General features: G+C 43.9%; 1 protein-coding gene and 1 pseudogene across 2 annotated transcripts; both read left to right on the top strand.

The window, feature by feature from the left end:
- The first annotated feature begins 14,814 nt into the window (after positions 1 to 14,814).
- Positions 14,815 to 59,407, top strand: LOC147433221 (uncharacterized; annotated as a pseudogene). The gene is made up of 3 exons (XR_015185595.1): positions 14,815 to 15,327; positions 58,482 to 58,670; positions 59,039 to 59,407. The product of XR_015185595.1 is annotated as an uncharacterized LOC147433221 (transcript).
- LOC147433222 (uncharacterized) lies at positions 54,230 to 58,384 on the top strand. The gene is made up of 2 exons (XM_086491498.1): positions 54,230 to 56,535; positions 58,378 to 58,384. The coding sequence occupies exons 1-2, from the start codon at positions 54,230 to 54,232 to the stop codon at positions 58,382 to 58,384; spliced, it is 2,313 nt and encodes a 770-aa protein (XP_086347624.1).
- Positions 59,408 to 72,089: the final 12,682 nt, after the last annotated feature.

Here is a 72,089-nt window from a genome sequence, read left to right on the forward strand (position 1 = left end):
GTCTTCTCAACCTTCACATGAGGTGATACATGCCCTCTACCAAAGAATAATGTTCCTGCCCTCATGCCATCTCCAAGCCTTTGAAGAAGCTTCTACACCGGCTTCTCCACCATCGACACAGATATATGCAGGTGCTACAAACACACAACGCAGAAAATTGATGATAAGGCTCTCAAATGTATTTTTGTTGGTTATAGTGCAAAAAGCAAAGGTTACAGGTGTATCATCCGCAAACAAAATGTATTCTGGTTTCACGGGATGTAGTGTTTGTGGAAGATTCTGTTCAGCCCTTGCTGTCATGTACTAGAGACAGTAATGTAAGCTCACAGGACATTTATGACACTTTGTTGCCTCTTTTCAGTGATGGAAATACGAATGTAAGTTTCAATGAGGCAAATGTACAGCCTATGGGGGTTTCTGAAAATTTTACATATCAGCCTATTAGTGATGCAGATGTACATGATGTACTTGATGAGGAAAGGGGACAAAATGAGCAGGCTAGAGGTATGCCAAAATGGCTGGTCCACACTTTGCGTGACAGTAAATTGGATGCACCTTTGTCTAGTCGTACTCGTTCAGGCTCTCGCTATCCATCTTATGCATGAGATTGTTATGCTTTGGCTGTGTCTACCTTACATAATGTTGAGGAGCCTCTGTCTTTTGATGAAGCACATAATTCAAAAAATTGGATGGCTGCTTCCATGCAATCAGAATACGATGCACTTAAAGAAAATGACACATGGACTTTATGTGATTTGCCTCCTGGCAAAAAAGCCATTGGTACGAAGTGGGTTTACAAGTTGAAACGCAAGCCGGATGGTGAGATCGATCGCCATAAGGCTCGGCTTGTTGCAAACGGTTATGCACAAGAAAAAGGCATAGATTATGAAGAGACTGTTGCTCCCACTTGTCGTATGACTATTGTGCGTTTTATGTGCATTGGCAGCTCATTTTGGTTGGGATGTACATCAATTAGACATTGTTACTGCTTTCTTGAATGATGACATATTTGAGGAAGTTTATGTAACGCAGCCGCGTGGTTTTGTCATAAAAGGACACGAGGACAAAGTGTGCAGATGTAAGAAGGCTTTGTATGGGTTGAAGCGATCTCCTCGTGCTTGGTATGAGAAAGCTGACACTCATTTGGTTAAACAAGGCTTTCGTAACAGTCCAATAGAAAGCACATTGTATGTAAAGCGTGAGGGTGATGTACTTCTCATTGTGGTTCTTTATGTCAATGATTTGTTCATCACTGGACCAAATGAGAGACATATTGCTGAATTTAAGGCTGATTTGAATGCTACTTTCAAGATGAAAGATTTGGGACTGTTGCATCATTACTTGGGTGTACAATTTAAGCAGTGTGATGGTGGTATTTCCTTGTGTCAAAAGAGTTACATAGAGATATTGCTATGTAAGTTTGGACTTGAGTATTGCAAACCTATTGTTACCCCCATGGAAACAGGTTTGAAGTTGAGTCTACATGATGCTGGCAATTCTGCTGATGTCACTCTTTATCAAACTGTTGTTGGTTGCCTCATTTATGTATGCAACACGAGGCCAGATATTCAGTTTGCAGTCTCACAGGTCAGCAGATTTATGCATAGCCCAGGGTCTAAGCATTGGTAGGCTGTCAAGAGGATTTTCCGCTACCTTAGTAACACTTTACATCTTGGCTTTGTTTTATCCCAAGGGGGGATCATTGCCGCCAGACTTACATTCTTTTTCGGACTCAGATTGGGCTAGTTGTTTTGACACGCGACTCTCCACAAGTGGTTTTTGTTTCACGCTTGGTAGTTCATGTATATCATGGTTGAGCAAGAAGCAACCTACTGTGGCCACTTCGAGTTGTGAGGTTGAGTACAGGGTAGTCTTCACAGCTACGGTTGAGTGTGTATGGCTCAGAGGCCTTATGGTTGATTTGGGTGTTGGACAGGACACTGCCAACACTATCTACAATGACAGTCAGAGCACATTGGCAATTGTGAGGAACCCAGTTTTTCATGCTCACACAAAGCACATTGAGGTGCATTACCACTATGTCAGGGAGAGACTCTCATCAGGAGAGATCAGCTTGACTTATGTGCCAACACAGGACAACCTTGCAGATCTTTTCACAAAGGCATTGTCTTGTGCGAAGCTTGAAGCTTTCCGCAAAGTGTTGGGCTTATTCCCCTTTGTGGACTGATCATGTCCTCAGGGCATGGCACTTCCCTTTACTCATGTGGCAGCTCTCGTTCACCGCATCACTCTAGGGGGGATTTGTTACCATATACATGTGGTAGTGATGTGTGTGAACACACTAGGACGTCGGGGCATTTTTTCCCTCTTTAGGAGGTTTTTCCCCCCGAGAATTGTGTATACGCCCATCACTCTAGAGCTATCTATCTTTCCATTGCACACTAAGCAATACACTCGCCATTGTGTGTCGTGAGCTTCCTTCGTCTTCTCCAAGCTGTGTGCGTTTCTCTGCAACCCTAATTCCAATAGTTTCATGTCAAAAGGAGGTTAAACATGGATTGTGATCCATGTCTCGCATCGTGATTTTTGGCTAAGATTTGAGTAGCAGATAGATGAGACATAGAAAAACACTTTTCCCAAATGAAGCATTTGCAAAAAAGTTTAAAAAAATGGCCAAAAGAGCAAAAGTCAGAAGGTTGTCAAAACCTATCGCAATAGACTCAAGATTTCACTTTTGGTTGGCAAAACTGATCCAAATTCAAAAACATTTTGGGAGCAAGCTACAAACATGGTACGCTATCTACTCCAAAAGTGACCAAACATAGATCACAATCCATGCACCTTATTTGAATTTTTGGACAGAAATTAAACCAGCTTGTAGTAGTAGAGACCATTGTGAAGAAAACATCCAAAACGAGGGTTGTCAAAAAGGTCCAAAAAACTCATAAAAAAGGCCAACATCACTTCAAAGTGGAAAACTACCAAAATGAACTTAGGGTTTCACTTTTGGCTGAGTTTTTCTTGTTTAAATCCAAAAAGATTGCGGGGATAGCATAGAAATACCCTCATCTACAAGTGGTTCAAATTTGGTCTCAGAAGATCTCCAAACATGGAACGTGATCCATGTACCATTTGCAAACTTTTGAACCAAAATCTAGCCACCATGTTGTACATATTTCTAGCCTAACCCTAAATTTTCATCTCATTTGGACATCAAAACCCAAGTCAAAACGTTGAAATTTTCCAATCACTATAAGAAAGTTCAAGAATCGACCTAGTTTTCAATCGAGAGGTCAAAACCCCAAGCTTTTACTGCCATAGCATCTACTAGTCATGTCAATCCTAACGGTGTCAAGAAAAGTCAATTTTGCCTCGAAACATGGATTGTTATCCATATATCCATGGTTACATCTTGACCTAAAACATTTCCAGACTATACTGCATACATCAGGAAAACATATCCCCAAGTACAATTTTGAAAACAATTGAGCAAATTTGGATTACAAGGCAGCAAAATAGGTGACAGACTCAAAACTACAAAACAGAACTAGGGTTGGGTATTTGATCTAGAAAAACATGTCCAAATTCAAAAAGATTTGAGATTTAGGTTGTGGACATAGTGTGCAACAAGCTCTCGAGAGATCGAGTCAAGGTCTGGTTAAACATGGATCATGATCCATATATCCCAACCTTAGAATTTTTTGAAAATTTGATACAGAGCATGTGGATAACCTTGTCTACCTATTGTCAAAATTTGGAGTCAACATTTGATAGAAGAACATGGATTTCGATCCATATACCTCTTCATAGTGGGGGAATCATACTTGATGACCTTGTAGATATACTTGACGACACCTCAAATCTCAAGTTTGAGTAGAAATTACCTTTTGGAGTCCACGAAACAAGCTAAACTTCCTGTGTCTGGGTCTTGAGACTTTTTTGTGTACTACTTTCAAGTGTAGTTTACCAAAATTTCTCTAGCTTTTGATACACATTTCCAAATGGAGTTAGGTAAAGCCAAGAAGAAAGTTTTGAGCAATAGAACACATTTAGACTATCTTTGGTTTTAAAGCTGATTTTTTCTAGGTTTCCTAATTCAAAACTTTTAGGGTAACCAAAACCACTTTCCAGAGACCAAGAGGTGACATAGTACGGACTTTTGAGAGACCTGACCAGGGAACAAAAGGGATAAGTTGCACTTAGCCAAAATGGTCTTGTGAAAGACTCTCTTGAGAGTTTTGAGTGAGCCTTAACAATGACAAATCATCCACCACCAAGGGTTTCTACTCAACTTAGAGATATGCATCTAGAGGAGAGACATCCTCTCATTAGCAAATCCAATGTGACATTCATCAAAACCAACAAAGCCATGAGAGTTCTAACAGATTATTCACATGAGCGCTTGTGTAGGTTCACAAATGTGGATCAACATACCTTCTACAAGTGTGGAGAACCCTATGCTTGAGAGTTGATCAACCATAAGAATCTCTTTGCATTCAAGGAGTATGGACAAGAGTACAAACTTGTTGATTCAATTGACCTAGAAAGGTATATGTACAAGGGTACTCCAATCTCTACTCACTTTTCACCGAAAATGATCCAGAGCATGTATGAGAGAGGATTCCACTGGGATTTTCTCCAAGACAAGAACAGAGAACAAGAGATGTCTTTACAAGAGACCCCAAATTGGTTAGATGGGTGACTGAACCAAAACAAGTGAGACCATATCAAGTGGCCACATGCATAAATACAAAGTATAATGGGTGATTGAACCAAAATAAGTGAGACCATATCATGTGGCCACATGCATAAAGACAAAGTATAATGGACCAGGGGATCCGTAGTTCATGCAATGTGCTTTGTTTACTATGTTTGCTCCTTGTAAGCTGGTACAAAAACAAAAAGTTATTATGCATCCAATGCATGGAGCAATTCTTTCTGAAAGCATTTCTTTCCCTCCTCTTGGCAAGTAGCAGAGGAGATATCAAAAATAATGGCTAATGTAATATAGAAGTCAGTTTCTTGACTGTCAGTATCTGGAGCCTTGCTCCCATAATGTAGTTGATGTGCGTGGTAGATTAAACAAGGTTAAAATCATCATTATCGACCTTGTCAAATAGTATATTGCATTTGAAGTATAAAAATATGGACAATAATTGCATAAACAAAGCATACCTACCAATATTATACCATATGTACCTGCTACCAAGTACTTGTGAAAACCCATTGTATCACATGTGCTGACAATAGCTGGATCATAAACTTGTCTGGGTGCATCACTGGCAAACAACTTGCCTAAGAGCCATACCCTAGCAAACTTGCTTGATAGCTTTTTGGGATTGTAGTTAATGGTCGGTCTTGCCGAGAACTTGGAGCATACAAGGCACAATATTACCGATCAAGCCGCAGGCCTTGCATGTACTTGCAGGTGTTGCTCGACAACCTTGTCTGCACTAGTTCTTGGTTATACTTACACCTTGAAATTTGTCTTGACAAACATCCCTTGGAACAAGCTCCCCTTCTAAGCAATGGCTTGGATATCAAAAGTTCATAGTTGTACTATGTATTCGAGACACCAAAAATTAACCGTGATGAAAAGTACCTTGTACCACTAGTAGTCGAGTACATGGCCTTGCCAAGAAGAAGTTGTTGTGAATGGAGTGGATACCAAAATCAACACCGTAACTGCTCCAAAAAACGTGGACGGATGACAACAATCACCTTTTTTAGTTGAATTTGCACAGAGTTGACATTGACACTCAACAAAATAATTGACTAAACTATCTGCCAAGATATTGTCCAAAGCACCCAATTACCTGGAGAACGATCAGCAAGATTTGTTTGATTTTAATTGAATGATTTGTCAAGATCAAATCTCCATGCCTGAGTTTTTTTGTATCTCTCGACTTTGTGCCCTTGAAATAGTTAACTAAATTTTCTTAAATTGATTAGATTTCTCTATTGCAGCTCGTCGTCACCCGAGATGATGGCTCTTGGTGAATTTTGGATACCAAAACTCAAGATAAAATATGGGGAGCTCTGCCCGTGGGTAACTAGCCTAAGGCCAATGGCCTTTGGGCACTTAATGTGTAAAGGAGAAACTGAGAGAGCGATGACGGTTTTTGGCTTCGATTGTGAGGAAGAAGAGAGAGAGAGAGAGAGAGAGAGAGAGCGTTGCGCTGCATTTTGGACTTGCCACATGTGACGGCTTTGGTTGTTCTCAGCCCCACGCCCTCGGCGAGCTCACCAGCTCATGGTTTGGTGGAGGTTGAGCCTTCCCTCCCCGCCACAAGAGGCCTTTCACGCCCCGATTTCCCCTTCAACCTCTTCCCAAGCCCTCTTGCACACGGTCGTCTTCCCCGACTTGTGCATGAATTGCATGAACATGCAAAGGAAGACCACTCCCTCCTCCTTTCTTGGAATATCTTGAGGCTCTGATACTAGTGTGAGTTTGAGGGAACTGTCGTGCCTTGATCTCTACCCAACCTCCCTTTAAAGGCCTTGCCCCTAGGATCCTATCTCAATTGGCAGTCAGCCCTCCTTGACCTCCCTTGGGTTTGCCCTTGGCAGTACAACAGGTTGGCAGCCTCTAGTGTAATTTTACGGCTGGGGCATTGAACATGTGAGTAGGAAGTTGTAGGGCACTGAAGATTGGAAAAAAGAGTTTTTTTTAAAGAAGTCTTTTTTATGTAGGCTTTGAGGCCTTTAGGGGACTGCTCAATGAGGGCATGCCACATGGCACTCAAATGAGCCCACATGCATTGGTAGAGGCCTGGAAATCAGGGTACATAGGGTGCAACATGCCTAGTGTATAGAGCATGAGAAGAAGGAGAGGGTGTGAGCTCTCTCTTGTGGCTTGTGGCTATGGCATCTCCTCATGCGATGTTGCCTATGCGCACAGGTCAACTCTATTGGGCGCAATTGGTGGGAGGTTTTGACAAGTGTGTGACATCGGCAATGGTCATCATTGGTAGTTGGTGGTGGCCGACAAGTGTCTGAACGATTCAGTGATGATGTGGCACCTCGATGATGGTTGGGGTTCACATGGATTTGGGTCCCTCCAATATTCTTGAAGGCAAGGTTGATGAGGCATTAGCGCTGGCGCTAGAGCGCCCCTCCCCCCCCCCCCCCCCCCCCCCCCCCCCCCCCCCCCCCCCCCCCCCTTTTTTTTTAAGAGGTTGGAGCATGGAATGGCAAAGAGAGAGAGAGAGAGAGAGAGAGAGAGAGAGAGAGAGAGAGAGAGAAAATTAATAAATTCGAAGCAAAGGTGGGCCAATTTGGTGCAAGTTACTAAAGAAGGATTGGGAGCTCTATGGAAAGCAATTTTTTTGCTCATTTGAGGGGTCCTTTGGTAGACCATAGTTTTTTCGATAGAGCAAAACGGTGTTTTTTGGAGGTTGTTCTCGCAAAAGAATGTGCTTGCAGAGCTGAATATCTTATGAAGCCATCGGAGTAGCAGGGAGACAATGAGGGCTTGCCTCCATGAACATTTTTGCAAAGTGAAGCGTGGGGTGTGTGTTGTTTGCCGAGCCGGCCATGGTTTTGGTGCTCATGCCTGTGTAAAGGTGTTTTTTGATGAAGTGAAGCCTACATTGCCTTGTTTTGGTGCCGGTTGTCCCCTTCTCTTTCTCTTGCTCTCGTCTTGTGTTTGTGTGTCATCTTTTTGCAGGCGTGTGCCCATTCAAAGCGGGGATTCTTGTGTGTGGAGAGAGTGAGTCAGATTGTTGTTGTGTGTGGTGGAATGTGAGTGCGATGTGTTGTTCCATCTAGGCATGTGTGCATCATCTTGTGTGCAAACGGAGGTTTTCTTGTGCAAGTGTGTCGTTTGAAGGTGATTTGTGAGTGAATTGGGGTGCAGTGTAAATGTTGAGCTATAGAGAGGCATTTGTTTATGTGTCCTGTGTGTTTCCCATTTCCCCTCTCCAACATATGCTAAATACATAGTAATTGTACCTGAACACAAATATTTAATGCAAAATGAGAGAGAATTTTATGTGAAGCACCTCTTTGAAATAAAAATGAATCATATTCTTTTCTTGATGGTGGGGCATTGATACCTTTGAAAGCTTTAAGATCCTCTTGTTAGACTTTTGTTGCTTGTTGACTTTGGGAGCACGCTTTATGTGGCTTGAAGCTTCAAGGTAGGCTCTAATCGTGGGAAGAGGGGCTTGTGCCTTGAAGCCAAACTTCAAATACTAAAATACAATAGATCCAAAAAAAAAAGAGCTTCACAGTGCATGTGCAATGGCACACCACAAGATTTAATACGAGCAGATGTGGCTGCAAACAAGCAAGGTGGTTGATCTCGAGGTTGATGGAGGGAGTGAGGGCATCTAGAATGAGCTAGTCAAAGACATTGAGCACAGAGCCAACAAATGCAATTGACGAGGAAACAATGCGGGTTAAATGCTAAGATGTCGAGAACTTGCACCAAGTTATTGGCCATGGCGGGAATGGGACAAGTTTTTGATGGATTATGCCTCTCGTGTGGAGCATACTGCAATCAAGAGCAACCAATCAAACACAAGGTTGTGGCCAGCATTAGACGCCTCATGTGGCCAACAAGCAAGCCTAGCAAGGAGCTCGCCAGTGATGAGAGGGTGCCAGGGTGGAGTACAAGGCATTGGGCAAGTTGTAACGCTCACAAATGCTGAAAATGTTGATAAGCAAAGCTTGTGGCCCTGGCACTTTCTCAATATGAAGCCAAAATAAAAAATAAACAATTGCATAACCAATTTATCTTCAAGCTTGCCTCTTAGAGAGGAGGTGGCTCCCACACGGATAGTCAACGCTCACACACACTTATACTTAGCCGAGGTGGTTAAAATGAGCTAATGAATCCCAGATGTTGAGGTTAAGGGTTCAAAATGAAGCTGAGAACAAAGATCTTTTTGGACACACAATCGATGGGGAAATGTTTAGACGATTTTTGTTCTTAGGAGCTATAAAGAAAATCCTCCATGAGCATTTTATGCACACGTAAATTGCAAGATGAACATGCTATAATGAAAGCTATGGTGCTCTAAGGCTTGCTAAAATTTAACATGATGGAATGCAAAGCTATGTTAAGAGTTACTCCAATCACTAAGTGCACTTGCAATCACCATCAATTGGCCATGGATTTGCATAATTTGAAAGAGGAAAGCGCCTAATGGTGAATGCAAGTTTAATTAGCATGAGAGGATTATGATAATGCAACCCAAGGCCTATGCACCCCTGCCAAAAGGGAGCGCATTTGGGCCTTCCATAGACCTGTGGAAGGCCCAAATGCGCTCCCTTGTGGCAGGCTTTCTTTGGGCCTCCCACGGCCTATGCATCCCTTGCCTTGCCTTCTATCTGTGCCAGCTTGCTTTGGCATGGTTGACATGGTCCTACAGGATGTTCAAACTTCACTCAAACCATGCAATAATAGCTATCTCATACCATGGCGCGTTGCAAGCTCCCCTTTGATTTTCAGGATAGTGCCCCATAGTGTGTATACTCTAGTTTTGGTCTCTAAAGAAAAAGGGGGTGCTTTGCTTGGTTGTACAAGACACTTTTTAGTGTCACAAAGGCCTACTAGTGAAATAGAGCTGCCCAAAAAGGAGAGATACATAGAGAGATAATTGATTCTTAAAGAAGCTACCCATAAAGGAGCCAATATTCTATCAGTACAAAACACTACTCTATAAGTTTATGAAAAAATAATTGATCATACATGGCTAGCTAGCTGAAAGCAAAGAGATATTGGGGGGGGGGGCAGGGGGGGGGGGGGGGGGGGGGGGGGAGAGAGAGAGAGAGAGAGAGAGAGAGAGAGAGAGAGAGAGATAATAAAGGTTTTCTAAACCCATCCCATGCCTCTTTTCCATCCAATGCATGAATAGGCACCCTTGCCTCTGTTAGGAAATAAGACGTAGCTAAATAGATAATTGAGTAGATTACTTAATGGAGAGAGACAGATTTATATACACGAGATTATAGAGTAGAGAGAGAGTACACACGATATACGTGGTTCACCTAATGTGGGCTACGTCCACGGGAAAGCAGCCACTCAATGGCTTTAGTACTTCAAAATAAGAAGTAGTTTACAAAGGGATTATACCCTTAATGGAGCTCCCCCGCCTTGCTTCACTCTCACCACCTCACACTCACCTTGTTGCATCAACTTCACACACTATGAAATGTGTGTAGAAATGGCCTCCTTTTATAGGCCAAAAGGGCTGCCCTCTCTTATGAGAGACAGTCATGTGTAGCCGCCCTTGTGCGAATAAGTCCAAATCGGACCCTCCAATCCGCCCATGTGTGGCCGCCCTTGAGAAGAAAAGTCCGCTTTCGAATTCGGCCACCGGCCACCGGCCATTGAATTCACTTCTGACCACCGGCCATCAGCCATTGACTACCGGCCACCGGCCAACCGACCGGTTGTTTTCCGGCCGCCGTCCGGCCACAATATTCCGGCAAAAAAAAAGTCTCGGGGGCCTCCGCCCCCGAGGCCTTTAAAGTTGCCCCTGATTCTTGTCTGTGAAAATTTTGGTTTCCGGTGAGTGATTGTCCTTCACGCACGATGGCTTCTCCTCATAATGGGGGCCTTACAAATGTGCGCTTTTACCACATAAAATTACAAAGGGTAAATCAGGCTCCATACTTAACAGCCTCCTCTCCTAAACTAACCAACTAGCCCCTACCTTTGAAGCATTGGTTGATATAGTTTTGCAGCCTCAAAAATGCTACCATGATGCAATTACATGGCCCATCTTGATGCAGGCTTATGAGTGATGGGTAATCCTCCCCACTAGCATAATTCTCAACATTGGTTCAACACTTTCTATATTAGTTATGAACCCCTAGTATTCACCAAGAATTTACCGCATTCATGTGACACACTTGTATAAGCATCAAACCCCTCAGTAAGAATCAAATCTTCAAAGAAATTGCTACATGGAAAATAATTTGCAAGATCAAAGATTTCATATATTAAAGCCATAGCGCTTGTTGTTACAAAACCCAATGTCCATTGTAGACCACCTCAAACATGATTTTATGAGATTACAAACAAAAAGCTATGTTGATAGCTTTGAGCATTATGGATACATGATTGGCATGTATAGAGTACAAATCTAAATTCTTCAAATGTTGCCTCAAATACACTCAGGTTTGAAACCAGTGCCCTTGTGTAAAGTAACATCACCATTGCTTGACATACTTGACCTTCCTATGCTTGGGATCCATCTCTGTTTTATGGCTATGGAGTTTCCACCTGTGGTGCAGGGATACCCTTCTCTGTCCTTCCAACTAAAAAGTTTGTGATGTGACTCCACCTTACATGAAAAAGAAATATTCATAGCTAGATTCTTTTCCATAGCTTGTAGAAGTTGGGTATTAGTGTTGTGGGATGCAATAGAGGCAAAGGTGGATGTGAAGACAACTACATTAGCTTGTAATCAGGGTGGGCTTGGTTGATAGGGTAAGTTGAGTGGGAGGGAAGGGGTAGGGTCAGGGGAGGGGATGTTGACATTGAAATGGAAGATTGAAGATGTAGTTGCTATAGATCTTAGTATTTTTGAGGGAGGACAGTGAACAATGGAAGAGGGTACAGGGATAGAAAGAAGAGAGGAGAGGAATGTGACAGTGAGAGGAAGGGTTTAGCAGGTAGATGAAGAGGCAGATCCAGGAGTGTGTGAGAATGAGAGGGAGAGTTTAGCAGGTAGATGGAGAGGGAGATGCAAAATTCTGTAAGAGTGAGAAGGAGGATTTAGCATTTAGATGAAGAGGGAGATGCAGCAGGTCTTGGCTATGGTGGGCATGGCTACTTTGAGGAAGGGGAGTGAGAGAGAAAAAGAGGAGACATGGAGAGAGAGAAAGGGATTTTGGAGGCAAAAAATGATGTTTTGATATTAGAATAGGTTTGGGGTCACTTTTTGGGGGGAAATGACTACTTTTGAAAATTTCAAAAATTTTCAAATTTTTTAGGGTTTATTTTTGGCCGAGCCTTTAGAAAAAAATGAAAGGTGGGGTTCTCTTTTTTTACAAGGGTCCCTCTCCCTCTTTATGACACCCCCTTTTCTCTAGGAGATGCTGAAAAGCTAGAGAGAAAAGGTAGCCTCCTAGTCACTACTTACCCCACCTTTTCTAAGCTTGAAGGTTAGAAAATGACCTACCAAAATAGCCCCCATCATTTCCTTTGTCTTCCTTAATCACAACATACTTCCTTAAAATTAGGGATTCTTACAAGGCCCATGGAGAGTCCATATTTTTCCTAATGAAATAGCTAAGAGGTGTTGAAAAGAATACCTCTTTCCACTTTCCATGAAAGTAACAAGCTGACATAACTCATCAGTCAAGATTAAGTCCTTGAATTGCTTCATTCGTAAACAACCCCACCATAACTAGTATTCAAGGTTGAGAACCTGACCTAAACATGAAGGGTATAAACTTAGTCACAACATGCTTTGTTTCATGATAAGCAAACTCCAACTAGAGAGATAACCTTTCCAATTGGATTGCTTGGTGCTAATTTACGTGTCTACCTATCCTCTCAAGATGGTTGGCAGTACTGAGATGTGTATATCCCCACCGTTTACTGACAATCCTCCAAAATGATTGTTAAACCTTGCAACATTGCTCAGTAATCAACAATGTTGGGAACAACCATCTTGGCTAACTTTAGTCCATCGATCTACAAAGCACCCAAACCTACATTACCTTCGTTAGTGATTGGTGGATCCATAATTAATCTCTCATAGAGATATTGCACATATAGTGTTGAATGCTTTATAAGGTACCAATGTAATGAATGTGCATGCCGCTCCAAATCAGCCTTTGCTAAACTAGGGTCCATAACACTAGTGTGCATGCATTTAGCAAAAATAGATATGGACCTGCATAATCATGATCATACTTGCCATTGCTTACGATAAACGTTATGCTCACAGCCCACAGGGAGATAACTAAATACTTTCTACGTGAAAGTTGTGCTAGCATATTTGGACCATAATAGAAACTGAAAATTAATGACATCTAGGGACCAAATGAACTTGTTCATTAACAGAACATAGCTTTGCTACATTTGTAAACAACCATCTGTTAAAGTTGTTTAACCATACTTGTAACCTTAATAAATCTTACTAGGTATGTGACAATTTCTGGCCACTGAAATTGTTCCTGATATGATGTACTCAAAATGCTCTAATAAATGGATTTGGCTAGTACCTAGGGACTTTGTCACGACATATCATTGAAATAATGGCTGCTAGTGTCAGTCTAGAGACTCATATTCTCCACATGTGGAATATGTCTCATATAAGGATGTCCGAAAAAATGAAATCCATCAAGTACGAGGTGTATTTGTTGTGGAGGTAACTGTAAACACTCGACAACATGAGTGAGGACCCTGATAACTCTTGCTACTCCATACTAGCTAAACCGAACTCCATGAGTTCCTAAACCATGTTGTATCCCTTGTGACAACATGTGCTGAACAAAACCCTACCATATAGGTACATAACTGTAGGATGCAATAGTGTATATGCTATACGACTATCCTAAATTTATTTGCTCCTCCATGACCTTGTCATGTGTCTGAAGAGAAAAATGGATGAAAGCATTTTAGCTTATACATCCTACTTAGGAAACTTAATCAGAGCATATGCAAAAAATGAATAAAACCAAATCATATGCATATGTGGAGGTTGAACATAGCGTTCACTTACTTGTATGAACCTAGCCTTACTTTCAACTAGCAGGCCGGGAGAGGGGGGGGGGGGGGGGGGGGGGGGGGGGGGGGGGGGGTTGACATGAACCTCCCCAATGGGGATCAATGGTCCCTGTCCGAAGGTTGGGGCAACGCTCATCTACGCCGTCGAATCGTGGATGTGCTCGGTTGTGATCACAATGTGATTATCTTGTGATGTGATCACAATGGGGTTTTTTCTATAATTAGAATGTGATCGCCATGTGAGATACACATGAGGTGTGATCCGGATGTGATCAGGAAATATCAAAACCCAAGATTTACTGATGTACAAGTCACAAGGAATAGTTTAATGGTAGGGCATTGGTCTAGCAAGCTTTCCAAGGGAAAGAAGATTCTTTCGATTTTAAAATTATTCCCCTTTTAGCTTAGGAAAAATTACCAGAATACCCCTCTAATTTGTGAAAATTCCCAAACTACTCCTCAAATTTCAAAAATTCTAAAAATACCCTTGTATCTATTTGGTTGGATTGCTCAAGATTTTCCATTTTAAAATTATTCCCCTTTTAGCTTAGGGAAAATTACCAAAATACCCCTCTAATTTGTGGAAATTCCCAAAATACTCCTCAAATTTCAAAAATTCTAAAAATACCCTTGTATCTATTTTGGTTGGATTGCTCAAGATTTTCTAATCTTTATTTCTTTTTGACAATTGAGATCTGTTTTTGTGTGCTTAGCATGTAATTTGTCACAAATTATATGGCAAAAAAGACAATTATGTCTAAAAATAACGAAGCAATTCATCTCCAAAACCTACATAACCAATTCAAATTCTAGTTTTAGCATCTTTTGTTGATAAACAATTAGTCTTCTTATGAAAAGCTATAACTTTTTTTTAATCTTTAGAGACATTTAATCTCATAATCAGGGGTATTTTGGAAATTTTGAAAATTTCGAAGAGCATTTTGGGAATCTATGACAAAACATTTGGGAATTTTTGAAATCGAGGGGTATTTTGGTAATTTTCGCTTTAACATATTACATTGATCTTGAGGGGGCCGAGGAGAGGCCTCATGACGTTCAAACAAACATAAGTAAATGTAAACACACCCACATTTCAACGAAATGCATGTAGACGTTCGATTAGGGCATTGGGCTGCCACAACACCCGTCTGGGTACTTGCCATTCGATTATTTCCCAAATGGAACGGCGTCGTAGGTCTCCGCTTTTGTGCGTGGAGTTCTCCTGGGTCTTGATTCAAGACCCCGTGTGCTTTTGCGGGGCGCGAATTTGACGTGAACCTGAGGGATAGGCTAGTTCTACACCTATCTCACTCTTATCGGTTGCCGAGAGAGAGAGAGAGAGAGAGAGAGAGAGAGAGACGCATAGACTGCATGGCCGCTTCCAAACGTAGGGAGCCACCATCAGCAGCAGCAGGGGCGGTATTGATGTCCTGTGCATTGGCAGGAGTAACCCTCTTTCGCATCAGGCCTCGAGATCCTAGTTTCGAGGTTTTGTCTATCACTTTCAAGGGTTTTAAGTTCCGGTTCTGTACTGACTCTCCGTTGCTCCTTGCAGTCATAGATGCAGAGCTCATACTCTCCATCAAGGTTACGAACCCCATGTTCTGCCCATCGAATATACCAGCACCATCATGGATATCTTCTACCATGGTGACCTCCTCGGCCAGGCTAAGGTACCCTGAGTCTCCTGCATTACTTGTTCATGTGATTCTGCATGTTCTTGAGGTCAGCACTAGCTAAACTTCGCCATGAAACCTTGTATTTCATACATGTGTCGATCATTGGCTTTTTCCATGGCACCCATTACATGCAATCTATCCTCTGTGCAAATTGTGCAGTGTAGTTTTAGAATGAGTGCCTTGTTTGAAGCGTTCTAGCTTTCTGTGAGGTTGTTTTTGTGTAAGCAATGGCTCGTTTGCTCCAGCCATGTGATGGGGATGAGTGGCTGCTTGTTGTGTTACATCTTCCATGAGCTCTTGATGCCTCACTCCTGGTGCTGGCTTCAGCCTAGCCTTTTATTTCCATTTGTTTTCCAAACAAGGCTGTTCTTCCTTGGCTATGTGCGATGGGTCCCTAGGGTCATTTTTGGCTGCTACTTTGGATGAAGCATTTGCTATTGAAGCACGTGCACATTTGTAAACCTTCTTGTGAGTATGTGTCTCAAGTAAGCAGGCCATTGTGAATTGCATCACCTCAAAACCTCCCACACTCTCGCACATAAGTACTATGTGAAAAGGGATGCATTGCTTGTGTGGTTTGCATTTGCTTGCAAGTCACAAGAAACTTAAATATGCATAACCCAATAGGCTTGTCAAAATTCATTAAGCTCTGGACGTTATCCATTAAGTAAACCACTTTACCAGCCTATCTTTTTCCTTGTTTCAGCAAGTTAGGGGGTATGAACTACAAGCTATTTGTAAACAACCAATAGGGATGCCAATTATTTAAAGCAACTAGGTGTATTTTATATCCTAGGTTGCCTCTATTATTAGGGAATAATTTAGCATCCTTATGTATGTCTTTGGGTGTATACTCATAGTAAATGGCCATCTGTATAGATTCATTACTCCATGTAGGTGTGTGCATGTAAATTTCCACCCCATACTTGTCAGAATAGACAACAGAAGATGCAGTGAAGACAAGAACTGGTCTCCAATCTGGTGGACACCTCGACTCCGATGTGGCTCGATTGTGATAAGATCGTATAGCACAAAGAACAACTGCAATGCCACATGAATGAACAGGGCAATTGTGGAGAAGAGAGATCAATGAGGTAGAAAGGGACATGACATGTGAGAATGAGAGAGATAGAGATCTGGGAAAGGCTCTCCATGCTGATAACAAATTGCCCATCAAGTGACCAAGGGTGGTCCTGCATAGATTTGACATGCCCCAATGGATAGACCCGAGGTGCACACAATTGTGACTTCTACTGCCATTTGCTCCTGCACATGAGACCACTATGTCAGGTGTAGCGGAATTAAAATGGTGAAGATTTAGTTTTACACTTCCACAAAATCCTTGCCTTCTTTCCTTGCGTTAGTGAATATTTTGTGCTTCAATGAATGTTCCTTTTATGTTCCCTTGAAGAGAGGGGTTGAGAGAGTGCATTAGAGATGTGTAGAGGGAGAGAGAAAGAGAGAGAAGAAGAGAGCGACACCCGATGGGGTCCCAACCAACCCTCTCAAGGCCCCCCCCCACACCGTTACCGACGTGGTATTTGCTTTAGATTGCATAAATGGAATGTATACACAATGCAATACCTCAATGCAGACTCTAATGACTTGACGACGACAAATCACCGCGGTAACTCCTCGGGAAGAGGCACATCCGGGGGTGATTTGATGCACCTTGGATCCTTCTCGATGTAGGAATTGTGGATGACCACCATGGGCTGATTTGCACTTCCAATGTGAGAAGAATGATGGGCTGAAAATGCAGACCTCGACGAGGGCGATGATGGACAACAATGGAGCACTCGATTTCGGCGAGGGAATGGCCGAGGGGAGGGCTGAATTTGCTGCCGAAGTACTAGACCGCATCTGTCAATGGGAACTGATGTGGATCTCTTGCACACCCGGGGAGGGATGGGCTGAAAACCAAAATGTTGGCTGTTGATTTTTGGAAACGCTAGCTGCGGGCTGAATTCTCCAAAACGCTAAGAGCTCTTGCTGAAAACGCTGGCTGAATTGCAGTTCCTGAGAATGATATAAGCGCTAGCTCCTTGGGTCCCTTTATAGGGGAAGAATAGGCCTTAAGTAATTATTAGGCCTTAGTTAGGGCAAGTGTCCACCAACTTACCCAACAATAAATCAATAACTTGATTTATTAAAATTGAGTCAGTGGGTGTCTAATTTTTGGGTGAAAACTGTCACACATCTGCCCGACCGGGAATCCGATCGTCGAGCGGTTTGGACATCGGATTCCTTTAACCTAGAACTACATGCTCGTCCTGCCAGATGCCCACGTAGTGCTGTAACATCTGTCAAAACGTGTATACAAACCATTTATGCAAGAGGGTTCCAAACTGGAAAACCTAATCTAATGGACTTGTTCGGACATGCAGGTCCTGCGAACAGGCTCACAAAATTGTCGGTACTAATCCTCCTAGGATTCTAGACATCCCTATCTAGGAAGAAGGGGAAAACTGGCTCTAGAAGTCGATGAAGTATGTCCACGTGGCACAGAGCCATGTGCACGTGACATCCCCTCTTGCTTAAGGTGAGGTACGGGTACCGATCTGCATGGCCTCCTTGTACAAGGCTAGCAAATCCGGATAGTGGATGAAAAAGCTTTTGTCCACCCAAGCATCTTCATGTGTCCCTCGATCCTTGAACTTGAGGAAATGTTGCTTTGCTTTTGTCTTATTGCCAAACTGAAATGGAAGCATTCGAAAACACTTCGACTTGGTGACTTTGACTGGAACAATGATCTCCGGTGGTTTTTCTTTTGGATTGCTCCTTTGGAAGTCCACCCTTTTGGCGGCAACTCGACGAGTCCACTTTGGAAACTCACTGTGCCTCCTGTGGACGCTCCAAAGGAACGGCCATGTGAGGTCTTGACTTCCGGAATTTGACCATCCTTGACTTGAGTGTCCTGAAATCCACAGAAAACTAAAATGAGTTTGATTTCTTATGAACAAAGAGAACGGGTAAACCAAAAGACTGTACCTTGGGAGGGCGAAGCCTCCTAAATGAAAAATCACCTGGTTTTGGCTTCACTTCATCGGATGGAGAAATTTTTTTACCTACATGTTCTCGTCATGCAATTGGTTCGGAGACAATGTCCATAGGTTGATGGGGAGGGTGTGTAGGGGAATGCTTATCCGGGGAAAACACCGAATTGACCTTAACAAAACCTTCACTATACCTGTCAGAATACCCAAGTTCCTTGATGTGGGGTTGACATTTATGACCGCCGCTTGGGCTCCTCGATGTAGCTCTCTGTGAGGCTGGACATGAGAGATGAGAGGGAGAGAGGGAATACTGCTCTCGCCTCGAATGAGGACGGGGGCTGCGACACAGAAGCAGCTATCGGAAAAACAGATGCGGTGGGCGAACATCTTGTCACAATTTCACTTTCAGATTGTCCATGTGCAGGGATAAAAGAATTTGGTGGCAGATGCTTTGTCTCGGAAGCCGTTGGTTTTGGCTATTTCCGTGATACATCATAGGAGCTTCGAGGATATGGTCGACCAGTATGCCACATATCTAGATTTTACTGACGTTTTCACACGGATACGGGATGGGGAGATTGTAGCGGGATATTCCATTCGGGATGGCTACTTGATGAGGAAAACCATGTTGTGCGTTACACAGCCGTTGAGAGAAAAGGTTATGACCAAATGCCACTGTCCGCCTTTTACGGGTCACCGCGGCATTGCTACCACCATGAAAGGGGTAGAGAGATACTTCTTTTGGCCGAGACTCAAGAAGGATGTGGACGAGTTTGTGCGCGGTTGCTTGGTATGCCAGAAGGTCAAGTTTGACAGGCGTAAAGCACAGGGATTGTTGCAGCCTTTGTCCATACCCACCCGCCCCTTGGAAAGTATTGCAATGGATTTCATTTTCGATCTCTCGAGAACATAGAGTGGTCACGATGGTATCTGGACTGTTATTGACAGATTTAGCAAGCAGGCTCATTTTATTTCAGTGAAGAAAACAGTCAAGCCGGATCACTTAGCGAGACTGTTTGTGGCCCAGATTTTTAGATTACATAGCATGCCTGAGACGATTGTCTCCGATAGGGACCCCAGATTTACGAGTTTGTTTTGGAAGGCAATTTGGGAGAACATTGACACGGTTGTAGTTCTTGTCATCTTTCCACCCGCAGACTGACGAGCAATTTGAGATTGCCAATTCAGTGGTTTTAGATTTATTGAAGTCTTATATCTCGGATCAGAAGACTCAATGGGAAAAGTATCTACCTTTGGTGGAATTTGCCTACAACAACAAGATACACTCTTCGACGAGAAAGGCGCCATTTGAGATTGTGAAGGCGCTACGAAGGTTTCACCCTTCCTAAGCACAAAAGATAAGATTTTTGAAGCTGATGAGTATACGGGCCACTTAGACACGGCTTTTGCCAAGGTCCGCGAGGCTTTACAGAAATCTCAGGAAAGACAGAAAAAGGCAGCGGATCGCCATCATTGCGATTTGAAATTGAAGGAGGATGATTGGGTGCTCTTTCGTTTTGAGAAGACACGCCTGAGAAAGAAAAAGGAAAAGGAGAGGCTTTTTCCAAAGCTTAGTATCCGATACTACGGACCTTTCCAGATCTCTGAAAAGATTGACGGGAGCAAAGCGAACCCTGAACCCCGACGGCCTCTAAAACACCGGGGACCGAATGGCGCGCCTCGAGCTTGTCATGGTAAAGCAAACAGGGGGCACCACCTAGCTTCAGCGGCTAGGACGCAAACAACACACCACCATAACAAAGTTTTCATCCAAGAGAGATGGATGCTTGGGAGTAATGATGAAGAGGAAGGGAAATGAGATCAAGTGAGAGAGAGAGAGAGAGAGAGAGAGAGAGAGAGAGAGAGAGAGGGGTATAGCGGCTTAGTACTTAGGCACCACAGAAGGATGGCGAATCCGCATACCCTTCACACATACACAAGCTCACTCCAAACACAAGACTAGGTGGCGATTCCGCACACTTCACATGGGCAAAACATTGCAGGAAAACATACTCACAAAACCTCAAGCTTTATTTAGAGAATAAGGCGATGAAATGGGGAGCATAGGGTAGGGGAATGAGAAGGGAGAGAGTGGTAGAGCCCATGGCGGATAGGTGGGAGCTGATGGCGAAGACTCGCACGAGGGCTATGGCCATCATCCTTCATTTAGCCGCCCTTCATCTTCCATAGCCCAAGGGTGTAGAGGTCATGCTTAAAACGAGCATGGTGATTGCGGTGATGGTGATGGTGATGGTGTGTGTGTGTGTGTGTGTGTGTGTGTGTGTGCACTAGGCACACACAGTGCATAGTGTACTCTTTGGTGATGTTGTGTGTGTCTTTAGTGTGATGGTGATCCCTCTTTATATAGGGGAGGAGGGGGGAGAAATTCTAGAATTTAGAAATGAAGAAATCATTATCTACATAGGCCATGTGACTGTGGGCCCCACTTGTCTGGCTGTGTGTATATGTGTCAAAACAGCAGTCTCATGAGAGAGAGACTAAGAGAGAGAGATGGGTTGATGAAAAAAAGTGAGAGGTGACATGGAGAATAAAGTAATTACAAGAGGGGAGTGTGTTCAGAGGTGAATCTGTGTGCAGATGTGTGTGGACACAAGAAAAATCAGGTAACCACCGGGTGGGGATGGGTTTGTGGGCACCTTTTTCAGTGAAACTGAGTGTGTGTGAGTGTGGGGGAGGTTATTTAGCTACAAGACAAGAGACATGGCGCCCTTTAGAGAGAGAGGGGGGTATTTGGGTCATGGGATATGATAGGAGAGAGGAAGGGGGGGTGGGGTATACTATTTTGGAAGATAGCATAAGTTGCATGTGAGTTAGGGTGCATTATTGGCGAGTTAGAATGCATTATTGGTGAGAGGTGGGGTAGCTTGAGGGGAGAGAGAAAGGAGAAAGGACAAGGGGAAGAGAGAGGGGGTTGACCTTTTGAGTGGAGGAGAGGAAAAGGGACACACGGCGGGGCAACAGTGAAGAAAAAGGAGGCAAGGTGGGGATGGGCTGCCCCGCAGGCATGAGGTGGCCTATTTTACCTTTCTCATATATTTACATAATCCTACTTTATTTTTTTCTTACTTTTTCCAATGCCTTTTATCACTCCCTCCCTAAGAGGGGATTTTCATGGGGCGGGGATGAGAGAAGAGGGGTATGGGAGCTTGGCTTGTGAAAAGCCCCCATCAAGATCAATGATGTCTCCTTCCAATTGAAACTGCCTGACACTTGGAGGATTCACAATGCATTTCATGCGACCCTCTTGAAACCTTTCAAAGGTGATGTGCCTGAAGATGGGAAGCCCGATAAGCAACCCGAAGTGGAGGAAAACGAGGAGATCTTTGTTCCTGAACAGATTTTGGCACATAAGGACACAAAGAATAAGGGTAAAGTAAGAAGGCGGTTCTTGGTTAAGTTCAATACCTATCCTGCATTGGATGCGAAGCGGATGGAGGAGGAGGACCTAGCAGATACTCCTCAGATTGTGAACCTTTACCTTGAAGCTTTTGGTTTAGCATAGTCTACTCCAAATGGAACCCAGAATTTAGCTTGGCCGGAGATCTGGTGCAGTGGGTTTGCACAATAGGGGAGTTACTCCGCTCCTTTGTCAACAGATGCCTTGATTTACCAATGTTAGGTGCAACGGAATGAATGTTTGCGCTTTGCTCAAGATGAGTACTCCGAACTGTGCTCAAGGTTTCTTTTGTTCTTATGGAAGGTAGAGCCTTCCGTTCTTAATGAGTGAATGCTATGATCACAAACAAAGTGAATGGACACTGTGCGTGCAAGTGTATGAGATTGAGAGATAGAGAGAGAAGAGAGATACGACACCAGAGATGTTGTAAAGCCCTCCTCCCAAGGCCCCACTCTCGTCGGCGAGAGTGGTCTACTTATGATTGCACAATCTAGTACAAATGGAATGCATGAGACTGATGCAAGTCTAGGCTATGTCGACGATGACGACGGTGATGACGAAGTCGACCTAAGGGCTGAAATCTGCAATCTCTCTACTGCTGTCCAAAAACGCTATGGGCTGAAATCTGCTAATCTTCTATTCGCTGAATTCTGACTCTATGTCGGTGACGATGTCGATGACGACGATGCGACGACAACGCGCTGAAAATGCAGATGCTGAAATCTGCGTTTTCCGGGCTGAAACTGTAAACCTTGCGGAAACTGACCGTGCGGCGCGGAACTGCTGCGGGAAGGTGAGATCTGCGAGGTTCGGGACTTGATCTGTGGGTACTAACTATTGAAAAATGAAAACGCTGATGTTCCTTGACCTTCCGTCGCGGTGAATCTGCAAAACGCTAGGGTGTGTAGCAGATGCAAAAACGCTAGGGCTGAAAATCTTTGCTTCTGTCGCCGTGGCTCTGCAAATGCAAAAATGCTAGGCTGATCTGAGGTGCTGCTGTCGCGGGGATCTGCAAAGGCAAAACGCTGGCTGATCTTGTGATGAAAATGCTAGGTGATGCTGGATCTGCAAAACGCTAGGTCTCCTAGGGGGGTCTGCTGAGAAGTTGTCTGTTGAGCGTGGAGCTCTTGCTGCCTCTTCTGCCATTTAGTGCTAGCTCTAGTTTGCTTATATACAAACTTAGCAAAATTGCCCTACCTACTTTTGTTGGGAAGTCGCTTAAATTAATAAGTGAAAAATGTCAAAAATAGGGAAAATAGAGCTAAAATCACTGGAAAATTTCCCTGACTGATTTTGATGGATTCTGATGGGAATGCTTATGATCATGCTGTGTGCAACCAGAGGATATGCATCTATACCAAGTGACTGGGCATGCACGGTCTACGAATAGACTCACAAAAGTGCCAGATCACTTCTAAATCTAGACTGACTGAACCCTGATCATGCTGTAGCTTGTCCACGGACACATAGGGTTGGATGTGTCACGTGACATTAGAATACTAGAGTCACTGACGTCTCTTTGAGCTTCAGGGATACTTATTCTGTTGTATGACTTTATGAAATGAAATTCCTGAATATGAAACTGATTTGTTCTCGACTTGTTTTTAAGTGCAAGAACTGATAGATGAAATGACTGCAGCATTTTGGTATGAATGATCTCGAATAGACATGGTTGCAATAGGGGTTAGTCAATCGGGCATCTATGAGGTCCTGAGTGGATCTAGATGCGATTGCTAACTGCATTGTCGATAAATCATGGTCTAAGATCCGAATGAATGTTGAATGTCATGTGATGTCAAGTGATGTCTTGTGATGTAGTGTGATGTGACTGTCGATTGGTACATGTGCTAGATGTGTGTTCCTAGTGCGTCGGTACTAACAGTCAGTGTCTGCTAGGCAATTTATGGCCTCTGTCTGTTTTGCAAGCGTAATTAGGGCGATTGCAATGCTTTCAAGAGGGGGGTATGTCACAAACAGGGTGATGTGGCATATCCAGACCGGACACACACACATTCTCTCTTGCAGTGGCGGAAGCCCTCGGAAATCACGTTGAAGGTTCATGTGGCAACAACATACGGAAAGCACTGCACGGCAGTTTGCGTTAGCGCTGGGAAAAGCTTACGCTGGGAAAAAGAACTTACGCAAACGTTGTAAGATGCTTTATTGAACGCAAGAGATAGAGAGAGTTAGAGCTTTAATTTATTAAAAGCTTGTTGTATTGCCAAAGAATGGCTTTAGAGGTAAAAAAAAAGATGGAATCTGCTTTATTTTACTAAGCTTTTGAGTTTACCAGCTTTTGGCATCCCTTGTAACCTTTAAATACGTGGGCAGGGCCTCATAACTCAGAGCATCCGGACACAGAATCCGAGTGTGAGCGTGTTAGGTGTAGTGGAATGAATGTTGTATTTTCTCAAGATTAGTGATCTTTATTGCTCAAGGTTCCTTTTAGTTCTTTGGGGAAAAAGAGAGCTTTCCATCTTGTAGAGTGCTGTGGTCACGAACAAAGTGAGTGGATATTGTGTGTGCAAGTGAATGAGACTGAGAGAAGGAGAGAGAAGAGATACGACACCCGAGAGGTTGTAAAACCCTCCTCCGAAGGCCCCACTCTCGTCGGCGAGAGTGGTCTAATCTTTGATTGCACAAAGGTGTACAACGCGTATGCAATGGACTGATGCAATGGGACTATGCCGAAGACGACGACGACGACGACGATGGCTGAAATCTGAGATCTTCTAATCGTTGAATTTCGGGACTGTTTGGGTGGCTGAAAATGACTGTTTTGGCTGCGTTTTCTTGGCTGAAAAATGAGGTTTCTTAGGGCTGAAAAATGAGGGTCTTTACGGGCTGAATCTGCTACACTTTAGGTGAATAATGCCGGTCTTAATTTGCTGCTGAAATCCAAAAACGCCAAGGGCTAAAATTGGTCCTTCTGTCGCCGGGGTTCTGCAAATGCAAAAACGCTAGGCTGATCTGCTGTGTCGTGATGACGCCGGGGCTGATCTGCTGTGCACAAATCGCCAAGGCTGATCTGACGCAAAAACGCTAGGTCTTCTGTGGAGAAAACGCTAGAGTAGTCGCGGGGGTTGGTCTTGTAAGAAGTTGCTTGTTGAGCAAGGTGCTCCTGGTGCCTCTTCTGCCAGAAAGTGCTAACTTGGGTTTGCTTATATATTAACTTAGCAAAATTGCCCTACCTACTTTTGTTGGAAAGTCACTTAAAAATAATAAGTGAAAATCTCAATAAATAGGAAAATAGGCTAAATGCACTGGAAAATTCCCCTAACTGATGCTAATGGATTCTGATGGGAATTCCGATGATCATGCTGTGTGCAACCGGAGGATATGCATCTATGCTATGTGACTGGGCATGCACGGTCTACGAATAGACTCACAAAAGTGCCAGATCAGTGCTATTCTAAACTTGACTGAACTGACTGAACCGTGCTGTGGTGTAGCTTGTCCACGGACACATAGGGTTGGGATGTGTCACGTGACATCCCCTCCTTTTCAAAGTGAGGTACTTGTACCGAACTGTATGGCGTCGAGGGAGATCGCCAACAGCATCCGGAATCCTGGAAGGGACTCTTCGCCGGCCCACTCTGATGTGTGGGTCGTGCGGTACTTGGACTTCATAAAGGCCTGCAACGCTTGCTTCTTTGGGCCGCGCTGAAAGCGACTCAAAGTCTTCTGTGGCTCCTTCGATGCTTCAACTTCGTCTAGAGTCCTGCTTCTTTCGTCTTCAAGAATCTCCATGGCTGAAAAATCCTGAAACAATCTCCAACACAAAACCATGAACATACCCATTCCATGTAAAGTGAAGGAAAAAATCTTGTCTTCTCTAAAGACTGCGTATGCAATGTCGATGAACATAGAGACGGAGTTACAACCCATTCATCAAACACATGCAATCAATGCGATCGAATCTTTTCTGTTTGATCGAAATCAATCAACTGTGGCAAAGCACAATGGCAATGCCTATGCTTGGTGTGCATACTATCATGTGCTCTTTCGGAAACTGTGTCATGCCAAGGAAGAGACATGGAATGCGACTTCCTTACATACAAAGTTTTCAGCTTTTCACAAAAAATCTGCATATATTCGTGCTCATCCATGATAGAAACGTGCTCAACATACGATATGTCATGCCTAGTAAAAGAGATCACATAACGATGCTGACTAAAATACAGGAAACCTTCACGAATGAAACACTCAAACAATGCGCGCGTATCAATCATGTGAACACATAATACTTCCTGTGATGGTTCTTTGGACCAAGGTTCGAGAGCCAAGATCGGGTCTTCTTGAATGATCAAATCGTCCTGTGGGGGTTCTTTGGACCTCGACTCAAAAGCCAAGATCGGTTCTTCGTGATTGATCGAATCTACGACGAGGTTAGCTTCGCTAGTAAAAGCATCCACTAACACATCATCCTTGTGAACAATCATATCTTCTTCATGCAACTCATCATGCTTGTCTTTTTCATCCAAATCATCATGCAAATCATTATCATTTAAATCATCATCATGCATCACACAATCATGCAAATCCTGTGTGTCATGCTTTGGAGAAGAAGTGTCACCAGCGTGTGACTACTATCTATCCTTTTTGTTGATTTCTTTCTTATTATCTATTTACTTTCACTTTTTGGAAACACCCCTCGGGAAATCTAACTGCCCTGCATTGCATAGCTAGTGTGGAACTGTCCAGAGGGAGTCCGGGCCTGAGGGCAAGAGAGCACTAAGGTTGGACAAGGACTATGGTTAGCCAAGTGGGGTCATTGACTAGCCAAAGTGGAATCCTTTGCTACAGAGGCTACATTTCAGTTCTGGATGTGGCCGCAGTGTACAAAGAGGGTCGGATGACCTAGAAAGATACAATGGCAGCATCTCCTAAAATTTAGGGAACTGCTATTTTGGGACCTGAAAATGTCTTCGCGTCATTACGTGCAGTTTGACATGGGGATCATTTTGTTACTCTGTGGCCAAGTCAACAGAGGCTGCAGGTGAGATATTTTTAGACCCGAGGGTCTAAAGCGGGAAAATGCACAAATGAGTGACACTTGGCACTCTGAGGCCAGTTTACTACTTATAGAGAAGGCAAAAACGTGATTTATAGCTGGGAGGCTCATTTTGCAAGTCTCTGTCACAGGTTAAGAGCTATGGAGTGCTTGCTTTCCCTCTTATGCACAGTGCGGTGCCAGGAGTGATGCCCTGCACGCTACGCACTGCCCTCTCTCTCCCCTTTGGCAGTATGTTATGCCCCTCTAGTGGGCTCTTCATTTGACCAATGTACAGTTGTGTGGGTTCATGCGCGATTGCCGAGGCAAGAGCCTCTTGCACAGGTACTGGATTAGCTAGCGGCTAATCCCCCCGCAGGTACAGGTGAATTCGGAGAGGTTTCACGCCAGAAATCTCATCCAATTCAAAGGGCAAGTAGCCCTACAGGTGCGGGAGCTCGAGGACTTGCTAGGGATGCGACCGGCACGCGAAACGGAGCCCGAAACAGTGAATTACAGCCTGCTGTGTATTTTTGCAGGTTTAGGGTTTTGGCCCTAAACGGACCCTAATACCCCCAGGAGGTTCGGGGACGCAAGGGGACCGCTGTACAGGCGATCTGGCGCATTTTCAGGGCTGAAAACAGAGAATTCAGCGTGCTGCAGATTCTCGCCAGGTTTTGCAAAGTGCCCGTATGCGTCGGGAAAGTCAGTCAATGCGTGGGAATACTGACCGTGAAGGGTTCTAGTACAGTTATGCTGCCGAAATCGGGCTGGAACAGTGGAAATTCAGCCGAGTTTGTGCGGGGCAGCTTGTAGGAACCACAGCGTTTATTCCCTCTTTTGAACAATAAAGAAATACCGAAAGGGGCGCCTAAGTTAGGGGCCAATCTGGTGTCCGTCTACTTATACAGGTGCAATCTAGCAGCCTGTATCCCTCTCCCCTTTGATGTGTCTTGAAAGTACAGGTAAAATAGACGACTAATAATGGGTGAAAGCTAAATCAAGGTTTAAAGTAAAGTCTACCGCCCTTTTTGGATTGAACAGGCCGGTTTCATGGTTCCATCGACGGGATTAAATCACTTTTTCCCATAGAAGTGAGCCTTGGTCAGTTTTGGGCTTGAAGACACAGGGGATCATAGACCAGACACAGGAATTGCAATTATGGCTGACAGACCAGATGATGTGACTGAAGAGGTTTCCTCTTCACAGGGTCAACAGACACATGAAGTGGGTGAGTCCTCAAGACCACCACAGACTGATGATGATATATTCAGGACCCAGTTGGCTACTGCTGTGGCTATGTTCACACAAGTAATGCAGAACCCAAGTTTTTAGCCTTTCTGCAACCTCCTGTTCCGTCTCAGCAAGTTGGGTCACTGGATCATATTCAAAAGCCTGTTAAGGCTCGAGCACAGGTGATTCATACCGCACAGTCAATGGAAACACCTGTACACTTGACGGAGAACATGCAGTCTCCACAACGTATGCCTAAGGTGCAAGAACAGGTGGCTGAGATGCCAGTTTTTCAAGCTGTACCAATTCAGCCCGCCACCTTTCAGCAGCCTATAGCTGGTTCTAATGGGCAGGGAAGCAACTTACAGGCTATGCAACAGGTCTTCCCACCACCTTCAGTACACCCTGGCTATTTTGGAGGTGGATCCGTATTCCAAAGCATGGCTGGTCATGCACCTGGAAATCAGTTTTATACGCCAGGAACAGTGTTTGGGGGTGCTCAAACGATGATGCCTAACCCCATGTACAGTGTCATGGGTATGCAACCAGGGTTTCAAAGCACTCAGGGACAATTTGGGATGCCACAAGCAAATTTTGGTATGGCTGGAATTACAAATCAGCAGCCAAATATGGCATTTCCAGGTCAAGTTAATAGCGGCCAAGGAACACAGATGAACCCTATTAGTGTTCCCATGTTTCAGTCACTTCCATATGACAATTTAACGCCGCTGGAGAGGCCAACTCCGTACAAAGAAGGTGGCAAAGGTGTGTCATTCACGACCTTTACAGGGTTTGATGACAGGAAGAAGGCTCTTTCATTCCTCCAGCAGTTTGACAAGGCCTATGCAGGGGGAAACTTTACAGAGGCTTCAAAGGTCCGCAAGGCAGCCACTTTCTTGACAGGGAATGCGGGACAATGGTGGACAACTTTATTGCTTCAAGGGCAAGCTCCGTCCACATGGATTTACTTCAAGCAGATTTTTGCAGCAGCATGGTTATCTGATGATTTCGAAGCAGATGTCATGACAGAATGGCACCAGCTTAATGCTGCCACTTGCAGAAATCTGGATGATTACAATCGGAAGTTTTGGAAAGCTCTACTTCCAGTAACTTCCTATAGGTTTGTGCCATTGACAGAACAGATTGAAAAATACTGTTGTGGCCTACCCAAAGGATTGAGAAAATACTGCACGAAGACCAAAGTCACTACTTTGACGCAGCTCATCGAGGTAGCAAACACTGGCAATGGTTTGCTCAAGGAGAAGATTGTGAATTTAACACTGGCGTCAAGGCAGGATCAGGCAAGAAAAATTCAGCCAAGAAGCACGTTCCCAATGAGGCTCCTAAAGGGACTCAGGAGTCAGCCAACGCAGGGAAAGACAAAGCTACGGCTGAATCAGAAAAAGGACCAGCAAAGAAATGGAAAAGACGTTTTCCTCGCAAGTCAGAAGAGCAAAAGAAGGTCCTGAGGACAGAGAACAAATGCTTTATATGTGAGCAGCCTGGCCACATTGCTTACAACTGTCCTACAAAGAAAAGGCCAGCTGATTCTGAAGACAAGGAAGACAAGAAAGGAAAGAAGCCCATGGCTGGTCTAGTGCCAGATATGGTGGGCGACAAGCCAAATTCAGATGCAAGTGAGCTTTGCAGAGCATGGGGAAAGGTTAGGGATCAAACAGTGCTTATCTTCTTTGATCCAGGTGCCAAAGCCAACTTTATTTCCCCAGAATTGGCTTCAAAGTTGGGAATCAGACCTGAAGAGATGGGGTATACAGCAGAGGCAGGTTTGGCATGTCCTGGCCATACAGAGGCTGTGACACCCATCATTGGAAAGTTGCGTCTACATATCCAGTCCTATGTAGATGCTGAAGAATTTTACATCATGCCACTGGACGGATGTGATGTGTTGTTAGGTATTCCTTGGTTGTTTCGTGTACAGGGAATCATGGATGCCTACAACAAAAAGATCACTGTACAGAGCAGGGGAAAGACTCACATTCTGGATGTAAAGCTTAAAGGGGAGTCTATTCCTACTGTATCAGCTTCTGCTATTACTTCTGTAATGAAAAAGCATCTTTCTGCGTACTTGGTTTTTGCACGTGAAGTGTCAGATTGTGATGAATCAAATTTATCTGTGCTAGATAAAGAAAGGTCAATGTTTTTACAACAGTATAGTGACTGTTTTTCCGATTCATTACCGTCTCAATTACCGCCAGAGAGACCCGAGGACCATGCGATAGATTTGGTGCCAGGCAGTAGCCCACCAAATAAGCCTCCGTACAGGGTTAGTGCGGCTCAGCAGAAAGAGATAATGGGCCAAGTACAGGAGTTGTTAGAAAAGGGGCTGATTCAGCCCAGTTCATCTCCATTCTGTTCTCCAGTGTTGTTGGTGCAGAAAAAGGATGGCTCATGGCGTATGTGCATCGACTACCGTGCACTGAACAAGAATACCATCAAGAATAGGTTTCCTATACCTAGAATTGATGATATTATGGACAAATTAGGAGCAGCTATGTTTAGCAGGATAGATCTAAAGAGTGGGTACCATCAGATCCGCATTAGATCAGAGGATGTGCACAAGACTGCTTTTAGAACGACGTTTGGCCTTTACAAATTTTTAGTGATGCCCTTTGGTCTCACAAATGCTCCTGCTACGTTCAATAGGATGATGGACAGAATTTTCCGTCCACACCAGCAGTTTGTTGGTACATTCTTTGATGACATGATAGTCTACTCAAAGAATGAAGAGGAGCATAGGCATCACTTGGCCATTGTGTTCAAAGAGCTACGCAGTCATAGGTTGCTCATCAATGCAAAGAAAAGTGAGTTTTTTCTGGAAGAGATTCACTTTCTGGGACACATTGTCTCAAAGGATGGTGTCAGAATGGATCCTGCAAAAGTTGAAGCGATCAAGTCATGGCCAAATTTGAAGACGGTGCATGATGTCCGAAGCTTTTTGGGACTATGCTCCTATTACAGAAGGTTTATCCGAAATTTCGCTGAGATTGCTTCACCTTTACATGCTCTTCAAAAGAAGGCAGTCACCTTTAGATGGACACAAAAAGAGATTTCAGCTTTTAATCTCTTAAAGGAAAAGATGACTTCAGATCCAGTCATTGTGTTGCCAGATCTTAGGAAGTCATTTGTGGTCCAGTGTGATGCCTGCGGTAGTAGCATTGGTGCTGTGCTAATGCAAGATGGCAGGGTAGTAGCCTATGAGAGCAGAATTTTGCAAGGGCCAGAGATGACCATGCAGGTCTATGAGAAAGAGTTACTGGCTGTGATTCATGCGCTCTTAAGTTGGAAACACTACCTGCTAGGTGCAGATTTCGTTGTCCAAACGGACCATCAGACCTTGCGATACTTCTTGACACAGACAAAGTTATCTGAAAAGCATATGCGATGGGCAAATATCTTGTCCATGTTCCATTTTCAGATTGTGCATGTGGAAGGCAAGAAGAACGTTGTGGCTGATGCCTTGTCAAGGAAGCCACAAATTTCAGCTGTGTCGATTCCTTATCATCATGAACTTGATGATATGAGAGAACAGTATGCAAATGATGAAGATTTTGCAAGGGTCTTCGAGCAACTAATGGATGGACAACGTCATGAACACTATCTTCTTAAAGACGGGTTCATGATGATGCATGGCAGATTGTGTGTCACAAAGCCATTGCGACGCAAAGTTATGGAAGAGAGTCATGTCCCACCGTATGCAGGGCATCGTGGTATCGATGCTACAGTTAAAGCGGTTGAGACATTCTTCTATTGGCCTACATTGAGAAGGGATGTGGATGCCTTTGTGCGAGAATGCCTAATATGCCAAAAGGTCAAGTTTGACAGGCAAAAGGCACCAGGGTTATTGCAACCACTACCTATTCCAGATAAACCATGGGAAAGTATTGCTATGGATTTTATCTTTGATCTTCAAGAACGCAGACAGGAAACGATGGTATTTGGACCATTATTTGCAGATTCAGCAAACAGGCTCATTTTATTCCTGTCAGGAAGAAGATAAAGCCAGATCAGATGGCACGCTTGTTTATGAGCAATATTTTCAAGTATCATGGCATGCCACAGTCGATTATTAGCGACCGTGATCCACGCATGACAAGTTTGTTCTGGAGAGGCTTGTTTGAGAATATGGGCACCACGCTCAAATTCTCTTCGTCATTTCATCCTCAAACAGATGGGCAGTCAGAAGAGGCAAATTCTACTGTCCTAGATCTGCTGAAGTGCTATGTGTCAGAGCATAAAGGAAAGTGGGAGCAGTATTTGCCATTGGTGGAGTATGCATACAATAATACAGTGCATTCATCAACTGGCAAGGCACCTTTTGAGATAGTTGAAGGTGGCAAGAAAGTTCCTCCCATACTGCATACAAAGGACAAGATATTTGAAGCAGATAAGTATGTTCAGGACATGGATGAAATGTACAAGAAGGTCAAAGTGGCCTTAGAAAGGACTCAGGCAAAGCAAAAGAAAGCAGCTGATCGTCACCGTCGTGAAGTGGTATATTCACTTGGTGATTGGGTGCTTTTACGCTTTGAAAAGGCAAGGTTAAAGAAGATGAAGGGCAAGGAAAGACTGTTTCCAAAGCTCAGCATGCGTTACTATGGGCCTTTTCAAGTGTGCGACATAATCAGTGATGTTGCATATAGGCTGAAATTGCCTGACAGTTGGAAGATTCACAATGCGTTTCATGTGAGTCTTCTCAGACCCTATGTGGGTGATGTGCCAGAAGATATGCCAGCTGAAGATCAGCCGGAAGTCGAGGAACTTGACGAGATCTTGGTCCCTGAACAGATTTTGGCACACAAAGAAAGGAAAGTGAAAGGCAAGGTTGCTAGGCGTTACTTGGTAAAGTTCAGAAACTATCCACCAATGGATGCTAAGTGGATGGAAGAAGGTGAACTTGCAGAGTCACCAACTGTGTTATCACTTTACCTGGAAGCCTTCGATTTGCAACCTACCTTGACCCTTGAGTTTCAAAGCTACATGGATTGTCAGTGTGACAATGGCTTCTGAAACAAATGATGTACATGGTATTTAAAGTGAGCTCAAATGAAATACCTGTTACATGAATGTTAGAGCTGTACAGATTGTCAGTTTGGCAATTGCTCTTATGGAATGTCCAAAAGTTTGGTTAGTGCTATAGAAGTGAGTATTCTTGTCAGTTTGTCAAGGATACAGTGATTGCTTCTATTAAGAGTACATGTGTAACTGCATTCTTAAACTGTCGGTTTGGGTATGCTCGAAAGTGTTACGGGATCCAACGTGTACTATAAGACAGTGGCAAAATGTGCAGCTACCATTTTGTCATTGGAAAGTTAGTGACTCAAAGCAATGGCAGAGTGCGAAGCTACCACTATGTCATTGGGGTTCACAGCAGGCAATACATGATCGACGAGGTTTACACCAGGGTACAATGAGCATGTGCGAGGTGTGTGAATACACCAGGGTTGACAATGAGCATGTATGTGTCGTATATGTGTCGACAGGTGTTGAATACATCAGTGTTGACAGTAAGCATGTACGACATAGATGCAAACGAGGACGTTTGAGATTTCAAGAGGGGGGTATGTCACCAGCGTGTGACTACTATCTATCCTTTTTGTTGATTTCTTTCTTATTATCTATTTACTTTCACTTTTTGGAAACACCCCTCGGGAAATCTAACTGCCCTGCATTGCATAGCTAGTGTGGAACTGTCCAGAGGGAGTCCAGGCCTGAGGGCAAGAGAGCACTAAGGTTGGACAAGGACTATGGTTAGCCAAGTGGGGTCATTGACTAGCCAAAGTGGAATCCTTTGCTACAGAGGCTACATTTCAGTTCTGGATGTGGCCGCAGTGTACAAAGAGGGTCGGATGACCTAGAAAGATACAATGGCAGCATCTCCTAAAATTTAGGGAACTGCTATTTTGGGACCTGAAAATGTCTTCGCGTCATTTCGTGCAGTTTGACATGGGGATCATTTTGTTACTCTGTGGCCAAGTCAACAGAGGCTGCAGGTGAGATATTTTTAGACCCGAGGGTCTAAAGCGGGAAAATGCACAAATGAGTGACACTTGGCACTCTGAGGCCAGTTTACTACTTATAGAGAAGGCAAAAACGTGATTTATAGCTGGGAGGCTCATTTTGCAAGTCTCTGTCACAGGTTAAGAGCTATGGAGTGCTTGCTTTCCCTCTTATGCACAGTGCGGTGCCAGGAGTGATGCCCTGCACGCTACGCACTGCCCTCTCTCTCCCCTTTGGCAGTATGTTATGCCCCTCTAGTGGGCTCTTCATTTGACCAATGTACAGTTGTGTGGGTTCATGCGCGATTGCCGAGGCAAGAGCCTCTTGCACAGGTACTGGATTAGCTAGCGGCTAATCCCCCCGCAGGTACAGGTGAATTCGGAGAGGTTTCACGCCAGAAATCTCATCCAATTCAAAGGGCAAGTAGCCCTACAGGTGCGGGAGCTCGAGGACTTGCTAGGGATGCGACCGGCACGCGAAACGGAGCCCGAAACAGTGAATTACAGCCTGCTGTGTATTTTTGCAGGTTTAGGGTTTTGGCCCTAAACGGACCCTAATACCCCCAGGAGGTTCGGGGACGCAAGGGGACCGCTGTACAGGCGATCTGGCGCATTTTCAGGGCTGAAAACAGAGAATTCAGCGTGCTGCAGATTCTCGCCAGGTTTTGCAAAGTGCCCGTATGCGTCGGGAAAGTCAGTCAATGCGTGGGAATACTGACCGTGAAGGGTTCTAGTACAGTTATGCTGCCGAAATCGGGCTGGAACAGTGGAAATTCAGCCGAGTTTGTGCGGGGCAGCTTGTAGGAACCACAGCGTTTATTCCCTCTTTTGAACAATAAAGAAATACCGAAAGGGGCGCCTAAGTTAGGGGCCAATCTGGTGTCCGTCTACTTATACAGGTGCAATCTAGCAGCCTGTATCCCTCTCCCCTTTGATGTGTCTTGAAAGTACAGGTAAAATAGACGACTAATAATGGGTGAAAGCTAAATCAAGGTTTAAAGTAAAGTCTACCGCCCTTTTTGGATTGAACAGGCCGGTTTCAAGAAGAGACTGAGAGAGTCTTCTTTTCCCGATCTTGTTGCATTTGTGCCTGTATTCGAGAAAAGAGTCGCAACATCTCTTGCATTCTTGCTTTGGTCTCGCGATCAAATCTTGCTTTACTTTCTCTTTCTTCCAAGGCGAATTGATGCTCTATGGTTGCCATTTCTTCTTCGTAGGCCTTTCTGTCTGCTTCTCTTGCTTGGTCCAACTCCTCCATAGGAGTTAGTGCAATCTTTGTCGTAGATGGAAAAGGGGGAGGGTCGGAAAAACCTCCTGGGATTCTTAAGTTCGCTTGGAACTAGGGTTCTTGGGGGTCTTGAGTTCTTAAGTTCACGAGGAACTTGGGTTCTTGGGTTCTTGGGGTTCTTGAGTTTCTTGAGGTTTCCTTTCGCTTGCAAATCGCGTTGGAGAAGGATCTTCTCTTCACCCGAGTTCTACTCTTTTCTGCGGGCGCACCCCTTGGCGGCCTTGCGCTCACACCAAGGTTGCTTTTTCCCACCTCACGTCGATTGGCCGGCCGCCAAGTGCACGGTCCGCTCTCAATGAGTGAAAAGAGACACAAGGGGAGGCTGGACAAGCCCTTCTTTCTGGATTCCTGTCACTCTTCAACAAAACACGATTAGGAATCGCCATGCCCAAATAAACTTGGGTTCGTGCGATTGCAACAAGCAAAAAAAATTCTTGTGGTTCTTTCCTTGAGTAATGCAGAACACTTCCAAAGCTCTGATACCAATGTTTGGTGCAGCGGAATGAATGTTGTATTTTCTCAAGATTAGTGATCTTTATTGCTCAAGGTTCCTTTTAGTTCTTTGGGGAAAAAGAGAGCTTTCTGTCTTGTAGAGTGCTGTGGTCACGAACAAAGTGAGTGGATATTGTGCGTGCAAGTGAATGAGACTGAGAGAAGGAGAGAGAAGAGATACGACACCCGAGAGGTTGTAAAACCCTCCTCCGAAGGTCCCACTCTCGTCGGCGAGAGTGGTCTAATCTTTGATTGCACAAAGGTGTACAATGCGTATGCAATGGACTGATGCAATGGGACTATGCCGATGACGAGGACGATGACGACGATGGCTGAAATCTGAGATCTTCTAATCGCTGAATTTCGGGACTGTTTCGGTGGCTGAAAATGACTGTTTTGGCTGCGTTTTCTTGGCTGAAAAATGAGGTTTCTTAGGGCTGAAAACTGATGGTCTTTACGGGCTGAATCTGCTACACTTTAGGTGAATAATGCCGGTCTTAATTTGCTGCTGAAATCCAAAAACGCTAGGGGCTGAGATTGGTCCTTTTGTCGCCGGGGTTCTGCAAATGCAAAAACGCTAGGCTGATCTGCTGTGTCGTGATGACGCCGGGGCTGATCTGCTGTGCACAAATCGCCAAGGCTGATTTGACGCAAAAACGCTAGGTCTTCTGTGGAGAAAACTCCAGAGTAGTCGCGGGGGTTGGTCTTGCTGAGAAGTTGCCTGTTGAGCAAGGTGCTCCTGCTGCCTCTTCTGATAGAAAGTGCTAACTTGGGTTTGCTTATATATTAACTTAGCAAAATTGCCCTACCTACTTTTGTTGGAAAGTCACTTAAAAATAATAAGTGAAAATCCCAATAAATAGGAAAATAGGCTAAATGCAATGGAAAATTCCCCTAACTGATGCTAATGGATTCTGATGGGAATTCCGATGATCATGCTGTGTGCAACCAGAGGATATGCATCTATGCTAAGTGACTGGGCATGCACGGTCTACGAATAGACTCACAAAAGTGCCAGATCACTGCTATTCTAAACTTGACTGAACTGACTGAACCGTGCTGTGGTGTAGCTTGTCCACGGACACATAGGGTTGGGATGTGTCACGTGACAGAGCGCCTGCCCGCACTCTTGTACTTTGAACACAAATTAATACAAAACTAGTTTGCCTTGATTGATGCACTGTGGAAATGGTGTGAATTAAAGAAAACGAGCACTGTTGTACCTTTCACCTTATATCGTCTCTTATTTTGCAGGTTTCGTAGCATCTCCTCGAAGCTTTTACCAAAAGCTCCACGACCTCGCAAGACAAATGAAATTTGGCATTAGCGGATGTGTGGAGGAGAAAATTTGTCAATAGTAAATTTTAAAGATGAAAGAAAATGCATTTCGTGCATTGGGATGCTTGTGCCCATAAAAAAAAAGAAAACCATACATACGTATGGTGTGGAGTTGGCACCGTTCTCCACATTTATAGTAATACTGTAGGGAATGTGCTCTTCCCCCGCCACTTTTATCCCCTCTAGTGTTGAAGGGGGACTTATGCTTCTCCTCACGTGTTTGAGAGACTCTCTTATGATAAAAATACCGCATTTGCACCAAGAAGAACTCATTACCAATAACATGTATCATCCTAGGTTCCCATGCCATGGTGTAATCCCCGTGTGTCTCTTTGTCAGACATCGCATAAGTTCTTCAATCCTTGTCACCTTCATCTACAGTGTTTTCAATAAAACTGATGTAAATTCATTGCTTTAATGCGCACATGATAACTTAAACGAAATTGAAATACGGAATATAAATGTACCTTTGGTATTGGTCATTTGTATCAAAGCACAATCTTGGATGGATCGGCTCCTAAACCTTCCTTACACTGTTTCACCACCTTGCCAGTAGTATGTGTTTTGTGTCATTGTTTCTGTGATATCTATGGCATCCATGGCCAAACTTTCAACCAACAGACCGAGTGAGTTTCCTAGGCAAGATTACCGCCACCAAATACACCATGACTCAAAACAGTATATACGCTCTCTCTCAAAATGCACTTGCGTGATTGTTACAAATATCTACTGCAGGCCATCTCCATTCCAATAGACGATATTCCAAACAAGAAGCTTCTCAAGCACTTTTTGTGCTTTCTGAAGCCCACCACATTTGGCATACAAATCGACCAAGGCAGTGCCAAGCACGACATCTTTTTCAAGAGCTTCTGACTAACAATAGAATGTTGAATTTTTGTGCCAATATCAGCACCTTGCATAGATTCATATACCTTCAAGATGCATGCATAGGTGATTGCATCTGGAGAGAGGTCCTCGCTTTGCATCTATTGAAAACAAAATAGAGCTTTCTGGCCCTGTCCCTGTGGGGAAAATCTTGCAAGTAGTGCTTTCCAAGAGTCCACACTCTAGACAAGAAGCTCCTCAAGCACTTTTTGTGCTCTCTGAAGTGCACCACATTTAGCAAACATGTCAACCAAGGCATTGCCAAGCACATCTTTTTTCAACAGCCCCTAACTAACAATATTAGAGTGAATTTTTAAGCCCATAATAGCATCTTGCATAGAGCCACCTGCGTGAATTTTTATACCCATCCATATCAGCATCTTGCGTAGAGCCACATGCCTTCAAGATGCACGCATATGTGATTGCATATGGAAAGAGGTCCTTGCTTTGCATCCATTGAAATCAGCCTAGAGCTTTCTGGCCCTATGCGTATCCCCTAATCAATGCACTCCAAGAGACGACATTCCGGACAAGAAGCTCCTCAAGCACGTTTTGTGCTTTTTGAAGTGCACCACATTTGGCATACATATTAACCACAACATTCCCAAGCACGACATTCTTTTGCAACAACCCCTAACTATCAATATCAGAGTGAATTTTCAAGCCCACATCAGCATCTTGCGTAGAGCTACATGCCTTCAAGATGCACGCATAGGTAATTGCTTCTCATTTGCTGAAAACAACGCAGAGCTTCCTGGCCACGATCAAGGAATTCGAAGAGATGACAAGAAGCCCCTCAAGCACTTGTTGTGCTTTATGTAGTGCACCACATTTGGCATACATGTCAACAAAGGTAGTGCTAAGTATTGCATCTCTTTTCAACAGTCTCTGTTCCAGAAATTGGTATTAGATAATCAAGGTAAAGAAAACTCCTCCTGTTGATCTGCAGAAAAGGAAAAAAACAACTCCTCTTTCTTTCGATTTGCTTGCAAATAGACTCTCCCTCTCACGCTCTCGGCTCCTTCTCGCGATATTATTCTCTTTCATTCTCCTTTGCGACAAGTCTCTCTCCCCTCTCAAACTCCATGCATACACACCAGCGCCATTTTAATGGGGAGGATGTGCTGCCTCTCACAGCCCCCTTTGGCTCTCTCTTACTGATCATAATCCCCTGGCCTCTCTCGGCAATTCTATCATGCCATCTTAGAACACTACAGAGGAGGTTCTCTCGTTCGTTTGTTCTCTCTCTCTCTCTCTCTCTCTCTCTCTGTCTGTCTCATGATGCAGCGCTATCACCTTCATGGGGGGCACACACACTATGGCGGAAGCCCTCCTTTGGCTCTTACCACTCCTCGCACTTCATGGCCATGCCTTGAAAACAGCGCAACTCTTCCTGGCCAAGTAGAGCTCTCTCTCTCTCTCTCTCTCTCTCTCTCTCTCTCTCTCTCTCTCTCTCTCTCTCTCTCTCGGCTAAGTATAGCTTTGACTCACTTTGCGCGCCAAATTTAACTTCCTCAAATCAACGGATGCCAAGTGGCATGCCTCCTCTTGCTCCGTTCCAGAAATTGGTATTAGATAATCAAGGTAAAGAAATACCGAAAGGGGCGCGAGTCTTTGGGGCCAATATCTCTAGGCACGGATCTCCGCCGGGCCAGTGTCGAATCAATTATGAACTGTGAACTGTTTTGAAGTGTTTATTTGTGCTGTCGCGGTAGAATTCTCGACTTGGAGTGTCCAAGTCAGTTACAGTGCAGAAAAGCGGGAATTGTACTCGCAGAAAGAGCTGGACAGAGCTTTTGACAAGAAGATGAACCAGATAATGGAAGGTTTGAAGCACTCTCAGAAGAAGAGGAAATCCGTGGAAATCCCCGGTTATTTGAGCTGGAAGTCAACTTTTGAGGAGGCAAGCAGATCCAAGAAGTGTGCTCGTTTCGAGGATGACTCGGATTTTTCTGTGTCTTTAGAGAGTTCCGACAGTTCGTCGTCCTCCAATTCTAGTGAGGATGAGAAAAGGCGAAAGTGGAGAAAAAGGTAGAAAAGCAAGGAAAGCAGATTTCTGAAAAAGTCTACAAGGCATGAGATGCCATCTAGCAATTCAGAGGAGGAGAGCTTGTCCTCTTTTGACAATGACTAGATGAGCAAGACGAACAAGGAGTTCAAGGAAGCGGGTCAAGCCATCTGTGTAATGATGCAGACAAAAGAATAAAGATGGGTTTTGAGAAGTTTTTTCTAAAAAGCAGAATTTTTTAAAGTGCTTTCTGGGAAGTAGACGCTTTCCCGCAAGGAAATTTATGTCTGCATTGCATCTGTGCATGAGGTTGCATCCAGGGACGTCTGGGAAGTGTTGTGTAGCATCGGTTTTCAGCTCACAGTGTTTTTGTTTTAAGTTTTTAGATAGGTTCACATTTTTTTATTAAGTGACTAGCCACCCACTTAATAAGTGGGCAACCACTTAATATGTCACGTGACACATCCAACCCTATGTGTCCGTGGACAAGCTACAGCATGATCAGGGTTCAATCAGTCAAGTCAGTGTAGAATAGGAAGTGATCTGGCACTTTTGTGAGTCTGTTCGCAGACCGTGCATGTCCAGACACTTAGTATAGATGCATATCCTCGGGTTGCACACAGCATGATCATAAGCATTCCCATCAGAATCCATCAGAATCAATTAAGGGAATTTTCCAGTGCATTTAGCCTATTTTACTTATTTTTGACATTTTTCACTTACTATTTTTAAGTGACTTTTGTTGGAAAGTAGGTAGGGCAAATTGAGTAAGTTTTGTATATAAGCAAACCAAAGCTAGCACTAAATGGAAAAAGAGGCAACAGTAGCCAAGCTCAACAGGCAACTTCTCAACAAGACCCCTTGGCGGTTTCCCCCACCAAGCAAGAAGAATCAGCCCTAGCGTTTTCTCATCAGCAGATCACCGCGACGGAAGACCCCATTGCATAGCGTTTTTGCATCAGCATCATCGCCAGTAGAACCCCCAGCAGATAGCGTTTTTGTAGAACATCAGCCTAGCGTTTTTGAAGATTTCAGCCTTTGCATATTTGCAGCGATTTCAGCATTAGAAGACCATCAAGATCAGCCCTGAAGAGTAGCAGATTCAGCCTGAAAAGACCATCAGTTTTCAGCCCGCAAGAACCTCTGTTTTCAGCCCCAAACCTGCAGAATTTCAGCGACAAAGACCCACAGAAACAGCCCCAAAAATCAGCGTTTCTGGACCCGCAGCAGATTTCAGCCCATAGCGTTTTTGGACAGCAGTAGAAAGATTGCAGATTTTAGCCCTTAGGTCCGTCTCGTCATCACTGTCGTCATCGCCGACATAGCCTAGACTTGCATCAGTCTCATGCATACCGTTTGTACCAGTTTGTGCAATCATAAGTAGACCACTCTCGCCGATGAGAGTGGGGCCTTTGGAGGAGGGTTTTACAACGTCGTTGGTGTCGTATCTCTCTTCTCTCTCTATCTCTCAGTCTCATACACTTGCATGCACAGTGTCCATTCACTTTGTTTGTGATCATAGCATTCTCTCATTAAGAACGGAAGGCTCTCCCTTCCATAAGAACAAAAGGAACCTTGAGCATAGTTCGGAGCACTCATCTTGAGCAAAGCGCAAACATTCATTCCGCTGCACCTTACATAATAAAAACAAGACTCGTAAAAATGAGGGGCTCTCTCTTGGCCTGAAAACAGCGTACGATCTCTCTCTCTCTCTCTCTCTCTCTCTAGTTGCCGCTAGCCTCTTGTTCTCTCCTTATTCAAGCGTCCTCTTGCTTTGCTATTGTTACCAGGAATTTGCCGGCAGGAATGAAAAGCCTATACAAGCAACCCAACGCTCCCTCTCTTGCCTAGTTTTGTGTGAGGTGCAATGGAATTGTAATGGTGAAGATCTAGGTTTTACACTTCCGTAAATCTTTACTTCTTTCCTTGTGTTAATGATTGCTTCTTAGCATGAATGATGGTTCCTTTTACTTCCACACACACAGAGAGAGAGAGAGAGAGAGAGAGAGAGAGAGAGAGAGAGAGAGAGAGAGAGACCCAATGGGGTTCCAACCAACTCTCTCAAGGGCCCTCCACACTATTTGTAACAGACTTGGACACTCCAAGTACCAATCGCGACAACACCAAATAACCACTTCAAAACAATTCACAGATCACAATAGATTTGCACGGGCCCGGCGGAGTTCCGTGCCTAGAGATATTGGCCCCAAAGACTGGCGCCCCTTTCGGTATTTCTTTTTATATTAATCAGATCAAAGTACAAGAGAGTGGCTAGGGTTTCACTCTCAGACTCTGCGTCCAGATGCTCTGAGAAGTGAAGCCCTCACCACGTATTTAAAGGTACAAGGGATGCCCAAAAGCAGAGCCCCAAAAGCTTTTAAAAATAAAAAGCTTAGAGTCTCTCTCTCTCTCTCTTAGAGTCTCTTTTTTTAAAGAAAAAAGCAAGTTCTCTCTCTTTCTCATGGCATGGAGAAAAAGCAAGATTCGCGTCGCTCATCATTAAAATAAAAAAAACAATATATATATATATAAATATATTTTTAGAGCCTCCGCGATTTTCGGAAATTAGGGTTTTTGGCAAAAATTAGGGTTTGCAAGAATTTTAGGGTTTCTGGCAGAAATTAGGGTTTCTGTTGTCCGCCACGTCATCACTTTGTGACATACCCCCCTCTTGAAAGCATTGTAATCGACCGCGATTACGTCTGCAAAACCGACAAAAGCCATAAACTGTCTTAGCAGACACTGACTGTTAGTACCTACGTACTAGGAACACACATCTAGCACATGTACAAAATCGACAATCACATCACACGACATCACAGGACATCACCAAACATCATAGGACATCACATGACATTCAACATTCATTCGGATCTTAGACCATGATTTATCGGCAATGTAGCTAGCAATCACATCTAGGTCCAATCGGGACCTCATCGATGTCCGATTGACTAACCCCTATTGTAACCATGTTTGTTCGAGATCATGTAGACCAAAATGTTGCAGTCATTTTGTCTGTCAGTTCTTGCACTCACAAGAAGTCAAGAACAAATCAGTATCATTATCAGGAATTCCATTTCATAAAGTCATCCACCAGAATACTGTCAGCTCTCAGTATCCTTGAAGCTCAAAGAGACATCAGTCGGAGACAATCCCAGGGGCGGGTGGGTATGGGTAAAGGGTGTAACAATCCTTGTGTCTTATGCCTGTCAAACTTGACCTTCTGGCATACTGCGCACAACTCTTCTACGTCCTTTTTGAGTCACGGCCAAAAGAAGTATCTCTCTACCCCTTTCGTGGTGGTAGCAATGCCGCGGTGACCCGTAAAAGGTGGACAGTGGCATTCAGTCATAACCTTTTCCCTCAACGACTGTGTAACGCACAACATAGTCTTTTTCATCAAGTAGCCTTCCCGAAGGGAGTATCCAGCTACTGTCTCCCCATCCCATATCCGTGTGAAAATATCTGCAAAATCTGTATCTGTGGCATACTGATCGACCATATCCTCGAAGCTCCTATGATGTATCGCGGAAATAGTGAGAACCAACGGTTTCCGAGACAAAGCATCTGCCACCACATTCTTCTGTCCCTGCACATGGACAATCTGGAAGTGGAACTGGGACAAGATGTTCGTCCACCACATCTGCTTTTTCGGAAGCTGCTTCTGTGACAAGAAGTAGCGCAAACTCTGATGGTCTGTAAAGACAGTAAAATCCGCTCCGAGTAGGTAATGCTGCCACTGAGTAAGAGCATGGATAACCGCCAAAAGCTCTTTCTCATAAATCTGTGCTGTCATCTCCGGCCTAGAGAAAAAACGGCTCTCGTAAGCTATGACATGGCCTTCTTGCATCAAGACCGTACCCAGACTACGACCACAAGCATCACAATATACTTCAAATGACTTCTGCAAGTCCGGCAAAGTCAAAATAGGTCCCGTAGTCAATTTCTCTTTCAATGTCCGAAAGGCAGTCACCTCTGTGGGTCCCCACGAAAAAGGTACTCCTTTCTGTGTCAAGGTATGCAAAGGGGAAGCAACCTCTGCAAACTTTCGTATGAACCGCCTGATGTACGAACACAGTCCGAAGAAGCTTCTAACTTCATGGACATTCCTCAAATCGGGCCAATCACGGATAGTCTCTATATTGGCCGGGTTCATTTGCACTCCTGCTGCTGACACAATGTGTCCCAAAAAGTGTATCTCTGGTAGGTTTTCTTTGCATTAATCACTAATGTGTGATCTCGTAATGCCTGAAAGACTTGAAGCAGATGATCTTTGTGTTCTGCCTCATTCTTGGAGAAAACAATGATGTCGTCAAAGAAAGTGCCAACAAATAGCCTGTACTCTCGAAAAATCCTGTCCTTCATCCGGTTAAATATCGCAGGAGCATTGGTTAAGCCAAAAGGCATCACCAAAAACTCAAATAACCCAAAAGTCGTCCGAAAAGCTGTCTTGTAGACCTCTCCTGGCGCTATCTTGATCTGATGATATCCACTCTTCAAGTCAATCCTGCTAAAGCACGAGGATCCTTGTAACCTGTCGAGTATATCATCGATCCTAGGAATCGGAAATCTGTTCTTGATGGTAATTTCGTTGAGAGTGCTATAATCGATGCACATTCTCCAAGATCCGTCTTTCTTCAAAACCAACAACACTGGAGAGCAATACGGTGAAGTACTAGGCTGGACAAGATCCTTTTCCAAGAGGTCTTTCATTGGGTTCATAATCTTTTCATTCTGTACTCGGCTCACACGGTAAGGTAGCCGTTTCGGTGGCATGCTTCCAGGTATCAGATCAATGGTTTGATCCTCAGGCCCTCTGAAAAGCAATCGGCATGAGTGTGGAGAAAAATCTTGGCGTTCTTTTGATCATGTCAAAACATATTCAACCTTTATTCATCGTTCAGTTCTCTCCCAAAAGAATGAGTAAGAATTTGAAGTTCATGAAGTACAATCTCTAAGCCCTTCATTTATCAAAGTTGCTTTCTCGGCCCGGTAGTCAACCACGGCACAGTTCTTGTGGTACCAAGGGATCCTGAGTAGAACGTCACTCGGGTGTCCTGAACACCCCTGTCATTGCAAACGAAGTTTGCCAATGCTCGGTGTAATGGCAACATCCCATCCGGGTGCCAGTCGAACTACCTCCGCCTGTGGCGTCAGTCTGTCGGGCGTAATTCCAAATCGAGCCGCCAATTCCAAGTGAAAAGAAGTTGGCCTTGGCTCCTTCAAAAGAGCTTCTTGATCCTTCACTTTGCCCCAAAAGCGGCAAAGTTACTTTCATTCATTAGATTCGGTGCAGGTCCCACGCCATGTGGTGCGAGTTCTGCTTTCTATTTGCCTTTTCTGCCACATTCCTCAGCTGCTCTCGAACTCTCAGGCCTGTCGTCGTCTTTATCATTCTGTTCTTTCTGTGCCTTTTTAGGGCACTTCGCGGAGATATGTCCATGTTCCCCGCATCCAAAGCACTTACCCTCTCTGATGAAGCGAGCTCTCTCCTCAGGAGTAAGCTTGGGTCGTGCATCCTTTTTCTATGGGTTGCTCTTTTTCTTTCTACTTTCATTCCCAGAAGTCTGTTCGGCTCATTGTGTCATGGCCTTATCTGTGGGGTAGGTCAAACTGCTAGAGTGAATGGCAAAGCCCCGCTTCGCATGACTCATCAACTCCTGAATAGAAGCTGACTTCTGTTCCAAGCAGTGATCTCGGATCTCTGTAGGTAGACCCAAGGTAAACCACTCTTCTGTTCTCTGAACGAGATCTTCTTGAATGAAGAGGCGGGTAGAAAAGAGCTCCAGAATCTTTCACAATAAGCATTGATTGTGTCTTTCTTGGTCATCCGAAGATGGTTACAAGCAGCTCGTATATCTCGTTCATATTCTTGCGTCAACCAAGAAGAAATAAAAAGATTTTCAAATTTCAGCCATTTAACTGGCGCACTCTTGTTTAAAAGAAGCATGGACCACCAAGTACGAGAATTCCCCTTAAGGTAAGAGGTAGCTCTACGAATCTTGGAGTGCTCTGAATAGCGTCCTCCCGCGAAAGCGATGTCAAACTGCTGTATAAAAGACAAAGCCTTCGAAGCATCTGAGTATCATGAAAAGTATCAAACTTGATCGAGTGGCCACCTTCCTTAAACTCTCGGACTTTCTTGCTTTCATCTTCGAGAAAGTCATATTGGTTGGCTTTGTAAAAATTCTTCTTGTTCGCATAAAAGTTTCCATGATCAGAATCTGAGTTGTCTGTAGACAAGTCCTCAGTAGAACTGTCAGTCTCTGGGCGAGATGTAGCCTTCTTCTTGCCCTTTCCGAAGCTTTGTTTCTTGCTTCGCTTTTTACCTTTTCTGTCTTCTTCGCTCGAATCTGAAGAGCTATAAGAACTGTCAGAAGAAGAAGAAGAAGAAGAACTAGGTACTCGTTCAAATCGAACACGCTTCTTCTGTTTCTTTGCCTTGTCAAATGTCGACCGACGACCCAAATATCCCGGGAAGTCAGTGCCTTTCTTCTGCTTTTTGCCGTGCTTTTTGCCTTTCTTTTGCATGTCGAAAAGCTGAGCAATCCGTGCATCAACCACGTTCTCCAATTCCTTCTCCGTATATTTCTTGGAGGCAGAAGGTTTCTTGAGAGTGGGTTTCGGGAGTGGTGTTGTGGTTCTTTGCCACTCCATCTGTACCTCTTCCAAAGAGGTCTGATTCATATATTTTGCCATCTTCAGGTCCTTGGCAAAATTGAGCATCATCTTTATTGCATCGCCAATCAATTGACGACGCTCCATCTCTCTTTGCTCCGCTTGGTAGGCCGAGGCGGGCCATACTCTCTGTCTGAATCTTCGTTGTGATCCCAGCCCGCATCTCCAGATGCAGAGGGAGTCGATTGATCATTGCCTGAAGCCATAGGTGCCGCGGGAAAAAAAAATTCGGGGATCGGATTTCCCGTAGAAGAGAAATCGGCCGTGCTCTGATACCACTGTAACAGACTTGGACACTCCAAGTCAAGAATCAATCGCGACAGCACCAAATAACCACTTCAAAACAGTTCACAGATCACAATAGATTTGCACGGGCCCGACGGAGTTCCGTGCCTAGAGATATTGGCCCCAAAGACTGGCGCCCCTTTCGGTATTTCTTTTTATATCAATCAGATCAAAGTACAAGAGAGTGGCTAGGGTTTCACTCTCAGACTCTGCGTCCAGATGCTCTGAGAAGTGAAGCCCTCACCACGTATTTAAAGGTACAAGGGATGCCCAAAAGCAGAGCCCCAAAAGCTTTTAAAAATAAAAAGCTTAGAGTCTCTCTCTCTCTCTTAGAGTCTCTTTTTTAAAAAAAAGCAAGTTCTCTCTCTTTCTCATGGCATGGAGAAAAAGCAAGATTCGTGTCGCTCATCATTAAAAAAATAAAAAATAAAAATAAAAATAAAAAATTATTTTATTTTTATAGCCTCCGCGATTTCCAGAAACCATGGTTTTTGGCAAAAATTAGGGTTTGCAGGAATTTTAGGGTTTTTGGCAGAAATTAGGGTTTCTGCTGTCCGCCACGTCATCACTTTGTGACACTATTGCCGATGTGGCATTTGCTTTTGATTGCGTAAATGGAATGTACACACATGAATATCTCAAGTGTAAACTTTATTGATTTGAATGGGAATGTCGCCGCGGTAACTCTTTAAGATGAAGCACCGCTAGGGTTGATTTGATGCACCTTTGGATTCGTCTTGATGTGGGATTGCTGATGGCCACCAAGAGGTAGATCTAGGGGTGATTTGTGGTCCCGATGTGAGAGGAATTGAAAGATCACTTAACTAGACATGTGTTCTTGTGTTTACGGAACCATGATTGATTAGATATCTTATATCCCTCAGTGAGGAAGTATGAATGGCCATTGACATGCTTGGAAAACATGAAGGACTATATCCTCTTACCTTTTTGGGAAGAGAGATTTAGATGGATACTAGTGTTGGAATGGATGAAATCTACCTCAAGCATTGCATTGAGTGCTGTTTTGAAAATGCTTGAGCATTATGTATTCTACTCGAAAAGAGCTTTCATTTGATTCTCATTTTGTTTTTAATGTTTTTTTTTGGTTTTTCACCGATTCTAGAATATACTAGAAGATTTTAGAATGTTCTAGAAGCTTCTAGTCAAGGGATAGAAGAATCTAAAAGGAGAATAACAAGTGTCAAGACACTTGTTACATGTGTAATGACACTTGTCAAAGGCAAAAGACGATTCACTTTTTCTTTTTCAAAAGGCAAGACACTTGAGACATGTAAGGACACTCGTCAAAGACAATTTATCTTTTTAGACTAGTGGCAAGACACTTGTGCTAATACTAACACATAACCTCCTTATTTTGCAAACACATAACATCCTTATTCAAGAGGCCAATTCATCTATAAAAGCAGCCCTTTTCCCTCATTTTGGAGAGCACGTCATTGTTGAAATTACTCTGTAAATTTCAGCTCAAGAAGCCTCCACACTACCACCACCATTGCCCTCTACATGCTACTTCTCTAAAATTAGTCTCTAAATTTAAGCTCAAGAAGCCTCTACACTACCACCACCATTGCCCTCTACATGCTACTTCTCTAACATTAGTCTCTAAATTTCAGCTCAAGAAGCCTCGACACTACCACCACCATTGCCCTCTACAGGCTACTTCTCTTTCCCTTCAGCTCTACATGTTACATCTCTCTCCCATTGCAAGGTGCAGCGGAATGAATGTTGATTTTTGCTCAAGAAGAGTGCTCCGAACTGTGCTCAAGGTTCCTTTTTCTTATGGAAGGGAGAGCCTTGCGTTCCTTCAGTGAGAGAGTGCAATGGACACAAACAAAGTGAATGGACACTGTGAATGAAAGTGCATGAGACTGAGAGATAGAGAGAGAAGAATATGACACCAGAATGTTGTCAAACCCTCCTCCGAAGGCCCCGCTCTCTATGGCGAGAGCGGTTTACTTATGATTGCACAAATCTCTACAATGCTTGGGCTTGCGGACAATGTCGACGACGATGAGGACGACGCCGAGACGGGCTGAAATTTGAAACTGCTAAGGGCTGAAATCTGCAAATCTTTATCTACTGAATTCTGACTCTATGTTGATGGCGACGATGCGACGACGACGCGCTGAAAATGCAGATGCTGAAATCTGTGTTTTCCGGGCTGAAACTACAAACTACACGGGATCTGACCGTGCAGCGAGGATCTGCTACGGGAAGGTGAGATTTGCAAGGTTCGGGACTTCTACTTCGGAGACTGACTGCTGAAAACTGAAAACGCTGGTGCTTGAGGAGATTCCGTCGCGAAGATCTGCAAAAACGCTGAAGGGCCTTGCAGATGCAAAAACGCTAGGGCTGAAAATGGTCTTGCTGTGGAGAATCTGCTAACACTGGGGAGTCTTCTGCTTCTTGCTGTCGCCAAGCTGTTGCCAATGCAAAAACGCTGGCTGATCTGGTCCAAAAACGCTAGCCTTCTGCTGTGATGCAAAAACGCTAGGCCTCTTGGGAGTTCTGTTGAGAAGTTACCTTTTGAGCGTGTGCTCTTGCTACCTCTTCTGCCAGAAAGTGCTAGCACTAGGTTTCTACTTACACGAACTTAGCAAAATTGCCCTACCTACTTTCCAACAAAAGTCACTTAAAAATAATAAGTGAAAAATGTCAAAAATAGGAAAAATAGGTCTATGCACTGTAAAAATGCTCCTGATGGTTCCGATGGAAATCTGATGATCATGTTGTGTGCAACCAGAGGATATGCATCTAATCTAAGTGTCTGGACATGCACGGTCTGCGAACAGACTCACAAAAGTGTCAGATCACTTCCTATTCTAGACTGACTTGACTGAACTCAACCTTGGTCATGTTGTAGCTTGTCCACGGACACATAGGGTTGGATATGTCACATGACATCCCCTCCTTTCCAAAGTGAGGTACTGATACCGAACTGTATGGCATAGAGGGAGATCGCCAACAGGGTTTGGAATCTTGGAAGGGACTCTTTGCCGGCCCACTCTGATGCATGGGTCATGCGATACTTGAACTTCATAAAGGTGTGCAACGCTTGCTTCTTTGGGCCGCACCGAAAGTGACACAAAGTCTTCTGTGGCTCCTTCAATGCTTCAACTTTGTCTAGAGTCATGCTTCTTTCTTCTTCAAGAATCTCCATGGCTGAAAATTCCTGAAACCACTTCCAACACAAAACCATGAACATACCCATTCCATGTAAAGTGACTGGAAAAATTCTATTCCTTCGAAAAAACTGTGTATGCAATGCAGATGAACATATAGACGGAGTGCCAAACCGTTCATCAAACACACGCAAACAATGGGGTCGAATCTTGTCTTTCTGATCTAAATCAATCAACTGTGGCAAATCACAATGGAAATGCTGATGCTTGATGCTCAATCCTTCTTGTGCTCTTTCTACGACTGTGTCATGCCAAGGAAGAGACATGGAATGTGACTTCCTTGAATGCATACTTTTCAGCTTTTCATGAGAAATCCGCATACATCTGTGCTCATTCATGAGTGAATCGTGCTCAACGTACAATGTCATGCCTAGGAAAAGGGATCACATAAAGACGCTGACTAAAATATAGGAAACAATCACGAATGAAACACTCGAACAATGCGTGCTGACTAATCATGCGAACACATAGTACTTCTTATGAGGGTTCTTTGGACCTAGGCTTGAGAGCCAAGGTCGGTTCTTCCTGATTGATCGAATCTTCCAGTGGGGGTTCTGTGGACCTCGACTCGAGAGCCAAGATCGGTTCTTCGTAATTGATCGAATCTGCAATGAGGTTAGCTTCACTAGAGAAAGTATCAACTAACACATCATCCTTATGAACAATCACATCATCTTCATGCAAATCATCATGCTTGTGAGAAATCACATCTTGATCATCATGCAAATCATCATGCTTATGAGAAATTACATCTTGATCATCATGCAAATCATCATGCTTGTCATTCAAATCATCATGCAAATCCTGTGTCATGCTTGGGAGAAGCAGAGACTAAGAGAGTCTCCTTTTTCCGAATTTCTTGCATCTGTGCCTGCACTTGAGAAAAGAGTCGCAAGAATTCTTTCATGTGCTGGTCGCTCTTTTCTTTTCTTGCTTTGTTCTCGCGATCAAATTCTGCTTGTCTTTCCAGGCGTGCTTGCTCGTGTTCACGCTCTATGGCTTCTATTCTTGCTTCGTATTCACGATCTATGGTTGCCGTTCTTTCTACAGATTCACGATCTATGCCTGCCATTCTTTCTGCATTTCTTGCTTTGCGTTCTAACTCTCTATCCATCATCCTCTTGTCGAAAGTCTCCATAGGAGTTAGTGCAATCCTTGTCGTAGATGGGGAAGGGGGAGGATCGGAAAAACCTCCTGGTGAGGAAAATTCTTCTTCGCCTCTCTCATGCTCATCACCTCCAAGCAAAGTATCCATGCCCTTCGAGTGATGACCATCCACTAAAGTCGTGGGTTCTTGAGGTCTTGGGTTCTAAGTTCACAAGGAACTTGGGTTCTTGGGGGTCTTGGTTCTTGGGGTTCTTGAGTTCTTGAGGTTCTTGCGGTTCTTGAGGTTCTTCTTTCGCTTGCAATCTGTGTTAGAGAAGGATCTTCTCTTCACCCGAGTTCTGCTCTTTTCCGCGGGCGCACCCCTTGGCGGCCTTGCGCTCACACCAAGGTTGCTTTTTCCCACCTCACGTCGATTGGCCGGCCACTAAGTGCACGGTCTGCTCTCAATGAGTGAAAAGAGGCACAAGGGGAGGCTGGACAAGCCCTTCTTTCTTGGGTTTCCTATCACTCTTCAAAAACACGATTAGGAATCGACACGCCCAAGAGGTCTTGGGTTACGTGCGACCGCAACAAGCAAAAAAATTATGTGGTTCTTTTGGTTCTTTCCTTGAGTGATACAGAACACTGCCAAAGCTCTGATACCAATGTAAGGTGCAGCAGAATGAATGTTGAACTTTGCTCAAGATAAGTGCTCCGAACTGTGCTCAAGGTTCCTTTTTCTTACGGAAGGGAGAGCCTTCCGTTCCTTTAGTGAGAGAGTGCAATGGACACTGTGAATGGAAGTGCATGAGACTGAGAGATAGAGAGAGAAGAATACGACACCAGAATGTTGTCAAACCCTCCTCCGAAGGCCCCACTCTCTATGGCGAGAGCGGTCTACTTATGATTCCACAAATCTCTACAATGCTTGGGCTTGCCGACGATGTCGACGACGATGAGGACGACGACGAGACGGGCTGAAATCTGAAATGTTAAGGGCTGAAATCTGCAAATCTTTATCTGCTGAATTTTGACTCTATGTCGATGATGATGTCGATGGCGACGATGCGACGACGACGCGCTGAAAACGCAGATGCTGAAATCTGCGTTCTCCGGGCTGAAATTGCAAACTACGCGGGATCTGACCGTGCGGCGAGGATTTGCTGCGGGAAGGTGAGATCTGCGAGGTTCGGGACTTCTACTGCGGAGTCTGATTGCTGAAAACTGAAAACGCTGGTGCTTGAGGAGATTCCGTTTCGAAGATCTGCAAAAACGTTGAAGGGCCTTGTAGATGAAAAAACGCTAGGGCTGAAAATGGTCTTGCTGTGGAGAATCTGCTAACGCTGGGGAGTCTTCTGCTTCTTGTTGTCGCCAAGCTGTTGCCAATGCAAAAACGCTGGCTGATGTGGTCCAAAAGCGCTAGCCTTCTGCTGTGATGCAAAACGCTAGGCCTCTTGGGAGTTCTACCGAGAAGTTGCCTGTTGAGCGTATGCTCCTGCTGCCTCTTCTGCCAGAAAGTGCTAGCGCTAGGTTTCTACTTATACAAACTTTGCAAAATTGCCCTACCTACTTTCCAACAAAAGTCACTTAAAAATAAAAAGTGAAAAATGTCAAAAATAGGGAAAATAGGTCTATGCAGTGCAAAAATGCTCTTGATGGGTTCCGATGGAAATCTGATGATCATGTTGTGTGCAACCAGAGGATATGCATCTAATCTAAGTTTCTGGACATGCACGGTCTGTGAACAGACTCACAAAAGTGTCAGATCACTTCCTATTCTAGACTGACTTGACTAAACTGAACCTGGTCATGTTGTAGCTTGTCCACGGACACATAGGGTTGGATGTGTCACGTGACACCCATCAACCCTACATGCTCTCTCTCTCTCTCTCTCTCTCTCTCTCTCTCTTCCCCTCTTCTTCACAATATGAAGAGAGGGTAGCTACGAAGCCAACCATGTCTTCCCCCATCATCAAGACGCCGACACCGACAAAGAAGACAACGTCCTTCATGCTCACGAATAAGAGGCTTGCACAATTGGAGAAGGACATGAAGGAATGGCGGATGGAGAGAGAAATATGGAAGGAGGAGAAAGCCAACTTCATCAAGCTATGGAACGAAGAGAAGGAGGACATGAGAGCGGAAATCCAAAATCTCAAAGAGGAGAAGGAGAGAAGGGAATGGGAGAACGAGAAGGAGAGGGAGAGATGGAGGAAAGAGCAAGAAGAGATGAAGGCACAAATCGATCTCCTTCATGCTTCCCTCACATCCCTCACCCCCGAGGAAGGAGAGATTAAAGGGGAGGCTAAGGAAGCCCTCAAGGAGGAGATCACCAAAGCCCTCACCGCAAGCATTGAGGACAAATTAGAGGCCACCAAAGAAGGATGGGTCGAAGTAGTCAAAAAGAACATCAAGAAGGTAGCAAGAGAGGAAGCCCAAAAAGATGAAGTACTCATCGTACACACAACCATCGAAGAGGAGAAGATGCGACAAGCTCGCCGTCTCAATGTGCGAGTGACCGGCATCAAAGAAGAAGAAGGGTCTACACCCGAAAGCGATGGGAAAGCTTTATGCAAGAAAGTGGGATACAAGGAAGAAGAGATCCCTTTCTCCAAAGTTTGGAGAGCCGGCAAAGATCCAAAGAAAAGAGCTCTCATCCTCCAATTCGCCTCCGAGGAGTCTCGAACTTCCTTCCTCCGAAAGAGGGTCATCTTGAGAGGGATCGACGGCCCACCGATTTATCTAGATGATGACCTCACAAAGATGCAACAAGATCACCGTCGCGCGTGCATGCCTCGAGTCCACCAAGCCCGCAAAGAAGGGAAGAAGGCAGTATATCGGGATGGTAGGGTTATCATTGATGGCAAGACCATCGCATAGGGACTCGCGGCCTGTGGGACACACGAGGAGATTCATGTCACGGTTTGGAATTGCAATGGAGACTTATGGACACACCCAGAGAGACTTGAGGAGGTGATGAGAGGTCGAGACGTCATTCTACTTACAGAGACACACGAGAGCCCGGAGAGAGGGTTACCACGGATACATGGATTTCAGTGGGAGTCTCTACATCGAGGATGTATGCGCCAGCACACCACTCGCGGCTCAGGAGGAGTGGCCATACTCTTTAGACAGGGGCTTCACAGCAGACTACAGATTGTTGCCCGGGACCCACAGGCCCGCTACATGTGGATTCGCCTCGAGCTCTCACGAGACAGGATCGTCTACATTGCCCTTTGCTATTTTGCTCCCACAGGCTCCAGATTCGCCCCTATTGAGCAGGAGTCACCGTACGCATGCCTCACGGAGGAGATTATGGAGTACTCCACACTGGGTGAAGTCTTCCTTATGGGAGACTTCAATGCTCGTACACGCAGTGAGAAGTGTGAGACATATGACCATGAGGACCCAGAGACACTACACACTCTAGATGAGGAGGCTACTATGAGAGACACAGCAGACAGAGCTCCAGTCACAGCTTATGGACGACATCTACTTCGACTTGGCTCCCAGCACCGTCTCGTTATTTATAACGGGATGGTCCAGTGGCCCACCTCAGGGGGCCTGACTTGTATGCCACATGGAGTTGCAGAAGGAGGGGGGAGTACAGTCGACTATATTCTGGGACCCAGGGAGGCTACACACCTTATCACATCCTTCACCATTCCACCCATACCCATCGGAGCCGACCACACATACCTCTCTTTCTCTATCACCGGAGATACCATCACACACAGCTCCACAACACGCACTCCACACACCACCATCCATTTCATACATGAGTTAGCCTCTATTTACTCGGCCAAGGTCGAACATGGCCTATGTCTCCTCCACCCATCCACACCACTCTCAGTTCTCACATCACATATCTCTTCCGTTCTCCACACTTCAGCTATTAGCTCTTTTCCACACACCACTCACACAGGACGCACTCCCCCCCCCGGGGCTATGCCTCAGAACCGCTGGTATGATGATGAGTGCAGAGAGCTATACCGACGCCTCCATGCACGACGAGCCTTAGGAGAGATCACAGAGAGAGAGGCCAGACGGCATATGAAGACGCTGACACGCCAAAAGCGGCGAGCATTCGAAGAGGCACAGGAGCTTGAGCTATACCGCCTATTCATGAGCATGGATAGCGCGACGGCATGGCGCACCCTACGCGAGCCACGTCCGACTACAGCTATTGAGGATCCACAGATATGGCATGATTATGCAGAGCGACTTTATGAAGTGCCAGGGCAGCCTCCTATTCCACAACCACACGAGCCTCGCCCCACGTGCTCCTCCTTCTTTACAGCAGAGATGATAGAGAGGGCCATACGCCGCATGCAGCACAGACGATCAGCTGACCATACTGGATTACAGAGTGAGCACATCATTTATGCGGCCTCCACTATAGCCCCGTTGATTGCACATGTCTTCAACCGGGCCATAGGGGAGGGCTTCCCAGAGGAGTGGACACAGCACACCATAGTGCCTATCCACAAATCTGGCGACACCCTGGACCCAGGGAACTACAGGACTATCATGATTGGCCACACGATGGCCAAGCTTTATGGAGCAGTACTTGAGGCACAGCTCAGCTGCTACGCAGAGATCGAGGGTTTACGAGCTCCAGGCCAAGCAGGTTTCAGACGAGCTTTCTCCACCATTGACCACATCTTCGTTCTGCGCTGCCTCATTGATGGGGCAAAGGCGCGGAAGAAGAGGCTTTACTGCTGCTTTGTGGACTTCCGCAAGGCCTTTGACACAGTCCCACGCGAGAGACTCTTCCAGCGCCTTCACAGCATTGGGGTACCAACAGAGATGATTTGGGCCATATATGCTCTATACGAGAGGGTGACGGGTCGGGTTCGTTGCCCAAGCGGTTTTTCAGAGACCATTGCTAGCACCATTGGTGTTAAGCAAGGATGCCCACTCTCCCCGACACTCTTTGGGCTATACATCGACGAGATCTCCGACTACATACTGCGAGCAGGGGGAGAGGGGAGCGACTTGGCAGGTACTCCGGTCCACATCATGTTATATGCTGATGATATTGTGTTGATTTCAGAGTCACCCGAGGGCTTGCAACGCCATCTTGAGGCCTTGGACGAATTCAGCACACACAGGGGGTTGACTGTGAACCTTGGCAAAACCAAGGTTATGATCTTTCACACATCCAGTGCAGTGAGGAGCGCCGCCACCTTCACAGCAGCAGGAGGACAGGTTGATGTAGTCACCTCCTATGTCTACCTTGGCATCACATTCACCAGCCTACCAGGACCCTTCACTATGAGGCAGGCTGCTGTTGACAGGCTCACCCGAGGATATGCAGCTCTGGCCATGCTAGAGCGGAGGTGCCACCAGGCACACTTTCAGGAGCCCCGCACGAAGGGGTGGCTTTTCGACACCTTAGTCACCCCGGCCTTGATGTACTCGGCGGCAGTATGGGCACCAGGATTGACAGCTGACCAGTGGACACAACTTGAGAGACCACAGGTATATATGATCTCACGCTTGCTCCGCAGCAAGAAGACAGTGCCACACGACATTATTAGAGCCGAGCTCGCCACACCACCTATGGTTGTAGAGGCACTATTCCAGACAGTTTGCTTCATCCAGAGGATGAGAGAGCTACCTCCTGACAGACTTACCCGTAGAGCATTTGAGGCAGATATACAGCTATCAGAGAGTGGACATGAGAGAGCATGGTACTCACAGGTCAGAGCATGGTTTGAGGGACACGGTCTTGACATGGAGAGCCTACCACCATTCCAGTACGACCCCCACTCACCATATGTTCACCTCTCTCGCAGTGAGAGGAACTTGGTATTGAGACAGGATCTGTGGCAGCTATACACTAGGAGAGTCTGGGAGGCACCTAGCTTGGGGACGAGGATGTCAGATTACAGAGACCAGTTTCTCACCATATTGTCTGGGGGGTTCATACAGAGACCACGCTACATGGACACATATATGCCACATAGCTCACGGGTGGCGATTGGTCAGCTGAGAGTGGCTTCACACAGGTTAGAGATTGAGATCGGGAGACATACGGGTGTTCCGAGGGGGGAGCGAATCTGCAGAGCCTGCACAGAGGAGGTGGAGAGTGAGGAGCACTTTGTATGTAGATGCAGAGCATACACTGAGATCAGAGGCAGGTATGAGGCCCTATTTAGAGGACAGCCCACTCTCCGAGAGATCATGGAATCTCGAGATCAGAGACAGCTCGGACGTTTCTTACTAGAGATACAGAGCCATCGGGACACACTACTACAGCCACACACAGCTACACAGACAGAGGGGAGACAGTCGCAGCTCACAGACTTCTTTCAGAGGATTTCCGCCCCCCCCTCACCAGACACTCAGAGGGGAGTGACACTCCCACAGGCGGAGGTGAACCGAGCTAGACGACGACCACGAGTCACAGGCTACAGGGGCGCGAGCTCCCACCACCGACAGATCGAGGAGATCCGAGCCCGAGAGCGCCGTGCCACTGAGGAGCGAGTGGCTCAGATGAGGGCTGACCCGACAGCTTTCATCCGGGTAGCCTTGGCACCAGACCCACCCATGTACCACATCTTACACCCCCCCATTAGTACCGGATGGAGCTAGATAGCTTGATGCATTCTCATGATTGTACTACCTTGAGCATACAGACATGCATATACCCCTAGAGATAGAGCTCCATCCCTCCTCAGATACTCCACTACCTACTTTCAGCTCAGTTTTGTATCAATTTTGTTTCATTTGTCTTTCCGATAGACAGATGACATACACACAATGTACATTTGATTTGTCTCATAGGCCGATTTCGGCCTGACATAGACGTTAAAAATCTTTCTTTCTTTCTTTCTTTCTTTCTCACACTCACACACACATATTCAAGCTTATGTGAGGAAGGAAGACATTGGAGGAGGAGGTGTTGAAGTGGTCGCATGAAGCAAAACGCTCGGTGATTCCATGCTGAATCGAGTTTAAGTAAGTTAGATATAGCGCGTAAAATTGACCTCTCTCTCTCTCTCTCACACACACACACACACACACACACACACACACACACACACACACACACACACACATGCATGAGCACAAGATACACTTTCATGTCAGTCTATCCATTTGCCTTACATGTTTAGCTCTTGACCTATCTCTCCATTTCACATGGATTGGCTGATGTTTGTATCTGTGAAATTGAATCTGCTCCATTATTGTTGTGTAATTTTGATGTTATTTTGTGAAGGTTGAGGAAGGGAGCCAGGGTGCAAACAGCCAGGAAGTTTTGGAGGTTCCAGCTAAGCTGGATGGTCTTGAGATGACAAATCATTTGAAAAAATTGTTGTCAGATGTTAGAAAGAGAGAGATGATTTTACATTCTGTGGTGACCATAAAAGGAAATGCAAGGTTATGGAGCTGGACTCACCAGTTTGAGGTCTCTCTCTCTCTCTCTCTCTCTCTCTCTCTCTCTCTCTCTCTCTCTCTCTCTGTGTGTGTGTGTGTGTGGGCGCACGTGCAGATGACTCTTACGAAAAGTTTCTATAGATGCTCAAGAATGTGCATGTCCCGATGGCGGTATATTGTTTTATATATCATTAGCCGAACATAGTTTTGGTCAATAATAACGGACAATGCCTTAGTTTTATCAACAAGCAATATATCTTCATGGTATTTCCATGTGCTGATAAAGGTGATAGATGCTAGCCTATCTTTCATCTTCAAAATTGTGATTACATGATCCGAAGCGTTTCAATGCTCATTGACATCAAGCTTCTAATCTTTTCATGCTGTGTCTTGCCACAGGTTTTTGTGAGTAGCAATATCAAGGTAGATCCCATCTTCTTGGACGTCTTAGAGCAGGAAAACAATGTCCACATGGAGCTTGCGCCAGTTATTGAACCGAGAGCATGGAATCCTTTTCTTGAGCAATGAAAGCTATACCATTTCTTATTGCTCCTATTTATATGCTATACTCGACAGGTCCGAAGTTTTTGAGGGATGGAGGCTGCTACAGGTCTCTCGACCACAAACATCTCCTTATTTGAAGGCCTTAGTTTCATGGTCAAGTGGTTTTTTCTCTTGCACTAAGGCACTTGGTAGCATAAGGTAGAGAAACTCTGCTTTTGTACTCCCTTTTTTCATTGCCTAAATGGGAAATCTGCTGGCCTAAAACTCTCTTCCCAGGTAGTTAATGGTGAAGAGAGTCATGAGATGAAGGCCATCTTCTAGGTGGTGTGGAGTGAATGCATGGGATGAGGTCACGATTGCCCAGCTTTTGAATGTGGCAGGTGTAAGAAGCCAACAGGGCTGTGTGACCAGTTGGTATGTGGAGTGGAATGTGGGGAGTGTGGAAGGCACTTGAGTCTTTGATTTTCCCTCATATATGCAACATTATAATTGCGATTTATGAGCTAGCTTCTCTGCTAAATTAGTATTTGTCACTAAGCTTGCAATTTGGAATAATTTTCAATAAATTGGAGTGATAAGTGCCTTGATCACTCTCTGTCAGTGTTTGAGGGGCTCATGTAGTTAGTGTGTGGGTATTAGAAACTCCTTGTTTTGGCTATCCAGCTGTTTGCTCAGACTGTGCCCTCTAGTGCAACACATACTTCCTTCTGAGATTTCTGGTCACAATGGTTTCTCCTTTATACCATCCTTTCTATTATGTTTTTTTGAAAAGCTCAACCTGGGCTCTTAAGAAATTCTTCTTCACTGTAAAAGGGCTTATTTGCCAACATTACAGTAACGTTTCCTGGCAATGAGCTCATGGCTACTTGTAGTCACACGAGAAAGTTATGAGCATTTCACCTTGTGAGAGTAGGCCGCCCCCCCCCCCCTGCCCCCTGCCCCCCCGGCTCACTATTATTTAAAATTGAGCATTTCAATGTTGTCCCAAGTCATATCACTTCTTGGAAGCAAGCATGTTGCCAACTGTTTCGTAGGTAAAAGAAGTTGGAATTGCTTGTGTGCCTCCTAGCTTAGGGAAAATCAGCAAATGCTTTACTCACTTGTTTTTCCCACCTCACTTGCAAATGCTCTACTCGAACGTGATAGCAAATGCCTTGCGAGTGGAACTGAACTTGCACAAAATCGATTGTGCACTCTTCATAGATGAAGATTCCATAAGCTCACCTTTGGAATGCCAACTTTGTATAGGCTAATAAATTCTCTGTTGAATACTGCATGCAAAAGCTTTCTTCATGACAAAGAACTATCTATAGATGAGAAGCCTTTTGATCCTCTTCAAACAAACAAAGTGAAAGCTATAAAATGTGAAATTAACGAGGACCACATGTAGGGCAACGAATGGGACAATCAGAGTAACCAAAGTGGTTTGCTATATACCTCACATGCTATCCACCACCACAATTGGCTTGCCAAGAAGAGTTCATTCTAACTTTTTATTTGTACCTTCGAGATCCTTGAAGAGCTTACTACTTCAAGTACTTTGGTTGCATACAAGAATTTTGGGACGGAACCTCCAGACATTCTATGCATTTAAATATATGTAAAATCGACTTAGTAAATATAATTAGAAGTATATTTATATAAGTAAATAAGTAATTATGTAGTGTATGCTTGTAAGTACGAACGCACACATTAGGATTATAGTTAAGTTAGTAATTTTTAACTTTCAACATGGGATAACAATGGATAGTAGGCTCCGACTCCAATAAAACGTATCCAAAGCTAATAAAATTTAGTCTTGTTTATATGGATGTGGTGACGATTTTAACTTTGCATATCGATGTTGAGGTTTGTTGTAGTCTGACCTAAAAAATGAGAGTATATTTATAAAGTTGACAAATGTTAGGCAGCTTGGACAAAGATCTTCAACATGGTTCCTATTCATAGTCATTGTTGTCCTTTGACTTCAATGGTTTCAGGAGATAGAAACTATCAATTTTACTCTTTCTTTTTAGAAAATCATTCTAAACTTTGATGTCTTTTTTAGGGAAGGACTACATTTAAATGGACAGTCTATCGTAGTCAAATAATCATGAAACTCTGTTTAATAATAACTCGTAAATCCTTAGAGCTTCTAATGAGAGTACATTGTTTACAAAAACATTGTTTAATATTGGTTCACAAAGCCTTAAAACTCCTATTAGAGTACAATGTTCACAGAGTCAATTGTTTATTCTTATACGAGTTTCGAGAAAAACTAAGCAACAAATTTTCTAACGTTGTTATTATAGATAATCACTAGCCTGGCATTAAGCTTTACTTATATGCTCATCTTATTGATGAGGTTGTATCATAGATAATCACTAGCCTGGCAATAAGCTTTAATTATATACTCATCTTATTGATGAGGTAGTGGGACTATACTCAATAGACTTGCTACTTCATTGAGTATGGTGCTTGAGAAAGTGTGAGTGTGCACACATGCGCCCGTGCACACGCACAAAGTTGTACTGATCACGACTATAGTTAAGCTAATAGTTTTGAACTTTGATATGAATAACAATCAATAAGTTTTTTAACACTTGTACAACGTGTTCAAAGCTATAAAAAAAAATATTGTCTTGTTTATATGGATGCAAGTGAGTTTTACCCTTGTTTAAAGATGTTTAGGTTTACTCTAAAGTTGCCCTTGCCAACTTCCTGCACCTGCCACCGACTTTAACTTCAAGCAATATTGCTAGCATCCTCCTCGTTAATTGAGGTGATTTTTGTCAAGTGTTTGTAGAGTAACATCACCTTTGAAAGATTCATTAGAATTTTGATTTCGTCTTATATTGATCTCTATTTTCATAATTGATAGCAATGCACATGCAATTTTGACCTTTTGTGTAGCTTTTTGTCAGTGTAGATTTTAGTGGGTTGTCTAAGTTCTAATTTGGAAAAATTGATTACCTATGTAAGGAGATAGAGGCCAAGGTTATGCATACGGAGGATGATATGGCTATGTTTCGTTGAAAATGAAAGATATCAATGAGAAATTAATTGCCATTGGTGAGGTCATTCTTCATAGTACTATGCTATAGGTGATTCTTGCTACTTTGCCAAATTCTTATCAAGCTTTTGTTTCTTCATTTAGGCTTGTGATAGAGAATAAACCCAATGTTTTTTTTAAAAATTAAAGTGCTCAGTTGAGCTTGAACTGCATTAATCTCACTGTAGGCTACAAACAACCTTGGCATATCCTTTGCACAAGGTTCTCCAAAAAAAAAAAAAACATCAAAGGGGTCCTATATCCCTAACTACTCTTTTTTGTGTAGCTTGCTATTCTTATTCCTTCTAGTAAGGATTTTCCACCAACACGTTTCCAGAAATAAATTTGTATCCAAAGGCACGCACGTTTTTTGAAAGAGTAACGCATTTTTGGACTACCAAATTGTTCTCAATATTGTAGCTCTTACTATGCATATGTCAGTCATAAGTTCCTTATTATCAATCATATAGAGCCCATAGCAAGGTCATGTCTAAAGAAGGGATTTTCCAAATGTATGTACACCCACCTGTAGATTGTTCTCGTGAAGACTTTAATTTTTGGAAAACCCCAGAATAGGCGCGTAAGGGTTTCATTCGGGTTCTTGCATCTGACACAGGTGTCTTCGCCTAAACTTTCTGCCTTTGCCTTATGTTCGATTGGTATGAAATTAAAAAATTACTTTCCAAAGGAAAATATTCTCTCTCTCTCTCTCTCTTCACATTTGGCCTTCCAAATGTTTCCAACTACTTGGCTCCGTTTGCTTGCAACCCACTTTTTGGACCAGATCTTGTTGAAGTGATCGATCCAATTCTCTGTAGAGCACAACTTTTCATAAATTGTTTTAGTCTTGGGCGAGCTAAAAAGCCTTTTTCCAGGCCACTTCCAAGCTTTCCAATCCAACGACGTGGAGGAGGGAGGAAGGGTTAGGTTTAAGACTTTTTCAAGTAATCTTTTGATGAGGATCTCCTCTTGATTGAAAGATTACAACACAATTTTATATGCTCCAAGGATTGTCAATCCCCTTTCTGATAATCCCAAAAAGAATTCAAGGTGTTAAAGCCTTGTTGTTGAGATTCTTGGCTATTTCAATAATCCAATGGTTATTAAGGCCCAAGACTTCCACTATGGATCCCCAAGGAGACTAGTGTCTAGCCGTTCCTTTCCAGTTCTGGTCTCTTCCTTCCACATCAATGTACCTACGACTTTACAACATTTTTTAATGAACTTCCCAGTAAATCCGCTTAATTGATCCCTTATCCCAATGAGGGGGAGAAGTCTATTTTGTATGCTGAGGTTGGACCACAAGCCACCTTTAGACCCCATGCAGGCTTCTGAAACCATTTCCCTTGCCATACAAGTGCAAATCTCTTTTGAATTGGCAAGGGTGTAAAATGCTATGGCTGCCTTGAGATTCAAGCCCCCTTGCGCTCATTGCACACACCATCTATTGAGCTTATATATGAAGCTACTCATCCACCTTGAGCTTTAGGTTTAGCAATAGCTGCCCATTTACCCCATTGCCACAGTCTGCCTGCTGTCAGTTTATTTCTCCACAAAAGCTCCTTGATTGGCTTCAAGAAGGAGTTCCATCATTTTTGGGATTATTGCAAGAATGGTGACGTGAAGGTTATGTAGGGGATGAAGAAGGTATTAATTATCATAGCCATGTAGTGGAAAGGAGTTAGGATGAACTCCCCAACTCTTCATTTTCTTTTTAATTCTTTCTTGAACCAAGTCAAAGGATGTCTTGTGAGTAGTTCCTTCCCCAACAAGCACCCCTAAGTGTCAAAAGATGTTACCTCTCTTTACAACCTCTCTAGTCCGACTTGAAGAATCGAAAATATCTTCTTCCGATAAGGAGATTAGTCAATCTCCAAGGCTTTTCTAACATTGTTTCCTTCCACTTGAAGGATGAGTAATGAATCATCAACAAACATCTCAACAAGCATTTGTTTACCATTTTGGATCTGAATCCCTTTAATCTCACGTCTTGCCTCCCTATGCTCCAACATAGCAATTAGAGGGTGGGTGTACGTGGGAACCAAGGTGGCGTTGAGGGGCCCTTGACGAATGGATCTCTTGACATCAAAGCATCCAATTATTCTAGAGAAATTTTGAAGAACTTCCTTCCCCAAGAGTACTTACTGCTTGACAGATTCGTGGACGGGACCCCAAGGTCTACAACGTTTCTTGAACAAAATGCTAGGTTATTCTATCACACGCCTTATCAAGGTACACTTGCAATAAGATACATTCCTGTTTCTTGAACTTGGCATACTCCATACCTATCATGGCCGCTAGTATGTTATCATATATTGATCTACCTTTAATAAATACAGTTGGTGGGGATAGATAACATCAACTAACACAGGGGTCATTCTTTCAGTGATGAGTTTAGCCAAAACCTTGGATACCATTGTTATCAGTGTGATTGGTCTCTAGTGTTGAGATGGAAGTATGCTAGTTGCTTGGGGATGAGATTAATTATTTGTTTCTTCACACCTGATTCAAGCGTACCTTTGGTAAAGGCTTTGTTGACCATATGCAAGGAGGACGGGCCCATAACTTCCTAGAATTCTTGACAAAACTTAGCCGTGATCCCAAGCCATCCTAGAGGCCAAGGTAAAGGGTCTTTCCAAGTAATTTACTCGATCTGAGTCGACTAATGTTGGGGTGGCTATAAAAATCTTAGCCCTAGCTGCTCTGATCATGGAACAGGGAGAGTCCTCCTTTCCAATGATTTGGCTGAGGTGATCTAACATCACTTTGACCATATGATTAGGGTTGTTGACCTAAACTCCTTGGTTATCGATTAAGGAAGAGATGGTAGCTTGTCATTTTCTTATCTTGATCATTTTGAGTAGTGTGTTTTTGTTGGCCTCCTTAGTCTTAATGCTCCTCTCCTTGGCATGAATCCTAAGGAGATTATTCTCCTTCTCTTTCATGCAAGTTTTGCTTGATCTTCAACCATTTCATGTGATCATGGTAAGAGGCCTTGCCTTGCATTTTCTTTTGGCCTAGCTCCTCAAATCTAGATTTGCAAATTGAAGTTGTTTGCTTGTTAGCTTTTTTGAGCATCGACCAACCTTCTTGATTATAGTGTGGATTCTTTTACTAAATTTTTTCCATGAGTCTGTCCTTTCCTTGATGATGTCGTGGCTTAGTTCTTACGCAGTCCAAGACACCACATCTTTAAATTGAGCATTTTTAAACAAACTTGGGTAGGTGATAAGTAATTTCTTGGCACCCTGCACAGCTGATGCAAATTTTTTGAAGTAAAAACCAAGGTTCCAAGAAGAGGAAAATGATCTGAGAGACTTTCATTCATGAGGACTTATATAAACAATGATGAAGGCACCCAATCCCCGCTATGAGAAAAATAGAGCCAGTCTAGTCTGGAGGCAGAATGGGAGGATTGAAAGCTGTGGTAAGTGAAACCCATGTCATCCTTCCATGGGCCAATCTTCAAAGCATTGACTAGAGCCCATTTTTCCTCCAAGGAAACCCATTTCTTACGCTCATCCCTAGCAAGAATGCTAGAAGGGCTCTATCTATCTTGTCTGGAACATACCATATAAGTCACCCATCATGCAAAATTTCCCTCTATTTGTAATTGTGAGAGATCATTCCATAAAATCATCTTGCCTTCAGAATCATTAGGGACATAAATGTCGACAATAGTGAGCAAATTTTTATGTACCTTAATAGACACCACAAGAGCCCTCTTGGAGGGGTGTTGAAAAGAAACTTTTGGCTCTAGATCCCTGTGGTATCCTATCATCACTCCACTAAAGCCATCAAAAGTGGTGCCGTAAAAGAACAACAGTTCACCAAGAGTTTTCTTTCTCAAAATTGAGGCATCAAGGTGGTGTTCCTGCAGACACCAACAATTTATATCTTTTGTCCTCTTCATGCATTGCCAAAAGCTTTCCTTGCTTCTCTCTCGTTCTTATGCCCTTCACATTCCAGGACAACACTTGAAGTGTGGGGTTCATGGGGAGAGAGGGACGAACTCAACATCCAGCCTGCCCAATTTGTGTAGCTCTAGGCCCAAGAGAATTTGGAGGCTCTTCAAAGTGAAGGGACTTCTTTTTCTGTAGCACTTCAAAGGGATTGTGGAGAGGGATGCCAAAAGTCCCTCCTTTTACTGGAGCGGGGTTGGAGAGTTTCCTTTTCCTTTCAAGGCACTAGTGACCTCCAACCAATATCATGGATTCTCTTGCCACTGCCTTCACCCTCTTGACTCTCTTCAACCCGAGACTTGCACATGCGTCATAGTTGTTATTGTTAGGAGCTTAGGAAAAGACGAATAAAAGACAAAAGTATTTTTCCTGTTTGGGCATTCAGGGCTTTGTGGTGTGACACTTTGCATGTTCGTGTCTTCTTTGTTGCATATCATAACATCTTTTTCCTCCCCTATTCTTGTCTCTTTATTATTTGTTTATCTGTTTCTCACTCTCATGGACTGTTGCTTCCCTAACAAGGACTTGGTTGCCGTCCTCAATGGTGGCATCTTGCACTCTAGGAATGGTATTACTTTAGCCTTCATGGGACAATCCTTGGCAAAGTGACCAAATTTGTTACACTCGAAGCATGCCCCAAAGTAGGTCCCAAAATTGAGAAGAATTGTTATGTGTCGAGCTCCAATATTGATCACCATGCTCTTTGGTGGTAACCTAGAAACACTCAGCTTGTACAAACCCAATTAGAGGTCTTGACTAAACCCCTCTTGTTAGGAGGAAACAGAGGGTTCCTAGTTAACTGGCAAGAAACTTGATGTTATCCTAGAGCCAACAAGGTAAACCCACAAACTTAACCCAGATAGGATGAATCCCGTGGAGAGACTTCGTTGAGTCAAAAAATGGCTCCCATGGTACCACACAGACAATTGTTCCATTAAATAGAAGGGGACCTTTATCAAGGATCTTGGAGACATCAAAATCCTCCTTGAATCTTATCGAGCAGAAGCCCTTGGCGAGGTAAGTAATATTTTTCAATTGCTTCCCCATGCCCAAGAATTTGTGGACATTGACTCCATTGAATCAGTTCATATCTATTAGGACTCTGCCACTGAAGCCAAACACAAGCGTAACCTTAGCTTGCATGGCAAGTTGCATCTTAATAAGTAATGGCGGAATTGCAGCGGTGATAGCCTCCACAACCTCCACCTACTGCGGAGGAGATTTCTTTAGAGCAGTATAGGCTTGATCTACCATACCTTCTTTGGACATCCTACTATTTTCGGCATGTGAGCGAGTTCTTGTAGCATCCCCGAACATCTAAGATGGGTGATTGGGAGAGCTCAACACATCCGCTTCGACTCTAGAATGTAAAGCGGAGGGGACGATCAAGTGAGCTGCCCTAACTCTATGTATCCTTTAGCGAGTTCATCCTAAAGGGGTTGCTTATCAGTTTTGGAATAGCAAATAACTAGAACCCTTGGTTCATAGACTGACGATTTTTTCCTCATCGAGTGTGAGGCATAGCCTCAATCGATCCCCTAAGATTAGGAAATAATTCTTTATTATCTATCATCATTTTAAGTCCACCTTCGTGGAAAGCACCCAACTTATTGGGTCCACCCATCCGACGATTGGTTCGAGACCAATCCTCGCTTTCCACCCCACACACACCCGTGTCTTTGTTTCCTAATTACTACCACAATGTGAAACATTTACAAGAAATTCCTTGATTAAGTTTCCACACGATTTTTGTACTAACAGTCATATTTTCAAACATCACCAAGATAGCCTTTTATCAAACAATTCTACTGAAAACATCCTACCTATTCAACTTAACGGGGCTGATCACGTCCGACCAACAACAAGATTTTCCTCTGCACCAACATAGCCCTTGTACAAAGGTTTTCTTATTCATAATCAAGTATTCAGTTTAGGGCAACAACCCTCTTCGGGCACCAACCCGACATCGTGCACCAACGTGGCATGGACACCAGCCCGCCAACTTGGCATCAAACTGCCATCCAATTGATGTAGTCTCTATTCCAAAATGAAATCCAATTCTCTTTCACCCAAACTTGACGCAATAGTATCTTTAACAAAAGAGAGGAATTCCTATCTAAGTTTCTATGAACGAAGCATGTGTTTTGGTTTATATGGCCAGTGTTTTTCTTATGGTTTTCTACGCTCATCTAAGTCATGCTTATCTACTATGCACAAATTTTAAAATACCCGGTACTTAGTTTGGATTTACGACAAATTTTTGCTGCAGTGACTGGTTTGCTTTGGCTATTGGAGCATGGCTTGGTCCGGCTCCATCATTTTTTTTATTTGCGACTTTCGGGACGATTGCACGGCTCAAAGATTAAAATTAGTAGGAAAGTTCCTCGTGCTAAGCACAATTCCAAGGGCTTGTTCATTCATCATCCAAATAGTTTAATTACCTTAAATTCTCGGTTCTAGTGGACCTAATTTCCCCAAAAATTACGTTAAAAGTTCATTTTTGTATGTAATTTGATGAAAATTTATTTATTAAGACTTATGCATGCACATAAAAGTCACAAAAAAAATTTCAGAGATGCAACAAGTCTCAAAAAGTTTTGTTAATTTTGTTGAAAAACTATTGAGTATATTTACTAAATTTTCCTAATTTTTCTAGACTAAAATTACCTATTTTTAGTGTAAATCCTATTTATGTCTACCTAAACTATTTTCTTAAGCTAGAAAATCTCTGTTAAAGATTTGACAAAAAATTGAAGTTGATATTTCTCATGCAAAAAGTAATTGTAAAGATTATAATCTGAGTGATACAAAAACTTCGATCGGATGTGTACGTAACCCTTAATTAGCTAATAATTAGCTATTGATTAATAAAATATATGATCTTAGCTAATTTTACAATTTTTAGTCACTACGAAAATGTATCTCATCACTCATGAATGATTATGTTCGATTTGCTTGATGATACAGGCATTTCTAGGTCCATGCGTGCACATATAGAGCAAGTATGAGTGCGTATGAGCATGCATGCAAGATTTTTGTAAATTTCAAAGATTCTTATCATTCTTAGAGGCTTTATGCATGTGAGAATCATGCATGCAAGAGTTGCATGTTACATAGCATGAAAGATTTCCAAAAATCCTAGAAAGAGAAAATGATGAGAGAGAGAGAGAGAAGAGAGAGAGAGTCTCTCTTAGAATATGTGCAAAAATTTAACTTGAAATATACCTCTAATTAAATGAGTAGCTTCTCTCGTCGCTTTGTTTGTCGCGCTATCTTTGCCTCTTTTGTCGCTCGTGCGTCGCCTTCTTTGTCGCAAGTGCGTTCTCCAGGCGAGTCCACGCGAACTTCCTCTAGCTCAGAGAGAGAGAGAGAGAGAGAGAGAGAGAGAGAGAGAGAGAGAGAGAGAGTATGTGTGAGTGAGAGAGACTCTACGTGTGTGCAAACCAACATCCTTTTCTTCTTGGACCACCCGAGAATGTGTTGTAGCTTGTGAGGGAGAGGCTAGGTCTTTATATAAGGGGGCAAGGCTGATGAGGATGTCATTAAATCTAATATCTAACCAACCCAAATGATTTTCTCATATTAAACTGATCATTTAATGTGGGATAATAAATGGGAACAAGGGTTAGAATATAGACATGTGCTTACGGTTCGATCTCAACACAGGGCCAATGGTAAAGGGGTGATGGTCTGTCAAAGAGCAAGGTTAAATAATGGAGCTTAAAAGACCTTAGGGTTAGCTTCATTAAAGACCTCAATGGTTAGTGTTAAAAGTCCTTTGACCTTAGGCAAGCTAGGACTGAGCTTGAGGTCAGAACCCAACCTAAGCTTGAGGTTCTTGTCGTGCTTGATGACTAAGGTGCGTGCTTGATGACTAAGGTGCGTGCTTGATGACTAAGGTGCTTGAGGTGCTTGTCATGCTTGATGACTAAGGTGCGTGCTTGATGACTAAGGTGCTTGATGTGCTTGTCATGCTTGATGACTAAGGTGCGTGCTTGATGACTAAGGTGCTTGAGGTGCTTGTCATGCTTGATGACTAAGGTACTTGAGGTGCTTGTCATACGTAATGAGGAAGGTGCTGAGGAAGGTGATTGAGAAGCTTCCCATGCATGGGGGTAAGGTGCTTGAGTAAAAAAGAGACCCTACAAACTTAATGAGGAAGGTGCTTGAGAAGCTTCCCATGCATGGGGGATAAGGTGCTTGAGTCAAAAGGGACCCTACAAACTTAATGACAAAGGTGCTTGAGAAGCTTCCTATGCATGAAAGTCCCAAAGTTAGGGGAATCTTTGACTTAACCTTCCACTCACCCTAAGGGCACCCCTTTTCTCAAAGGGCACATGAGACACATGTCAGACTCTCCCTATGCTTAACCACATGGTGTGCTTGAATGCTATTGGCTGGGCTAAACAGGGGTCCAATGAGCTTCTATTTCCATCCAGTAAATATCTAGATATTTTCAAGCTCTCTCTCTCTCTAAGGGGTAAGGAGGACACTTGTCAAAAGACTACCCCATGCACTTGAATGCATGTTGCATGTGATTGGCTAGGGGTAGAGGGGTCCAATGAGCTTGAAGCATGTGGAAAAGCTACAAGTCACCCCAAGCAAGCAAGGGGGGTGCTGGGGGGCTATACACCACACAACACTCATTTTGTGGATCCATTTTCACTTGGTGAAAGTTGAGGAACTCCCCCTCCTTCTCCAAGCTTGTGAGAAGTGAGAGCCTACACCAACACTCTTGGCTATGGAATGCAAATTCAACCAAGAGCCATGCTTCAATGCTTAAGCTTGCTATCTTCTCCATCTTCATTACTATGCTATTATGTATGCTAGCAAGAAGAGTGATGATAAGTGAGGAACTATTTATTTCTCCTATGGAATGTTTCTTCTTCCTCTTTCCTATCCTCATTCCCCGCTAGCTCTCTCCACCTTCAAAGGTGTTTGAGGCCTTGGGATTAGTTAATGCTTTCTACAAAGTTTATGTTATGCTTGTGATGGATGAAGCTTTCCATATTCATTGCATTACCTAGGTCACAAGGAACACAAAGATTGTATTGTACCAAGTCTCTCTTGATGGGAGAAACTATAATACAAATGCCTATTGGAGGGGGGACTGGCTCCGTATGAATCCGGTTGTCAACTATTGTCATGTTCTCTAAACTCTCTCTCTTGCAAAAGTATTGTTCATGCCAAGTTAACTAAGTACCATGTTTATGTTGCTACCCTCAATGAAGTTTATCCGCTATGCTCGCAAAGTAATCTCACAAAAGTGCTTCACCTAATTTCCTAATTCCGCTACTCTCAAAGTTTATAGGCCATTTCCATTACATTGGTATCAAAGCATTTGGTTTCTCTTTTCTTGATTAAGAAGAGAGGTCTTTAAGTAGCCTATTAATGGTTGTTTTTATTAATTATATTAGGGTAAGTGGGATTGGGATCTATTATCGGTTTTGTTGAGCCCACTATGTGGGATATGGTGCACACCTCAGGAGCTTTGGTCTTAATAATGGAGTCTTTTTAGACTTGCCTACGGCTTAATTTACCATTATTGAGCCATAAGAAGTCCAAAAGGAGCTATCCCTTGACAACTTTGCTATGTTAGACTCACTCCACTACTCTCTATAATTAACCAATACGAGCCGTGGGTGTAGATACTTAAGTCACTATTTTCAAAGGCTAAGAGGAGTAGAAACTAAGGTTTTAAATTGCCAAAGCATACACTAAGTAAACACATAAGTTTAATCAACATGGCTGACAATAACCAAGAGAGTAGAATGAACATTGATAACTTTGATTTCGCACATGAAGGTGCTAATGAAGATGCCCCCATGTTTGTTAATTATCTTGTCACTAGGTTGCAAAAAGCTATGGGCAACCCCACTTTGCAAGCGGAAGTTACTCAATAACTTCGTGCTTATGGGATTTCCTTTCCTCTCCAAGAGGAGAGAGAGCTTAG

Source organism: Adiantum capillus-veneris, chromosome 20, assembly GCF_014529385.1.
Source record: "Adiantum capillus-veneris isolate H3 chromosome 20, ASM1452938v2, whole genome shotgun sequence".
NCBI lineage: Eukaryota > Viridiplantae > Streptophyta > Polypodiopsida > Polypodiales > Pteridaceae > Adiantum > Adiantum capillus-veneris.

Coding starts and splice junctions, on each gene's coding strand:
- LOC147433222 (XM_086491498.1), top strand. CDS start 54,230: ATGAGAGGTCGAGACGTCATTCTACTTACAGAGACACACGAGAGCCCG.